General features: G+C 36.2%; 5 protein-coding genes and 1 non-coding gene across 7 annotated transcripts; 3 read left to right on the forward strand and 3 right to left on the reverse strand.

Annotated features, from left to right (window-relative positions):
• Window positions 1-283: 283 nt before the first annotated feature.
• LOC115424640 (ER lumen protein-retaining receptor 2-like) lies at window positions 284-7,394 on the reverse strand. The gene is made up of 5 exons (XM_030142013.1): window positions 7,136-7,394; window positions 5,604-5,704; window positions 5,353-5,511; window positions 3,775-4,027; window positions 284-1,546 (listed from the first exon to the last, which is right to left on the reverse strand). The coding sequence occupies exons 1-5, from the start codon at window positions 7,224-7,226 to the stop codon at window positions 1,512-1,514; spliced, it is 639 nt and encodes a 212-aa protein (XP_029997873.1). The 5' UTR covers window positions 7,227-7,394; the 3' UTR covers window positions 284-1,511.
• Window positions 7,395-10,050: 2,656 nt separating this feature from the next.
• On the forward strand, window positions 10,051-12,636 carry LOC115425004 (uncharacterized). The gene is made up of 6 exons (XM_030142431.1): window positions 10,051-10,159; window positions 10,311-10,631; window positions 10,744-10,838; window positions 10,920-10,967; window positions 11,186-11,299; window positions 11,444-12,636. The coding sequence occupies exons 1-6, from the start codon at window positions 10,063-10,065 to the stop codon at window positions 11,495-11,497; spliced, it is 729 nt and encodes a 242-aa protein (XP_029998291.1). The 5' UTR covers window positions 10,051-10,062; the 3' UTR covers window positions 11,498-12,636.
• Window positions 12,637-13,277: 641 nt separating this feature from the next.
• mfsd13al (major facilitator superfamily domain containing 13a-like) lies at window positions 13,278-19,867 on the reverse strand. 2 transcript variants are annotated; one of them, XM_030142429.1, is made up of 7 exons: window positions 19,147-19,867; window positions 18,715-19,029; window positions 18,104-18,532; window positions 17,019-17,173; window positions 16,552-16,635; window positions 16,212-16,355; window positions 13,278-13,579 (listed from the first exon to the last, which is right to left on the reverse strand). In XM_030142429.1, the coding sequence occupies exons 1-7, from the start codon at window positions 19,357-19,359 to the stop codon at window positions 13,438-13,440; spliced, it is 1,482 nt and encodes a 493-aa protein (XP_029998289.1). In that variant the 5' UTR covers window positions 19,360-19,867; the 3' UTR covers window positions 13,278-13,437. The 2 variants fall into 2 exon arrangements, 1 of the variants encoding a protein (XP_029998289.1); XR_003936149.1 differs by having other exon boundaries at window positions 13,451-13,579; window positions 16,552-16,622.
• Window positions 19,868-20,001: 134 nt separating this feature from the next.
• cdr2a (cerebellar degeneration-related protein 2a) lies at window positions 20,002-28,743 on the forward strand. The gene is made up of 7 exons (XM_030142430.1): window positions 20,002-20,221; window positions 21,681-21,793; window positions 23,133-23,281; window positions 23,418-23,594; window positions 25,410-25,715; window positions 25,834-26,110; window positions 26,917-28,743. The coding sequence occupies exons 1-7, from the start codon at window positions 20,143-20,145 to the stop codon at window positions 27,199-27,201; spliced, it is 1,386 nt and encodes a 461-aa protein (XP_029998290.1). The 5' UTR covers window positions 20,002-20,142; the 3' UTR covers window positions 27,202-28,743.
• A 3,573-nt stretch (window positions 28,744-32,316) lies between these two features.
• Window positions 32,317-32,398, forward strand: trnal-uag (transfer RNA leucine (anticodon UAG)). The gene has a single exon. It is a non-coding gene; the product is annotated as a tRNA-Leu (tRNA).
• A 2,263-nt stretch (window positions 32,399-34,661) lies between these two features.
• On the reverse strand, window positions 34,662-50,485 carry sdr42e2 (short chain dehydrogenase/reductase family 42E, member 2). Its single transcript, XM_030142224.1, has 11 exons — window positions 50,048-50,485; window positions 48,129-48,224; window positions 46,236-46,293; window positions 45,783-45,901; window positions 44,409-44,484; window positions 43,657-43,739; window positions 41,090-41,227; window positions 40,703-40,768; window positions 40,562-40,625; window positions 39,113-39,186; window positions 34,662-34,904 (listed from the first exon to the last, which is right to left on the reverse strand). The coding sequence occupies exons 1-11, from the start codon at window positions 50,483-50,485 to the stop codon at window positions 34,662-34,664; spliced, it is 1,455 nt and encodes a 484-aa protein (XP_029998084.1).
• Window positions 50,486-67,566: the final 17,081 nt, after the last annotated feature.

The raw sequence follows: 67,566 nt of genomic DNA on the forward strand, positions 1-67,566 counted from the left end.
TTTTTCTTATGTTATATTAATGCGTGTATTTACATTTCTGTGATTTTTATATGACTGTTTATTCTTTTTATGGGAAAGCACTTGCATAAACTTATTGCTAACTTTACTCAACTCATTGTACACTAAATGGAAATGAACCAAAACTAAAAACCAAACAATTTGATTCATAGAAAAAAAATCATGTTACTGAATTTTCTGTTATCTCCAGCTAAAACATAGTTGGCATCAAGGATTAAATCCGTGAAGTGCATGCATGGCTTTAAAAAATGAATCACACTGTTGAGTGGTTCTCATAAAATCTTTAATGGAGGTGATATCATGCAAAAAAAGATATTAAAAGTTGAAATCTTTTAGGAATGACTACTGGGAAGAGTTGCAGTTAAGAAGAGACCTTTAAGTTTAATAAAATGCACCCACTGAAAACATGATCTCCTTAAGTCACATTTTTTGTCATTCTTTACACTCTGGACATAATTAACTATTCAGTCAGTTCAACATCTACAGATTTTCAGCATTATTTGTCCCGATATGTTACACGTTCATCATAATTTTTCATTATTGCCTTACTCTGACTTTAGTGTTCATGTATTTGTTACTGAGGTGCTGTAGCTGAAACAAAGTGTGTGCTCTATCTACATCCAAAACAAGATGTAACAGGACTTAAAATGGTGTGAAATCTATATTAAAGCTATAGAACACTGGTGCATTTCAGTATCTTTAATGCAATTAGCAAGATCACATGAGAAGTTTATATAAGACAGCCATGAATTGAAAATACTGACACTAATGACAAAATTGTTGCTGGCGTCAAAGTCAGGTATTTTATCAGTTACTGCTTTAACTCAAGGACTTCCATTTACAAAAACATTTGGATAATGTGAAGAGAGTAACATTTTTAAAATCTTGTTCAGAGCAATTTTATTGTTTTTACAAAAATCAATGTTTGCGTTGGCCTCTTTAAAATGTTCTCGAGAAGGTACATGTAATATATGTATACAATTAACAAGGCAAAACAATCCTGAAGTAAAAAAAAAAAAAAAAAAAAATACTGTGAGACAATGGCCATAAACCTCATCAGGCACTCCGATACATTACTCTTTATCTCACGCTATAAGACTGTACATTTGTGCATTTCATTACCAAGTCAAACAAGGTACTTCTCAGAGTCAACCCTATTTGTGATATTAAAAAAATGTAAAAAAAAAAAAAAAAAAAAAAAAAAACATATGTAGAAAAAAGCCTTTCCTCCTATTTGAACAGCAATGAAAAGATGTTTAAGGCAAGATGCTGAACACAGAAATCCAATGGTTGACCTGGGAAGATCTTTGTTCAGCTCTGGTGTTTGTTGGCATTTACCAGTTCCATCAGAAGTCATCTAGAAGACTAGTGTTTTTCCCCGTTAGTTGGCTCTCTGTTTCAGACATCCTTTGCTATAGGTCACGAGATTCCATGTCGTCATCTCCGCACCCCCTGAGTCTGCTGGGAGTCGTCGCCGCCGCCTCCTGTGCTTTCTATGCTGGCAGGCTCAGCGTCTTGCCTTTCAACACTAAAGGTTTAGAAGTAAAGACAGAGAGTAAGAAGATGAGCTCATCACTACGCCTCTACGACGCATTACTTGGGCTGCACACTGAATCTGTAACTGTGCATCTGATCTTCAGTGATCAATGCTTGTTTTCTTGATTTGTATCAGGAAAAACCACTATGGTAAATCAAGTGATAACTGTTAAATCATCACCTGAGGGCAACTACGTCAGCTGTGTCTTTATTGGAAAAAGTTCTGTTAGATAACAAGAGGTCAACTGCATTAGTAAAAGTATTTTCAACTACTTCAACAACACTAGTACTGGTCAGTATTTGCAGATAACAGCCAGTATTGGTATTGGCATATAATGTCATTTCACTGATGGCATCCGTTGTGTAATATTTAATTTTTTTTGTTCATAAATTTATATGTTTGGATCTGTGTTCAAAGATAATGTGATGAAGAGCGTAAAGGTTTGAAAATGTTAACAAATTTTCTTAGTTATAGTGAAGATTTCTTTGTTATGTGGGATAAATATCAGAAATAACATAAAGAAACAGAAAGTTAACATCAGTATTGGCATTTAAATATTGGTACTGACCAACAATTTTGCAGTCAGTTCATCCCGTGTATTTTTTTAAGAAACAAAATTGAAATTCTCTAATTACAGCTCCTTAAACTTGAATATTTCCTGCTTTCTCTTCTATAACAGAAATGTGAATATCTTTCTGCTAAAAATGCAGGTTGGGCCACTGACAAATTATAATTTTCAATAAGAAAATAATAATAACTTGCATCCCTTCACTTAAAAAGTCTATATACACATGTATACATCCTTACTAGGATCTGGTTAAAAAAAAAAAAAAAAAATACAAATGTTTTAAGAAAATGTAGCAACTTTCATTTCACATGTTTTACATAGTACCTCTTTCTGCTCAGTGTCAATGAATCTAAATATCCAACAATTCATCACTCATGAGACTTTCTCATGAGACAAAAGGGACAATATCCACAGTTGTGTTTGTGTGCAAAAACAGATTCCAACCATTAGCTAAAACTAATTTGTGGTTTGTTTGTGGTTTGTTTGTGGTTGGGTGATGGTTAATTGAATCCAGTGGGAATTTTCCAAAGTTACAGTCTTTGAATATTAAATTCCCTTGTGAGTTTCCTGGGACTGTGATTCCAGGATTTTTGTACTGAAGACTGTAACATCAGTGTGGGAGCTTCAGCAGAAGTTTAAAGTTCAGGGCACGAGTGGATTTTGTACTGGATCACCTCCACTTGGGTAGGATGAAGTACCCATCTGATCTGTGTAAACTAAAATAATAGATTTGGAAATTAGTTTCATACTAACTACAAAAACTAGTCGTTACACAAATGAATAACCTACACTGATGAGTTTATTAACTGATGTAGAGCATTAAACTGTTCCACAGCTTCTTGATCTCAGTCCTTTAACAGTTCAGAGTGTATTCTTCAGTGACATCTAGTGATGAAGAGCCAGTCTATGAGATCTTTTAATAATTCTACTCATGAGCAGCTACCTCAACTACATTCTTCTCCCGTCCACTAATTGCATGTTTTACCAGTATCAAAAGTCCCCCTCTATACATAATAAGAACAAAAATAACAACCTGAGCTGCACTCACATGCTAAAGAAAGCAAGTCTTGACAAAAACAAAACAAAAAAAAAATCTTTTATGTGGCGCTTTCTTTGGCCGAGAATTATTTATTTTAATCCCTCCGCTAAAATCTCCACGCATATGTCCCACTATAACAACTTCTCCAAAGACACTGTCATTGCATTCTTTTGCTTAGCACTGTACCAGACCAGTGTGGTTGATTTCAAGAAGTACAAAATAGCCAAACAACAACCCAGAGAGTTTTTCCCCTATTCCACAATGATAGTGGATGGTGCCAGACCGATCTCCAGCATTGGCTCTAAAAAAAGTGGAACAACTACCATAAACTGAAAAGAGAAAAAGAAATCTACTCTGAGTTTTGTAGAAGCATCAGAGACTAAAATGACAGACTCTGTGAAGGTGACTTGATAGATATAAACAGCTTATTCTACTGTATCAAAAAATGTTTAATGATTATATTCCATTTCCACTATTAGATCCCTGTAAAGCCTCCTAAATGTTACACACTGGACCTTTGTTTTGTAGGTGTTCATTGTCATGACTCCTTATTGATCATTAATTGACAACTGTGATAATAGCTGAGACCATGAGGACAATATGGATACCCACCTTTAGTGACATAAAGGTAGAAGAAGTCACAGTAGAGGACAGTCTGGACCACCCCAGCCACTATGGCAATCATGTCAAAGAAGCCCTCAAAGTAGAAGCGCCAGATCCAGTTGAAGAGGTAGAGGGCTCGATACATCCCCAGGCAGAACAGATAATGGGTGGTGATGGTCTCGGCCTCACCGGTCTTGCTGATCATGAAAAGCTGGGGTAGAATTGCCACCGACTCCAGGTAAATGGAGAATGTCCACAAGATCTGATAAACACAAACACATACATTCATCAGTTACACAGTTCAAACTGCACATTCAGTTGTGATCAAAAAGGATATAATCACATTGAGGACAAACAGTAAGGTGTGTTATTTTCCCACTAGTCCTGACCAGTAAACCACATTTTTAATGTTATTGTGATAAACACATCACAGAACACTGCCTAAAAGGTTTCACATAATCTTATTTTTCTTTTTTTTTTTTTTTTTTTTTTTTAAATTAATGCTCAGTTTAATTGGCTGTGGATTAGCTGGAGAAAAACCTAAAATCCTCTGTCATTAGAATCTTCTGATGGATGTTGGTGTATCATATGTCAACATGTTACACATCACAACATTTCAACTGAGCTCAACTAATCAACATCTTTCACAAATTTAGTTATTTTCAAAATTTTAGGCATGTAAGAATATACTTTGCTCGACTCAAGCGTTGACCCGGGTCATCTCTGGCCAACCTTGAGCACAAACGCTTCAGGGTGAGATAAATGAGAAGTAACTGCATCTCAAGGTCATCTGCTTCACAAACACTGATTAGAAGTCTCCTCATTTAGAAGGCTGGTGTGTGAGCCAAGTAAATGTGCCTCTTTTGGGATTGATAGGCGAGAACAATAATTCATTCTGGGTTTCACGATGAGTGGGGCTAAAGTTATAGAATCTGTTTCCTCTCTGTGTGATTCAAGCAGGTCTGAGTTCATCACCGAATGTACCTTCTTCATACATGCTCAGACCTTGTGACATCATCAGGTTGTGTAGACACCATCACTCTTCTACAACAGCATTTACATGCAATTTGTTCAATAAAAATATGTCTGAAAAGAGTTATTTAATTTCATTCATTATTCAGTGGCCCTAGGCTAGTGCAAGTGTTTATGTTTTTGGGTTGGATGTAATGCTGGACGTAATCAAACAGAATCATAAGGGCCTATAGACCAAATACATACTTTTCTCATATCATCTCATTCCCTTTCTGCAAATCCTATGGATGGTGCCAGTGCTTTTACAGTGCATATTAGAACAAGTATGAAAAGTGTTTACATACTTGCATTTCTATTGCCCTTTGTTAAATTAAGAGAATTCTGTTAGGATTCTGTTGGGTTTCTGTAAATTGGCTTGGAGTCTGGTTTTGACCAACTCTATATGTAAAGTGTCATGAGATAGCTTTTGTTATGATTTGGTGCTATATAAATAAAATTTGATTGATTTGATTGGTTTTCCCCTGTAAGTCGCTTTGGAAAAAAGCGTCTGCCAAATGCATAAATGTAAATGTAAGTATGCCATGTTTAGACATCAAATCAGGAGTGTTACTCTACCTCAAGGACAGCGAAATCATGGTTGATGAGAACAGCAAGACCACCAACTGGAACAACCAGGAACTCCACTCTGAAACTGTCATGGTTGCCATCGTAGGTGGCCCTGAACTTCATGTAGATCAGGTACACCGTGGCATACGAACAACCAATGTAGATCACCTGGTAAACAACAAAAAAGAAATGATCAGTCTGGGTACGTAAGGTGATTACTTTACTAGTAGGAAAGGCTACGAACTGTCAAAGTGTCCTACCTTCATGCAAGTGTTATAGAGTGAGATGAAAGAGGTGAGGAGATCCAAGTAGCGTGTGGTGAACACAAGAGCAAAGAGAATCTGGCTTTTTCCGGAGATACCTTTAAGAAAAATATCAAGCAGATTTACTGTTTAGGTCCAGACAGCATATATATTATTATAATCACAAAACTCCAGGGATGAAATGTTAAGTTATTCCTTATTAGACAGTGACACCTACTGGAACTGTAGGTCAGTCTGCAGAGCCTCAAATCTGCTCTGATCTTTGGCATACAAGAGACATATCGTCTTATCTGTTTTGCTTAATATTTTGAATTTATTTCTAAATATTAGGATTTGACTAGGATACCCAGCATATACACTGATCATCAGCTACCGCAACAAACCTCATCTGACTTATCATAGAGTGAAAATTGAAAATGTACATATAAACAGCTGGAAATCACTTTGCCACATGAATTATGTATGTGATATCGCCTTTTATGCTTGGTGACTTTACTTTGCGTGATCCTTGGGAAGGTTGCATTCAGACAAGATAACATTTGTGAAATCCTTGAATCAGCTGATAGAAGGTGAACATTATCAAAATGTATGATTACGTCTAAGTGTTGATAATTTATACATACTCTCTGTCCTATTTTTGCCTCGTTGGTATCTGGTGATTCAAATTCATCCATCCTTATTGACCTGATACATGAACATCACAGTTTAACTTTGAACCTTCCAGGGCCAATCACCTCTAATCCAGGTAATAACCAACACTCTGCCCTTTGACTAGGACTAGTTTTCACAGACACCACAGCAGTACACGCAGCTAAACGCATTAACAGGTTTATAAAACAGCATATCCAGTTCATTTTTCTATAAATAAGTCCATTTGTAGTTTTACAGACGAACTACAGACACTTAAGTTATGATTTTAGCCTGTTAGCCACTTCCTTAGCGCTTTCTAGAACGCCACGTCAGAAGCCAGACCCAAAAAATCGAGCACAAAACCTCAGAACCACAGAGCGAAAGCACACTGATTTATAAGGTGGAGGAAAAAAAAATCCTCAAATCACAAGACAGTAACAAGTTTTCCTTCCATACCAGGACTCTGATAAGCATTTAACATGCGTGTTATTTTTGTAAAAGGTGTAAAAGTTCACGTCTCCTGACTGAAATCTTAACTTTACACTTGTATCCGGTGTAGCTACGTTAGATGGAGCTAATGCTACGCAAGCTGCGGAGATTGTAACCGCTATACTTCTATTTTAATATAAAATTTCATATCACTTCCACAGTTGACCGGTACTTAAAAAGCAACTTGTAAAAGAACGTTGTAGTAGTTGCATCCTCTAAGCCCACTGACTGCTAGCGCTGTTAGCTTGCAATCGGCTGAAATGAATGGTTAGCATTAAGCTAACGTTAGCTAGCCCACATAGCTGACTGAGTAACATCATTCAGACAAATATAACGCACATTTTTTTTCAACCAAATAAAGAATGAGTTATCACTGTCTGTGTGTAATGTTTGTCAAAGCTTGAACTCACCTGCACATGACCTGCTTTTCCATATTTTCAGGAGCAGGATGATGATAGCAGCCAGATGAGAGAGGTCGCCTGTCAATCTGAAGATGTTCATGTTTGCAGAATGAAAAGGCAATGGGGCTCACGCAGCTGTTCCTTTTCTCTCTTAGTTTCACGGTTTTATGCTTCCTTCTACGAAAGCTTCTCCTGCTCCACTTAGTAGTAACACCGGGCTGCGGGGTGCACAGGATTGAAAATATGGCGAGTGTGCCAGTCGACGTGGAAGGGGGTGTGACAGAAACATAAAGACGGGTTCGGATTGGACTAAAGCTCTGATTGACAGCTCAACTGAATCCGCCTCCACAAAGTTGAAGGAGTGGGCTGTGAAGTTGAGGCCATGGATGTTACACTGCATTACTGATGTAAACACTGCAGAGGGAAGTATAAATTAACATACTACACTCTGAAAATACTCCAAGTAACAGTGATAAATCCAAAACTTAATTGAAGGCATTAGAAGCTGAATGAAGCCACTGTTATGTTCAGGTGTGCTTACATTTGGGTTGCACATAAAGGTCCCACGTGGGTTTGTCCACGGTTTCCATGGTGGCCACACATGTGTTTGCCCATATCAGAATCAGAATCAGAGATCTGAATATCTCATGTTATGTATTTTTCACACTATTTACCCCACGATATTTATCTTTCATGTCATTTGCACTACTTAAATTCTATGTTTTACAAATATCTTACTTTGTAATACTTTTTATGTTTTAATGTAAATACCTGTGCCTTTTACTGATATTTGTTGTTTTACTGATATGTGTTGTCTGTTTGTAAATTCTTGCACTAAACCTGAGAGCTCTACCTCAATTTCGTTGCACTTGGGACAATGACAATAAAGAGATTCTGATTCTGATTTTGGTTCTGATATAGGCAATCACATGTGGGGCCACCATAGAAACTGCAAACAATCCTACTTGAGACTCTTATATGCAGCCCAGTGGTAAACCTGCTGGGGCCCACATGGACATGCTAGCTTCCCTAGGATCATATAAGTACTGCTTTCCTATCAGTCACAAATCTCTAAAAGTTATCTTTTCATGAGATGAGCCCTGTTTTACGCTTTGCGCAGATGGTCTGTGAAGAGTTTATGTAACTTAACAGACTTTTCTCAATCTATAATGCAGTGTTTTTCAACCTCAGGGTTGGGACCCCACATGAGATCGCCTGAAATTTCTAGTAATTAATAAAAATAATAATAAAAGAAAAACAAAACTTACTAATAAAAAAATGTATGGTTAATTGAGAGACACAATCACAATACATAAAAGATATGACAAACTCTGAAGCTGAAACTGAAGCACTGTGGTACTGTTTATCTTTCATATGTTCATCGTGGTCGGTTTAAGATGCTGCAGCTCTTTCATAATAATTCATAGTTTGAGTTATTGCTTTTTCAGTATTACTTTGCCTTGTAAATATAAACTCAACTGACTGTACATATCCTGATCAAGGAAAATAAAATTCTCACTTTGTGCAGTAATCTACGCCTGGTTTTTCTGCTTCCGTCCATAATAATATACAATACTGACTAAATGTCATCTAAAATTAACATTTATTTACAGCATAGTATAGCAAACTATTACATGATCAAAAACAAATCAATTTTAGCAAAAAAAATGTCTCAGTTTTGAACGTCTGGGGTCGCCAGGAATTTGTAATGTTAAAATGGGGTCACAAGCCAAAAAAGGTTGGGAACCACTGCTATAATGCAACATGTAATCCTTCAGTTTGTAAGTATTTGCGCTGTTGTTTCTGTGCTTATGTTAATAACTGGTAGTCATAAAATTGGGCAATAACATTACAACTCGTCAATTTTATGACACAATTATAATTTGACCTGAAACCATAAGATGAAGGTACCATGAAGTAAAAGTTGTGCAATAAAATGGTCACTGTTGCATTCAGATGTATATTAATGTGTGATTGCGTAGTTCATTTTTCAGCAACATCAAATTCCCTTGAATCATCATATGAGCATTGCTTTCCTGTCAGTCACAAGTCTCTGAAAAATCATCCTTTTGTGAACTCTGTAAAACTGCCCTGCTTTGCGCTTTGTGCAGATGGTCTTTAAAGTGTTTGTTGAACTTTAGAAGCAGACTTTTCTAAACCCTTAAAGTAGCATTTGATCCTTCAGTTTGTGATAAATATTCAAGTCAGCAAACCTGGAAATGCATGGTTTTTAGTGGTCTAGGAGGAGACAAAATCTATTCAAACTAACTAAAGATGTCAAACAGAGTAAGAGGAACAACATTTGAGATGTAGTGGAGTAAAAATATGAAGTCACTTTAACTGGAAATACTAAAGTAACCTCAGTATTTCAAATTTGTAGTAAAAGGACTTTCTATTACATTCTGCTGCTCGATATTAACCTAATGTTTAAATGACTGAAGTGAATTTTCTTAGTTTCTGATGTAAAGACCAATCAGAATGACAACATTAAAAAAAACCTAATATTCAGCTTGTCTTGTAATCATGTAATTTCCCAGTTGTTATTCATGCAGTACTGAATATAAACACACATATATATTTGATAGATTATTAAACTGCAGCACTTTAAGTATTTGCTTTTTGTCATGCTTATATTTAGAATTGAGTCATAAAATAGGCAGGAGACCAATTCTATGATTTTCAAACTGCAATGACATAATTCGTATTTGACCTGATAGCATTAGATGTATAATGTTAAACTTTTTGCAGCAACTATTTGAAAAGTCAACATTATGCAAGGTTACAAAGTAAACCAGTTGCATTATAGACCCACTGTGCTGTCATGTACTATAAGTGTGTCATCCTTCAGCTCTAGAATAGGAAAAATAAGAAGGAACAACATGTTGAGGAAGTGAAATACATCCACTTCCCATGTTGTCAGTCGTTTAGATAGACTCATGCCAGGACTCATGAGATCATTCATAAGCTCTCAAGCAACAGAGATGGACCGACTGCTTTGGTTTTATTTCCTACTCATCTACCTGCCTGTAACAGGTAAGTGGGCATTAGTACCATGATGTTTTTAGGGAATCACTAACTCCACATGAGCAACAACAAAGACGGCATACAACACTCTGATCAGTATTGTTTGGAGGCTTTTTTAGTCTCGAAGGTATTAAAACGTATCTATGTTTGTGTATTCCAGAGAGCATGGACAAGACAGTTTGCTTATCACAGCCAAAAGTGGTTTGGAGGAAAACAGAACAATCTGCTGTTCTCTCTTGTACTGTCCACTCAAACTGTTCAGACACAGGGCTACAGTATAGATGGTTTGTTTTCCGAAAGGACACACACTCTGAAGTCCATGACAGTCCTCCTAAGTGCGTTCTGAATGGACCGACTTTACACATCAATTCACTTGATGTAACAGACAGTGGGATCTACCACTGTGCTGCAGTATCACTAGACAGAGAGCCTGAAGCTGGTAGACAGCACATCGGCCTGGGTACGACTCTGGTAGTAAGAGGTAAGAGACTTTTGAACGGCACTAAAATCTTTGCAGCTCCTTGAGAGGACGGGTCTGACTCTTTGGATGCTTTAAGACAAAATACTGCAGTTATTTTTTCCTTTGCTTTCAGAGAAGACAAAGGTGAGGCACATTCTCCTGTGGCTATCTTTTATACTCATGGCTATTTACAGCTTGGTGATACTGGCGCTCGTCATTCTGAAGAAGGTAGTACTTTTCCTATTTCTGATGTAAAAACACAGCTGTTTTCCAATTTTTGTGTCATAACAACCTTTTTTTTTGTTATAGTATGGCTACCATCGCACCTGCATAAAGATGAACAAAACCTCAAATGTTGTAAGTGTTTAAATTCTGTTTTAATATATTATGTTGACAACAAATTTTCTAATGAAGGAAAAGCACAGACAAAAAAAGAGGAAGAGGAAGTGTGGCCACAAAAGGCTCTTACCACACCAAAAATGACAAAGCAGTTGTCCACTGACTGATTATTCCTTAGGATATAAAGCTTCAAATACACATAGTTTATACATTTCTGTTTCCCCTCTTCAAACCAGAAAACCTCAAGTAAAAGAATGCAATTCCGTGATGTGCTGCAAGAATTATACAGCAGAAGAAACTCAGAAAGAAACAAACAATCAGCAAGGAGAAACAGACCTCAGACTGACGAGGTAAATCTTGTTGCAGCATATTATGAGACAGATTAAGAAAGAAGGACATTTCCATATAACTTGTTATGAAGTATTACATAATTGTTCATTGTCTAAAAGTTGACTTTAAATGGCATTAATATATAAAATTTTAACTTGTTGCAGGCTGCAAGTCCCAAGTTCAACGGCTCCATTGATGACATCTATCAAAATGTCTAAATGTCACTGAAGGACAGATTCAGAGCTCCATCCTACAAACTGAAAGGACATTTCAAAACCATGAAAACACTTGCGGACATCATCATGCGCAACCTCAACAAAGGCTACAAGTTCAATGGCGTGGTTATTGTTTGAGAAAACAAGGTTGCAGTTCCTTTTCCTCTCGTTTTTAGGTTTCAGAAGTGAGAGATGAATAGACTTTTGGAAATTTTACTTGTCAATCCATTGCCATTAATATTAGAAAGGACCTACATGATAACAAGGCAAGAAAGTTGAAAGGCAGAATTATTACTTGTCATTTCTGACAACGGTAATAAGAACCATGGAATGTTGAGCAAAACACTGGATGCTTTATATAGTTTACAAAGCACAGTTTTAATAATATAATATTGTTCAACAAGATAAAGAATTTCACATACTTGTAAACATGTGACAGTAAAAATCATTCTCATGATGTTGTATCAAAGCACATTTTCAATCAAAATCTATATCAAGTGACAAAAAATCCTATTTAGATGTTTTTTTGACTATGATTATCATTTATAATGATAGAAAGGCACATCACTTAATATAGTCTGCTAATCGCAAAAGTAAATTAAAAGAAAGGGCAGTGTTACTTTGATATCAAGGTTTTGATCTGGATCTTCTAAAAAGGACAATATCTTTCTGTAAGGATAACAATGTTCATCATCATGTTGGTAACATTCTTCCCTTTTTTTTCCCTTCAATTGAGATGAAGGCTTTTAAGCCAGTTTATACTTTACAAATGTACTGTGGCAGAGGGAGATTTTACAGTACCTGAATATTTTATGCCGAAATCCAGAAGATGTTTGTTTTACAATTATATAGTTTGCTTTAGAATACATTCAAAACTCTGAAAAGTCCCACAAAAAGAGTCTCCTTTCACCATACCATATGTTGCCACAAAATATACAATGTCCAAATTTGCCCAATTGCATTCTACTTCCCTCTTTCTGTCATTAGCTTAACACAGTATTTTCCCATGTCTTCTGATTGATCCCTTTACTGCGGTTATATACAGTATATGTAAATGTGAAAGTCAATGTGAAAAAGTGTTATCGGTGCATCCATACTGCTGACATCAGTCTACAGAGAAAGCAACATTAGCACCTTTGAATGGAGATTTATTCAGAAAGGACACTTTATCAAACAGTACAATGTTAGAATTGGTCAAACTATTTAGTATTCAAGAGGTGATAATGTAATGGTACATAAAGGACTAAATGGAGGTTCTTCTGTGGTCCTTATGATATACCGGACTAAAACATCCTGGTCATTTATATCCTAAATTTCCCTCCTATGCTATACCAGAAGGAAAAAGTTAATGTAGACAGTTAGAGTTAGAGAGGTGACTATTTACAGTCAAGGAAAGAATTATTAGAACATCAAAAGTCATCAAAAACAATGGTTATGCAATCAAGTACTCAAGCCTGTGTGTATCATGTGACTAAAACAGACAGAGAAGAAAACATGGAATGCCTAAAAGCACTGTTTTTGGCAGTACAATTCCAAAGCTATTGATGTAAGAACTGAAGTGATTTTGGTTATTATCAAGAAAACCATGGAAAATGGCAGGATATCAGCTCTTAAATTAAACTCTTAGGAGCTTTTTTTGTTGTTATGATTATATTTGTCCTAACAAATGTACTTTTGGTTGTACCAGGCATTAAAATGAACAAGAAATTGAAGAAAACAATGGTGGTCTAATAATTTTTTCCGTGACTGTATATGTCAAACATGTAACTTCAACTGTAAAAAAAAAAAAAAAAAAAAAAAAAAAAAAAAAAAATCACAGTACAATTCTTCCACATCATCTATCCTGGATATTTCCAATGTGTGGCATTTTACTTTCTATGCCCAAATACAGAAAACAGTCAAAATGAAATTTTGTAGTAAAAACAGGTCTGAAATCACATAAACTAGCCATCAATGTACTTAGTGTCCACGGTGTGGCTGTTGCGTATGGAGAACGGCCTCCAAGCCAGAATCTGCACAGTAGCGACGCACATGGGCACCAAACAGACCAGATAAAACATGACCATATGGAGGCTCTCCAAAGCACTGGAAAGAGGGAAGGCTGCTGTTACAGTGTGTTTGTGTTTTTACATTTACTTAAGAACTAAAGTGACTCAACTTCTCTGATGCTGTTGATACGTAAGAATATCTCAGTTTAAAGCGACCATGAAAACAGACTGATTTTAAGTTCAAAATATTAACATTAATACTTAATGTCAAATTAGCTATCTGACAAATACTCATACATGTGCACATCATATTTTCTTGATTTTGAGGTATTAAATAATTGACAGCAGGTCTATTATACATGTATCTCATACTGAAACTCAGTACTTGTACATTATTCAGTGCTATACATTGCACATTACTGGTATTATTGATATTTTCTTATTTATTCTGTTTTTACATTTTGCTTTTATGTAATGTGTCCGAGTACTGTGAGCACTGTAAAAATAAAATGGATTGTTTTATTATTACTTTAAGCTGTATTTAATATTTTATGGCGTCTCATAAGCAAATGTTGGCTCTGTATCTATGATTTGCATTACAACTGACCTTTGGGGCACTCTAAGAAGGACTGGGTTTAATCATTAACAGTATTGGGTTTAAGATTTACTTAAAAGGAGAACAAGAAACTGCTGTTGATTCATGTAAAGTTGTGAGTTTCTCAAATTGAGGTTATATTCTTTCATCTCATCTCATCTCATACATTCATCCATCTACATTGCATTTTATTACATTGATGCATTCTTTTTAGATCAGGGTTACTGAGTAAGGACAACACAAATAATAAATATGAAGAAAAAAAACAGTATTAGGGGTTTCACTGGGTCAAATACTTAGTATAGATGTCTAAAAGAAAAAAAAAAAAGGAATCGGGAGCTCATCAAGGACAGGGGTTGACAAAAGAGCAAAAAAAAAATCTGTTGCAAAGAATCAATAATGAATGATAAAAAAGGTAAATAGTGCAAAAATACAACAGCCAAAAACTAGTGGGTCAATATATAATTGAGGGACTTTTTGAGCTACCTGTACAGGGTAACATAGTTGACAGGTATAGTTGACATTTTTGCTGCTTTCAGGCCTAAAATCAACATAACCATAACACCACATGGCATTTTTACAGAAAGATTCTTCTAAATATTATGTGTACAGTTGAGTAAAATTTAAATTGAAAGTTATTTATAAAGATACTGTAGTAACACTGTTGACATAAGAGTGCGATAAATACATGTTTGTCTCACGCACTACTTTATATTAAATAAATAACTAAGAAAGAGGAGACAGAACACATCTTGGAGTCCTGCCAGTGTTTTCTTCAGGAGGAAATGACATCATGTGGAGCAGGTCATGTGATTTGGAATTAACACACTTCCTTCAAAGGTGTTTTTGTAATGGGTAACTTAGTTGAAAGTGATTTCTCGGATACAGATACAATTTTTTTATTTTCCATATAAAATTTGATATATTTCCAAAAAAGAAATATCTGTCATGATTATCTCAACTTAATAAAAAGAACACAATCAAAACAATTATTGAATAATTTCATTTTATTATTGTTTAGCTAATTAGAAGGTGGTTGTCATTAAATTTGGATGGTTGTTTAGTTGACATTTTAGTGTATCTAGTCATTTATTAATTATTTAATGATCATTTATTAATAACTGATTGTTTCCATAATTAAATAATTATGGATTTTTTAAAGATATGATCATAATGAACATAAAAAAAATAGTTTGTTTTTTTTTGTTTTGTTTTTTTAACTTTTAATAAAGATGTATGCAAGATATATCCCATAGACTTCAAAAGTCTCTCAGTTATATATATTGACCCTACTACAGGGCGCACTGATGCAAAAAAAAAAGTCCTACATTACATCCATTACAATGTTCCTATAGGTGATACAGGACTGTTATTTGGTGGCAAAGCAACTACAACTTGGAGCCAATTAAAAATATTCAATTAATACAATGTCTACGGTAAGAAGTGAACATAGGTAGTTTTGGTGGTTTATCAAGTTTTATCTCTTAAGTTTGCTGACCATTTTCTAAAGCATAATGTAACTGCCAACAGGGTATTTGTTAACATTACTTTCATTGGTGAAAATATCTGCCTCATAATATAAAACCTCCCATCACAGCAGCCAAAGACTCAGTTTATGGCGAGAGTTTATTTTATGGTTTGCCCAGGCAATAAATGACAGGATCAGGGTTTCAGTGCTATTGTAAAGCTAAGACACAACACCCAAACCCAAAACCTAAATTAATGTAAAGACCATGAAATCTAACTTAAATGACTTTTCACATATCTAACAAATGTGGTCAGTTGCCAGTGAAATTCAAAACCAAGACTTTTAGATTTTGTTTAGTTATTATCTGTTAAGCTTTACCAAATTTTATTACACAGATATGTTAAAAATAATGTCCAAAATGATGCGACATTATATTTTTTGCTGCAGAGATTTCTCACTGCAGAATCCCCAAACACCCAATCCGTAGGTGCCATAAACTTCAGGAAAACACTGTATTATTATAACATTATATGGAAGAAATTAACATTCATCATCGTGTCAGTATCATAAGCAAACAGCATCACCAACTTATCCACGGTACCTAAACTGGATACAACAAAATGCTACATAGATGACTTTAAATGTAAAAAAAAAAATGATCTGCACCTTGAATGTGAATCCCTTGCAGTGTCTTTGAGCTGTTCATATCCAAACTGGTTGAGGATATTAAGCACTATCATTGGTGCCAAAGACTGACCAGGTTTGGTGAACAACGCATTTGTTCCAAACACCATTGAGGACAAGGGGGAACTGCAGGAAAAAGAAAAGGAGAAAATTATTAGAAAACATCAAAGTCCCAGGTAATCTGTGTTTTTCTTTTATATTTTGGCACACTTTGAAACTTTTTTATTGCTGTCTAAGTAAAACCAGATGCAGAATTGCTGTATATAGTATTTGTCCATGAGAAATTAAAGACTTAATTCTGTCACATCAATCATAATTTTACCTGCGTCTGTACATTTGCATGTCTGTGTCAATGATGTCGGCCAAAGGCAAGCCAAAAAGACTGAAAGCAGCCTGAATTATGATCCTATGACACAAAAAAGAAAAAAATGTGGGTTTAACATAATCAAAATCAAATGCTTTTTTAATATATTGACTGTTTAAGCTCTTACACGACAAAGTGAGAGAGGCCAGAGTGCGATGGTTCAAACATGTGCAGAGAAGGAATAGTGAATATAATAGCAGATGGATGATGAAGACAGAATTACCAGGCAGGAGGCAAAGAGGAAAAACAAAGAGATTTATGGATGTGGTGAAGGAGGACATGCAGGTGGTTGTTGTGAAAAAAGACTGAGGAGACAGGATCAGATGGAAGCAGATGATTTGTTGTGGTGACCTCAAAAAGGAGCAGCCAAAAATAGTAGAAGTAGAAGTAGTAGAGGTAGTCTTAGTGGTTATCGTAGCACTTACATGCTAACAGTGAGGAAAAATGCAAGGACATAGTAGTGCTGAGGTCCAAGTGCTAACATGAGAGCCGCCATTCCAGCTTCCAAGTAGAAGGTGTAGAGGATGATCCTGTAGTAACCAAGACCACGAAGCAGACGTTGGCAGCTCAACACGAGTAGCTGGACACAAGTGGAAAGACACATAATACCATAGTAATACACAGCAACAATACAAAGTAATGTCCGAGATGGTAGATCAAGTTTTTTGGAGGCATTTCCTTGTTGAATGAGTCATTTGAAACTGAAAAACACAGTGCATTGTTTTCATAAGCTGTTCTGCCAAAAGGACGAAACTTCTGTGTAACAATAGTGTGTTGTGAAGGATCAGTTTATACTTAAGTCTGGGGAATTTCCAAGTGGTGTTCTGTACCAATCAGGATGGTTTAAAGACAATACATTCAACTAATGATAATCTTCACATTAAGGGGTAGACCACAGGTCTCATGGAGGAGCCACTCACACTGACAAATTTGTTGTTCTTTAACACCATGTATAAGTGATTTAGGACAACTCGCCACTTTTATTGTTTTCCTATTTTGAATTTTCCTTCAGATACAAACACAATTTACAGGTGATCCAGATCTGTTGTAGGAATCAGGTGTAATTAGTTTTTCACTAAGTGATGGCAGATTATTATGTAAATTTCACTACACTTCACAATTTGCTGACAAAAAAACTATTTGGCACAGCTGGTGACATAAATGGCATTCATAAAATTAATCTAATTTACGCTGTCTTATGAAGTTAAAAAAGTTTACTTATTCTGGCACAGCTTCTCATATAAGCCCATCAAATAAATAAAGTAACAGAAATTTCTCATAATAAAAGTATGAAAATCATCTTGTACAAGGCCAATTGTTTATGTATAAATGTGTGCAGGATTTTGGACTCTTATCAGTAATTCTGTGAATTAAGTGCAGCTTATTGTTAATGGACCAAAACAAGCAAAACTGTGACATTATGCTAATGGATATATCACATGCAAACAAAGACTAAGTCTATACATAATTGCTACTTTTCTGATCCAGCTTTCTGGTGATGACATGTTACCTGTGGGCAGATAAATCCAGCTCCATACATGATGCTCTTGGCCAGTGATGGCAGTGTGTCTGGGGGAATAAGATGCTCAGCAAATATCATAGTAAAATTGTTAAAGAAAGCCAACATGAAAACCTGGAAAAAGTTCATGAGCACAAACAGTTGGAAGTCCCTGTTTGTCAGGATTTGCCATGTCAGGGTTTTTAACAAGGAGAAGGAAACTGCTGATTGATGGGAAGTCGGGTTGACAGACTCTTGTGCATCTGTTTGAGATAATTTGCTATCGAAGCGGCTCTCGCTGTAGAAGCCTGTATAGAGCATGCAGCTACAGCTGAGGATAGCTATAAGCACTGTGAAGGCTTGGAAGGCTGCAAAGTCTTCCATGTTTTTGGACAGCACACCACAGATGAGGACGCTGGAGGAGCCAATCAGAGCAGCAACCTGGGAAAATAACATGAGGAGAAAAAAATGGTAAGACAATGTGGGTAAACAGTAGAGGGTTGGGTACCAAATTTAAAAAAAAAATACACTGACAAGACACTATCAGGTATCAAGTGTCTGGTGATGTTTATCACTGAATTTCAATACCTAAGAGGTAAATCTCATCAGTACAATGTTGTTACCTGGTTGTACTTTATAAGTCTTAGTCGACTTTGATGATGACTGGAAATCTCAGCAAATAAGGCACACTGCGCCAGCAACACAAAAGTCAGCATGCCATCAAAGGCACATAGTGCCACCATCAGATGCAAGCCGCTCATCCAGTCACCAGGAAAGTAGGACCGCCATGGGAACCAGGGTACAAGAAAAGCAAGAGAGTAGAGGGGTGCACCATACAGGATGGAGAGACGCCGCTGAGAGCAGCAGGGCACTTTGGAGTTATCTTGGAGGTAGCCAAACAGAGGGTCATTGATGGCATTCCACACCATGTACACCACCTGTGAATACACCACACCAACTAAAGGAATACTTCTATTATTGGCTAGATTAGCCTTTCAACAGACACTGACATGCATTTGGATGAGAGCAGCTGAATGTAAGAATTAAATACTCACTTGTGATTGGTGAAATGCTGACTCTGATATCTTGTACTTATTGAGGAAAAGTTTGACATAGTAGAAGCTGAATATGTTGTTGATCATAGCAGCGCCCAGAGTGGTCATAGCAAACGCCAATGCTGTTGGATTAACCCCCAAATTTATCAGGTGCCGAAGGACGTTCATTCTTCCGGGTCGGACACCTGGAACAGGTTTCTCCTCCGAGGCCATTGCAGCTCCTGTTACTGAGAAAACTAGTAGGTCGAACCAGTCGAACACAAGGAACTGCGTCCTTCTGCAGACTTAACACTTCATACTGTTCGTGTTTAGCATAGCTGATACTAGCAAAAACTGATGAATGGATCAATATCCGGAGCAAAAAAAAATCGTCAATTTTTCAACCCAGCTCTCTCATTTTCTTAAATGTCGCATACGTCAGGACGCTTCTTCTAACTAAACTGACAGAGTTTGCTGGATATGTGGCACAATAATAATTCAGTACACCTACATCCTATCAAACTCGTTTTCCGTGCCTTCCAAACGGGGCGGGTCTTCAAGTTCCTAAACAAACACGTGATTGGTCAGAAGCAGGTCATGGTTCCACTTACTGCTCTGTGACTTGTCAATGAGAACGCCTGTCAACAGAAGGAGGAAGTTACGACAGCAAACTTTTAAATATATATTTAAATGTTTGCGATACTCATACTTACGGTAGTAAGTCATAAAACTAAGTATTAATTAAAAACATAAATAAATTTGACACTGTTCGTTTTCAGTAAAATATGTTTAGTTAAACAGTATCTGTGCCACCTACCGGATGTTGGAGTGTATTAGAGATTTGCCACGTTGCCGTAGACAACAGACTTAACGGCTCAGACTCACCGGGAGGATGTAGGAGCTCACATCTCCGACACAGAACGCGAAGAGCGGATAACTGCAGGAGTAACGGAAAAATACACACCTGCTTCTCACCTTTCCGTCAGGTGGAGTCCCCACTCGCTTCGTGGCTTTAAAATGTTAACGGACATGATTTTGGAGGAAGAGTTTGACAAAGATGGGGAGCCTTGGTACCACCCGCAGGACCTGGAACACGGTAAGAGCTGGGGTGTCGCCCTGTAACCTCTGTAATCCTGACATGACACTTTATTCTAATGTAATGATCCATGCCAGGGGTAAACTTAATAATGAATAACACTGAATACACAAGTGGAGGTGCATCGCTCACACAGACTTTGTATCGCCTACTCTCATGACACAGAATCACATTCAGTCATGGGGTAAAAGTTGAAACATATTCAGAGCTTTGTGGACAGGATTTCCTCTGGCTGTCACTTGCATTATGTTGATTGTTTCAGATTTATTCAACTGCTTGTAGTATGTTCACACAAAAGAATGATTTTTGAAGGCAATTTCTCACCCTAATAATAGATTCAATAGACTTAAATATTCATTCATTCCAAAAGTCTCAAGGATCTTTTAGTTTTTATTGTAGTATTTTATATTTTTATTATAATTTTTTTTATTGCATTTATTGTGTAGAGTACTTGTTTTTATGCATGTTGTATGCCTTTGTCTGTATAGTCTTGTTTATGTGTACTGTTTATGTAGCTTCCAGCTGTTTTGTACTTTAGCCTAAGACAAAGTTCCGTTGTGGGCAACACAATTGATTTGATTAGACAGTCTTAAATAATTTTCAACACAGATCAATACTGAAACTAGGAATAAACCAAAGTATATTTTACTTGGGCAGGATATGTCAGTAATTCTGAACATTAATAGAATAGTAATCCAGTTATCAAGTACATTGTATTGTACATTCCTGGAGTGAACTGTTGTGTTGAACTGTCTGTGTAATAGAAATAAACACAGAAGACAATGAATATGCTGTCAGACATGTTTTTAGAGGGTGTAAAACAGTACAACAATAAGTGAATATAATTATAGAAAACCTCAGGACAGCTCAGATCACAATAGTGAAATCAGCTATGAATGACTTCCTATAACTTTCCTTGTCCCTGAACAGTTCAATAAAAGTTGTTCTGTAGCAGATCTGCTATTTCACCAGTTACTTGTGGAGATAATCTGAGGTATTTGCACCAGATTTGTATCAGTTCGCAGAGCCCTCCTCTCAACTGCTGTCTGAGTGCTTCAGGGTGGGGCCAAAGGTTATTTTTTGGAGGCCTGTGAGCATGTTTTTTGTTAAATATACTCTAGCAAACATACTTATGACTTGTTCACTGTGCGTGTCAGTGTGGTGCCTTATCTGATTTGCTTCACTTAATTTCTAACGACAAATAAACACAGTTGTTAGATAGCAAGAGAATAGAAATGAATGAGGAAAGGGTCACAAGGATATCCTGAGGCATGCAGTAGATTCCTCTGTGGTTTACTCGTGCCACATTCACGACATTCTGAGACAATGTTGTGTGTCAGGGCTGTCTTAATGCCAGTCTATGTTTATCCCCTTAACATGCATTTAACTCTCTGACTTGCCTGTGTTTGGTCATTGAAGCCCTTGTGTGATGTGTTTACATGTTTTCCTTCTTTGACAGATCTCCGTTTGGCAGCAGAGCTGGGGAAAACCCTCCTCGACAGGAACCATGATCTTGAGCAGGCTCTGCAGCAGATGTATTCCACCAACCAGGAGCAGTTACAGGAGATAGAGGTGATATAGAGCTCTTAAATCCCCAGTGCTATCCTTCAGTGATTTTCACTGTGCAAAATATACAGTATATTTATTTGTAACAATAACTTATAACCATAAATTTGTCTTTTCCACCATCTGGTTTATTATTTCGTTAGCATGCATTATAGTCCAGTGCAGTTATTATAAATGTAGTAATTTTAAATAAATGAAAAGTCCAGTGTGTAAGATTATTCATTGAGATAAAGTTTATACCTTTCTCTTAATTTTAAACAGGATTTTGTAAACGCCAATCCTGATCAGTCTCACATTCTAGTGAGCTTTTGGCTCAGTGCATCTCTTGGCAGGATGTTTGTTTATCTAATTATAGAAAGCCTTTCAGCAGTCTTCTTCTACCTTTACCTTGGACAGTGTTCAAGCAACAAAGATTGTAGTGAAGAATTAGGTTCTCAACACATCTATTGAAACAATGGACAAAACAATCCATAAAAACACAGTAAATGTTAAAAACCATTTAAGGTAATATGAAAAACAGTAGATCTTGTGTCTTTGTTTATTCGTCTGGTAAAGTATATGTTAAAATAATCAAAAAATGTCAGTAAATTTTGGTTTCTGAAAGCTTCGCTGCTCTGTTTGAGGTCCAGGATATGGCATTCAACAGATCGGTGTGGATAAGAGCCTTAATTAGTTTACAGCAAAGCACCTTCTTCCCAGGGGAATTATTGAGGGTGATATGCTAATCCCTTGCGTCTCTTTGACCCTCATCATGGAGTGTCTGTCTGTGTTATTACCTACCTCACTCATGACAGCCTCAAAGCTGCACCTGGTTGTGTGAACCAGGACTTTGATGTTGCTTTGTGTCCACTTTAAAAAGCAGTAGATAAATGGTTGCATGGATTTCTACATAGGGAGACTAATTTGGTCAGTGACATTTTAGCAGCTATTTTTCCAAATCACCCAGCATAGTGAATAATTTAAATGCGTTAAGTAAATGAAGCCTTCTATTTTCATCCAAAGGACATAATGAGATATTGCAGAAATAAAATGTATGTTAAGTAGAATCATGATTGGTATCTAAATAAATACACCTTATCATCTCTGGCCACAGTGCTGTTTTTTCCTGGATAACCTTTACTTCTATGTCATGGATTTAAAAAAATAAATGTAAAAGGTGTTGCATATGATAAGGCAAGTATTTTATTGTCAGCACATTCAAATAAGCTCCTGTTAATTTGCAGTTTATGGTGTGATAAATGCATGTTGTAAGAGGAGTAACATTAGACTCTCAGCACCATGTGCCTTTGTTGAAGATACTGTTCAACAATCTAAATGTTCTCCTCTTCCCTCTGTTGTGCACTAGCATCTGTCCAAGCAAGTGGACCTGCTGCGTCAAATGAACGACCAGCACGCCAAAGTGTATGAACAGTTAGACATGGCTGCCAGAGATCTGGAGCAAGGCAACCACAAACTAGTGCAGGACAATCGCCTGGCCCAGCAGAAGATCCACAGGTCCGTTTACCACTTATCACTTAATTTGCCTTGGAAATTTAATAACACCACATTATTCAGTCTGAGAGTTGTAAAGATAATAGTCTCATTTTGGAAGACCTCAGCAAAAGTGGGCTGTCTTTATTTTCACTTTCAGTCTAACGGAGACCATCGAAGGCCTTCAGACCCACATGGAAGACCTGCAGACTCAGGTGGAGGAGCTGAAGACTGCCCAGGTGGAGCGCAGCAAAAGAGAACAGGCAGAGCAACGGCGGTCACTCGGAGCACAGAGTGTGTCCTGCCTCAAAGAGCTTTATGACTTACAACATGACAGGTATTACATGTATGCACGCACATGATGTCTAAGGGGAACTATTTACAAAAGGAAATAGCAGTAGTGGACTTATTGTACTGTGACAGCTTGTTATCATAAGAATTTTGACATAGACTTTAGAGGTGTTTGCTCCTGTCAGAGTTTGAGAATTAAAGATTACCAGAAACACATCTGCATGCAACGTGGTGACAGGTTGTCCAGCCGTGACCTAGATGGCTGGAGAGTCGGCTTGTGAGTGATGGGTTGCCGGTTCGATTCCCCAGACTGGTGGAGAATTGTTGGCTGATGTGCCCTTGAGCAAGGCACTTAACCCCACTATTTGCTTCCTGAGCACCTGACATGGCGAGCCCACCGCTCCTAGTATGCAGTGTGTGATGCATGATCTAGTGGTGTGCTAAAGACAGAGGACAAATTTCGGTGTAGTGCATGTTTTCTTTTTTTTTTTCCCATTGTTTTTATTGCAATTTTTTTGAGTTTCATTCAACAAAACGGTGTCTTCAAAAGACTAGACACAAAACAAAACATATACGTCAGCTCTTACGTGAGAATTAAAAACACAAAAACATAGCTTAATACAGAAGGTGGTAGGTCAGACTTACAATGTAGGGGAGTCACATTTAAGAGTATCATTTAAGTGCACAACAGTCCTTTTAATAGAATAGAAGAGAGGTCCGGTCCGATATAGTCCAAAAATAGGCACTACACTCTGTAGAACTGATCTTCACTGTCATGTATAATATTGGTAAGATATTCTAGAGGAATCAGTTCAAAAATGATTTTTCACCAACCACAGATAGAAGGAATCTTGTCATTGACCCACTGCAAAAGAATATTTTTCAGGTGTGGTGCATGTTAACCGACTGACAAAATAAAGATTCTTCTTCTTCGTCTTAAACTTAATTATTAAACCAAAGGGCAAAGTGTCTGAACAGTAAGAAATACTGTCTATGTCGTCTGACCTTCTCTTACCCTCAATTTGCTAATGATTCATTCCTCTCAGGCTAACTGGAGATGCTTCAGGTCACCCAGAGCCAGATCAGACATAATCCAAATGAGGAAGGACCTAATCCTCCACTATTGTCAGAAATAAAACACGCCCGTGTTGTCTTTGCTTCCTGCCTTTCGTACCACAAAATAATGAGAAAGCAGGGTAACCTATAGCTCACTAATACAGTCAATAATGGCACTGACCCATATGTGTTGTCTCTGACAAAGATCGCAGCATCAGACTACATGTTGAATACAATTTGAGATCATTTAGTTATTACAGCACCCTGGCAAGTTTTCGCTTCCTGTTAATATTCAGTGCCCAAATTACTATTATAATTTAAGTGTAAATCAGTGTTTCCCAAACTTTTCTTGGCACATCCTTTTTTTTTAATGATCTACTTCATAATGGACTCTTATCTCTAAATCATAAGAGCAATTCTACATAAGTTAATGTTCCTTTTCATTTCCACATCATCTTAAAATTTTGTTTAAGCTAAGAAAACAGCCTTATGAAATAAATTAAATACGTTTATACATGTATTTCAAAATTAACATGTTAAATATTTAAACTTAAATACTTAAATAGAAATCACAGGCTCCCAAACTGAATGTACACTCTTATTTCATGTTAGATTCAGTTTTATAAGCAAATATCCTGGAATCAAAAATTTGCTTTTTGTGGAAGATTTTTTAAATAACCCAAACAGTATCTCCTGTACCCCCCCCGTGTGTTGTTGGCTAATAATTGAAAATAGATGGTGACAGTTATGAAAGTGTTGCTATATTCTCAGTGTGACCTTTCAACTCATATCTGTCCCGGCTCAGGCATGATGACAGCCATGTAGGAGGACTTTGGTCGTCTCAGGACTTTTGCTATGACCGAGGAAGACATGAAAACCCAGAGGAGGAGCATACAGCTCTGCAACGCTCCATACAGACCCTTAAGAACCAGATCGCCTTAGAGCGGACCCACAGGGAGGCTGCAGAGCGGGAGCGTGAGCTGACAGCGACAGAGAACAGAGTCCTGGAGCAGCAGCTGGCCCGGCTGGAGGGATGCCGGGCCCGCCAGAAGGACCTGGAAACTGAAGTGGAACAGCTGCGTCTTCTGTGGCACCGAGACCGAGCCAACAAGTGAGAGCTGTTTTTGTTTTTTTGATTTCCCTAATTAATTGTGCCATATTTTTGTACATTTTTGTTCTTTTTAGTTGCATAAAAACTTGCACCTCTTCATCTCCTCCTTTCCCACTAGTTTCAAAAGACCACAACAGCTGCTGTTACCTGATACAGTATTTTTTTCCTCTGAGGAAAAGCCTAGTCTGGAGCAAAGTGACACGGAGGAAAAAGTGGAAAACGATGAGGAGCTGAAACGATCCAACAGACAGAGGTGTAACAGTGACAGCGTTCTGACAAACACAGATGAGATTCGCCGTGGCCACGAGCAGATGTGTATAAGACGAGCAGAAGCAGTGAAACAGAGGGGCATCTCCCTGCTCAATGAGGTGGATGCACAGTACAGCGCATTACAGGTGGTGTATCAATAACATGTCTGGTACAGTGTATATTTGACAAAAGTAGAATAAGTATTTTTGTGAATGATGGACTTGTTCAGAAGGACTGACCATATATAAACACAACCAGGTCACTGTTGGTCATTTACATGAGATCTCTTAGGCCTGATTAAGATCTGTTCAGACTAGGGCTGCACGATACTGGAAAAAACTGACATGGCGATTTTTTTTTTTTTTTAACTCTGCGATATATATTGCAATATGAAAAAATACTCAGGAGTATATAACAGCTGTATGGTGCTGACATAAATGGTCAAACTAACTAGTTGTGTTACCTCTCGTTGTGGCAACAGGTGCAAGGCACTGTCAACACAGAACACGTGTTTCAATATCATCATTCTTGTAGCCAAAATAATTCCAGATGATTGACGTTGCTTTTCTTTAAGGCACCAAGTCTTCGTTTAGGGTGATTTTTCTCTTGTTCGTTGCTCATTTTTCAATGTTGTTACCAGCAACTCACTCCAAACTGATTAAGAAAGATTGTGATTGGTGGATCGCTGCGTGCAGTGTGTGTCACATACCCTTGAAATTAGATGAGAACACGTTGAGTTCATTTGCCTCCTACTTTGCAGGACCTACAATGTGACTGTTGCGCACACGTACATCGCAATGTCGATGCTCAAACGATATATTGTGCAGCTCTAGTTCAGACCCTAATAGTGTGTACATCAATGTGATCCTTTATTTCTTGAATATTTTATACAGGTCAATGATGCACAAGAATAAAAAGAACAATTTCATGAGAAAATTGTGTTTGTACACAGGTGAAATATGATGAACTTCTGCTACGTTGTAAGCAGACGACAGACGAGCTCAGCCATAAGGCCGTTCAGACATCCAGCACCCCCTTGGCAAACAGCCGGACTCGCCGCCGCCTGTCCAGCTCAACTACTATGTGTGATTTGATTGTGGGTTTAGAAGGTGGCCAACAGCCAGAGTACAAGGCTCTCTTCAAGGAGATCTTCACCTGTATCCAGAAGACCAAAGAGGACCTCAGTGAGAACAGACGTCCACTCAGGGACTGTGATTCTCAGGTCTCCACCCAATGATTGTATTTCTTACCACCTAGTGACAGGGGGTTTGCACTTGTTTATGTCTGAACACTTTGACAGAGGCTTCGAGGTTGCTTTGTTGTATTGAAATTCAGTGGCTGCTGTGCAGTGCAGCCAGTCCATTTGCGTCTTAGACGGGCTGCAATCCTCTTATGTCCTGTCATATTCATGCACGTGTTTGTATAAGTCAGCACTGTTCCTTTCACTCCGTCCTTGTGCAGAATCAAGTGTTGTTAGAATTGTATAATCTGTTGTATGACTTGAAGTGAGCATTCTCTCCAATGACAGCAAAAACAAATATACTAAGAATGACTAATATGTAGTTTATTGTAGCAAGAAGGTATTGTTGTAGTCTTATAAGATAGTCAGGTTAATCTGTACTAACGGATCCTAAGCTAATGTCAAGCACATTTCACTGTGTGACCTACAAATCTACAAATGTTATTCCATCTACAACAGTATTTATTGTTCATAGCAGGTTATCCATGTTACTGCTCGATCATTTGGTGCTGGAAAGAGAAAAGCATACTCTCATTTTAGAAGTGTGTTAACATAAGCCGGAGTTGTGTGTCTTATGTAAACAGAAAGTTTGGAATGTTGTAATAGGATGAAAAACCATTGTTGTTTAATAACTAAAGTCTCAGGTGTTTGGGATAATTAGCTTAACAGCTAGTACATGTTGGTTTGTGCAAGTGAACAATAGTTGGCTCACCAGTGAAGAGTCACTGGTATATCACCATAGAAGTATCAGTGGAAACAGGAAAACTGTAACAGTCTATCCTCTGTACAGCTCAGGCTCTGATGAGTGTCTTTATACTAGTAGGTTACATACAATAATGGCTGTGCACTTTTATAACTGAATCACAGTTTCTATTTATTTTTGAAAAAGATTATTTATTTTCTCTATTGCTTAGTATTCAGATGGGTCAGTTGAGAGTGACTGAGTTAATTATATGTATTGAAGTATGGTCTATGTTATGGTCAATATTCTATTTGACACAAATAACTGAAAACATAATTACTGAGCGATATCAAGAATAGAAAACGTGTTCCCTCAAGCCTCAAATTTTCTCATGTTCATACTGATTTAGGATGATTTCAGGTAGAAATGTTGAACAGAAATTATGATATATGTGAAAATGAGAACCATGTGGATTATTATATATACAGGAAATGTCTATCAAGAAACATGTAAAACATTTGGCTGTGGTCAGTAAAGAGGTGATTTTACTAACCTGCTATTACGAACTATATACGGCTAGATCTGGGCAGTCTATATGATTCTTAAATTTTGCAAATTTCAAGTCTACATTAAGTTATGAAAATGTCATTGTATGTTATTATCTGGCTTAATGTTAATGTGCAAAGATGATGCTTAATGCTGATGTTTAAAATACTTGGGGCATTTAGCAGTTTTCAGTTTTAAAGCTGTGAAGTTTGTGCTACTGCAGAAACATCTGTGTGTAATGATATGTGCTGTCAATTGAAATTAACATGTTTTTGCTCGCAACTAACTAGTAAAAACAATTCTGCAAAGAGCTCAGTGAGTGGTCTGTCATGTGTATTTGCACTGGAGATGCTCAAATCAGAATGAAAACATAACATCACCACATAGTTTTTGTGCACATATAGGTTGTTTCAACCTGTCCTCTGTTCATCAGGTGGAAAAATGGAAAGACTACTTGTGTTCTGCTAGTGGAACTCAATGCAGTGTGTCCGCGCGGAGACAGCATTTTTGTTTCTGTAATTAATGGGGCTTTGTCTTCTCATAATTAGGTTTTACACAAGTTAGTTTCTCTACATTGTGTTCAACTTGCCACAAATCCATTAAAACCCCTAAACAAGGGGATTACATACCTCACTTACCCAAATGGGACAGGTCTCTGCAAGACCATGAGCAAGAATGCAGGAATCTAATCATAGCATCAGCAAAGTCAGAAGCAGAAGCCTCTGTAGCTCTAGCCCTATGTTTTCTTTCAAATGTTGGTCTAAAACTGAGGGATTAATGGAACTGTCACAAAATGCACAGTGTGTCTAATTCACTCCAACTCAAGCAAAGTCCCCCACACATTCCTCTGTTTCTGGAGGCCAGCCAGTGGCCCAAAGTTCACTCTAAACATTCTGCATTAGTGTACATGAAGTCTGAATTTTAATTTTAGGTGTATTTGTAGGTGGTGTACAGTGATTTGACTTACATAACTGTACTTCTCCATATATTTTTTCTATTTTAATGCTCTATGTAAAGGTAGTTATGTGCACACAAATCAACAATTTCAACACAGGCTCAGACCAGACTGTATTAGAAACCAAACACGGCTTAACCCATGAAGACCCAAACAGCTACCAGCAAACAAAAGTATCTGTTGTACCGGCTGATCCACTATTCCTATCAATTCATTTGAATAATTGGTGTAAAAAACAATTCATCATCTTTTCATGGTCATCAGATATGACCCATTTGGATGTTCAGAGGCTCCGTAGTGAATGTGGAAACACTGTCACCTTCTATAACATGGCTTCTCCAGTAAAACCCATGGAGTTGGATCAATGACAGTGGATGGAGATATTTGCTTTTACGTTCAGTTATTGATATCTTTGCTGAAAAAGTCACCCTTTCTTCAGTTTTCTCTGTTTTTGATATATTAAACACCAACTTTTAATTGAGCTTTTGTAAACATCTACATGATCAGTGAATTAAATGTAGGAAAATACCTGATTTTCACTGAATATAATATTATAATAAATGGTGACTAAACACTTAAAAGTTAAATATAGAGGAAAAACCTATTTTAGAACTGCCACAAAAGCAGTGTTGGGCAAATTACTTTTAAAAAGTAATTAGTTATAGTTACTAGTTACTTTCTCAAAAAAAAGTAATTAAATTAGTAATGGAATTACTCCTTCATAAATGTAATTAGTTACCAGGGAAAGTAATTATTGCGTTACTTTTTTGAAAAACCTTCAAATATGTAAAAGGAAACTGATTTTTGAGTTATGTTTCATGGGCCAGTTGCATAGAGTAGAACAGCAGACAGGTACTGAACACCATGACTGTGGTGAGGCTGGGGTCCACCTGGGCCCGGCTTTTCCACCACATAAGTGCATATCTGCATTTATAGGAAGAAGATGCTCCTCCAGTTAATCCCATATCTCCACTTTTTTCAGTCGCTCCTCCCTGATCCAGCGGTAAATGTTAGTGATGTGACGCTCACAAACGAATTAAATCTTTTGAACGGGTCTTTGAAATAAACAATGGGAACTGAGTCTTTGCAAAGAGCCGTTCATTTTTTTTTGTTTTTTTTTTTTAAGGAGGGAGTGTCCGATTGTCTGTCAATTTAGCATCACTGGGGAGGCATTGGGCAGGAGGAGAATGTTCAAGCAGAAAAAAAAGAGTGCACTGCGCATGTCTCATGGCAAGAAGTCAGCAAAAAAAACAACAGTTTGAAGCGTGAGGTGAGCATACTGGAGGAGACGGAGCTGGAAGACTGGTTAAAACTGGAGAAAAGTTTGAGAGTGAGTGAGTGACCACCTGTGAGTAATGAGCCAAAGAAACAGGAGTAGTGTTTGGATGCACTTTTCAGAAAGAAAAGATGGGCATGCACTATAGTTCAGGTATTTTAAGTAATTGCAGTGATTAATCACTGTTGCTTTTGTGCAATTTTTTCCGTATGTTTACACACATTTATTGTTCTTATTTTGAGGAGAATAAAATATTATTGCATAAGAAAATGTTTTATTTTCTTCTTCATTTTTAGGCTACAGACTAGTCCACATAATGTACCGTCATGTTTGTAGTCAAATTCCAGCATTTGCCTAATGTCACCTCTCATGTCATGTATTTAGCCCACACATTTGAACTAACTATTCTTTTTTACGGTGAGATAATATTTACTGCCGCGCCAATTAAACACCTTTAAAATGTAATGTCAATCATCACATGTAGCCTATTTAGTCATTTAAACACTGGTGTTTCAAAATAATGCAAAAAACATAAAAGAGCCAATTTATTGAACGGCTCTTTTCAGTGAACGGCTCCTGATTGGACGGCTCCCTTCAAAGAGCCAAAAGTTCCATCTCTGGTAAATGTCTCCAGTCCAGTCTGTCACTCACTGATAACTCCTCCCCTAAATTAGCTGCGCACGAAGCTGCGTAGTTCAAGTGAATGTGGTGTGCTGGGACAACTCAAACTCGGACATGTCATTAGTCGTTCAAGTGAAGGCAGCGTGGACAACTCAGACTCATAGGCACACAGGTGAAGCATGAAGGCAGTGTGGGCAATGTGAATATAAGAACGGCTCGCAAATGAATCGGTTCTTATCGTTCACTGAAAAGTGCCATTCAAAAGACTCGACTCGTCCGCGAACGTCACACCTCTAGTGGCTGGCTGAGCGAGTCAGGACGGATAACAGCTGTTATTTGATATCAGTGCATAGTAACCACCACATTTCACTGCCGGTAACGGTAACAGCGTTGTAACGTTTTAAATAGTGATTCATTAGATTACCCGTTACTGGAAAACAATTTTTAACGCCGTAATTCCCAACACTGCACAAAAGTAGCAGTGGGTCTTAATGGGTGAAATGAGTCCTTAAACAGGCCTGTGTTTTGTCATTGTGAAGGGTTCCTACTGAATTACCTTTGTGAATTAGGGGCCAGGTAGAAATCAAGACTATTATAATAAAATAATAATAGGAATTGTCCTTGCCAAATAAAATACAGAATAAAAATAATCATCCGTGTTTGTCTTTAAGACACGTGGAGGATTTCATTTCAATGGGATTTTTTTTAGATGTTTCCCATTTATTTGTTAGGCAGTGAAGGGAAAAGACATTAACTAAACTCAAATCTGTTTTGTGTGTGTGTGTGTGTGTGTGTGTGTGTGTGTGTGTGTGTGTGTGTGTGTGTGTGTGTGTGTGTAACCCGTCATGTACATGTGACCTTTAAAAAGATCTATAGAATAAAAGAAGTGTCAGAAAAGACTCATCGCAGCAATTTGTTTACTTTTCTCCCGCTGGGAACTGTAATAAATAAGTAACCCTCATAACACTACGACGACAAATACAGATTTAATGTATTTGTTATCTAAAAGACACTAAAATCGGTAATCGTAGCGGTAGCGTGGCCGAGTGGTCTAAGGCGCTGGATTTAGGCTCCAGTCATTTCGATGGCGTGGGTTCGAATCCCACCGCTGCCAGCATTATCCATTTTACGCACGTGCACCCTCGAATGAACATTGTATATGTTCACTCATCACGTGCACATACCCCGAAAGCGACTCAGAACACATTTACACCACACAGTCTTCATCTTTGTTGCTCCGTCGGTCTTTCTGCTGGTCTGTAAACACCACACAGTGCTTGTGCGCCCTCTGGTGGTCACCCTGCTGTTGATATGTTTCTCTATATTTTTTTAATATAGTGAAAATAACTTCTGACTGTATAACCCAGGGGTGTCAAACTCATTTTAGTTCAGGGGTCACATATATCCCAATATGTTCTCAAGTGGGTCAGACCAGTAAAATATATTTAAAATCTATTTCTATATATATAAATAATGTCAACTCCAAACTTTTCTCTATGTTTCAGAGTGAGAAAAGTAAAATTCAATTATGAAAATGTTTACATCTGCTAACTATCTTTTAAAGAATGTGAATTACATGAACAACCTGGAATTTCTTAAGAAAATTAAGCGCAATTTTAACAATATCACACTTCAGCTCATCATTTACACATGTGCATTACAAATTACAGCAGATCTATAAATACACGAAACATTTAGTAACAGACATTATATCATTAACCCTTTCATGCACAGTGGTCGCTACAGCTGTTCAAAGGTGTTCTCTTGTATAGTCATGGATTTTGTCGTTTTAGTTCCATATCAACCAACACAGTGGGCGCTTATGCATCATCCCATACACTGCAATTCATACCATTACTGTAACTGTTCTAGATAAACCGGATCTGCAGTAACATGCTTGAACGTTAAAAAAAAAAAAAAAAAAAAAAAAAAAAAAAAAAATCCTAATTCCCAATTTTAAACAAAAGTTGGGTTTTTTTGCATATCATCTCCATGAAGTGATTAATAACTGGTATTAGAGTATGTTAAAATGTGAGAAAACATCAGATTAGCAGCTTTAAAAATGTTTTTATTGCATAGTTCTTACACAGTATATCAGTAAATGAATGTTTCTTTACTTCTAAAATTAAATGCTTGATGTCCAGATGAGTGGACGTTTTTGTAACTCTGTGAAAAATAGGTTCATAAAAAAAAAAATTCAATCGCATTGTTTTTTTGTTTTTGTTTTGTTTTCATGCCAAAAGAAGAATAAAAACACTCAGGAAAACTAAAAAAAACTTGATTATGGTTCTCATAATTCATACATGAAAGGGTTAAAATTACTTTTACTTCTCTTAAGATATTTCAGGTTGTTTGTATTTGCTCAGGATATTGTCACTTTTTGTGAAAGGATGGCATGCAAATGTTAACATTTTTATGTAACTGTACCTTTTTTTTACACTAAATCAAAGAGACAGTTTTGGAGTTGTCATTATTTATCAGTTATTATGATGGTATTTTGGTCTGACCCACTTGAGATGAAATTGAGCTTTATATGGCCCCTGAACTAAAGTGATTTTGACTCCTTTGACTGTTATTATCTCAGCGTAATTTTTGCATTTCACTGATTCATCCCACAGTTGAGATTGGACAATTTGGCTGACCAGTTCTGGCTTGTGCAAACTATACAAACTATAATCAGAAACATATGAATTAATGTGTTTGTTATAGATATAAAATGGTCAGTGGCATTCATTGTTGCTGCTTTTATTTTGAAAAGTGTAAAAAAAAATGACTAGTTAGTAATAAATGCTGATTAAATCCGAATTATATGTAAATCACAACATTTTCTTTATCAAACAAAATGGAAGCATGCTTTCAATACAATCAGTCAAACTTTCAAGAGGCCTACTTGTAACATAAAGGTAGACATGGTATTTTTAATGAAATCACTGTAACGTCAAACTGTAGAGAAATCAGTACATTCACACAATTCAGATTTAATACTTTTGTCATTTTAACTTAGACATACTTAAACTATCATTAGAGAAAGAAAGTGGTACATATAGCCTACTTACAAGAAAAAAGTAAAATGAACCTGATTTTTGAAGGTATGTCTGTTTTATGTTTCTTCATTCATTCATTCATCTTCTGAACCCGCTTTATCCTCACTAGGGTTGTGTGTTTCTATTGGAGCTTATATTATTGTGTTCATTATGAGATTTGATGATCTGTTAACAAGCCACATGTGGTTGGACTACGCTATTACTTCAATATCTATTAGTCAACCAAGCAAAACCTTTAATTTAATAATCTAATATATCTCAGAGTTTAACTAAAATGCGGTGCGACTGTGAATCGAATACAGTGAACATTATTTTAATATAAGTAGCCAGCTTTTAATACTGACGTAGTATCCAGCATAATATCAGTAGCATCAGGCTGAGCCCCAGCATCAGCAGCAGCAGTGAGACACGGTGTTGGGTCCAGGACAGGCTGTGAAGGGCTGAACCAGAGGGGGGACATCTGGACCTCAGTGTCTGCTCCACAGAGTCCACCAGGCTGTAGGCTTTTGGACAGTATCCCAGCTCCTGACGGGCCTTGTCGATCTTGAAGGTGTGGCTCACTGCGATGTTTCTCACCTGGAAATGTCAAACAGGGCTATGTGAGGGATGTTCACATAACTTCATGGGCTGAATTTAGGCTAAGTTTGAAAATATTTAAACTTTTTTTTCTAGTATGAAACTTCCTCTGCTCCTCTTGAAAACATCTCATATGTTTGTAATCGTCCTCACTTTCAGGTTTACATCACAGAGATACTGTTCAGGACCTTTGCCATGGCAGTGAAAGTGGAGGCTAAAAGGAGAGATAAGTGTCACATTCTCCTTGGCTCCTTCCACTACTTTCTAAAAACATGCCTCCCTTCTAGAAAAGTCATTTCTTGAATAATTTTCTATAACCTCCTGAGACCCAGCAAAGCATTTTTGTACTCTGTGGGTGACATGAGTTTCACAGCTTTATTGAAAAAAAAACAAAAAAAAACAGTTCTGTAAAAAAAAAAAAAAAAAAAAAAAAAATGCATCTGAAAAAACTGTTGCATTGTGCCATTTCAAATAAAAGCAATCAATTGATAAAAAAATAAAAACATAAAAAACATAAAACTTGTACCTTCCTGGGTCTCAGGAGGATATTGAACTGGGAAAGGTTGGGTTAAAAGGTCCTGAGCCCCCAGTACTCTTTCTTATGTGTACTGCACATATTGTTACCTGACACACACACACACACACACACACACACACACACACACACATATGTATATATATATATATATATATATATATATATATATATATATATATGTGTGTGTGTGTGTGTGTGTGTGTGTGTGTGTATATACATACACATACACACAATGCTGCAAACAAGTCTCAGGTAGCCTTTAGCTTTGTTGTTGTTTCCAGGTGCTTATGTGTTTATTTCTAACAAGAAATATACAGGTAATATGTGCACAGTATTGAACACACACAAACTTAATGGCCTCTGCAGGTAAAGTGTGTATTAGTGTGATTTAGATTGACTGTCTGGATGTTGTATTATATAATATTGTGTTATACTACACACCTTCAGAATGTCTTTCAGAGGCTTTCATGGTCTTTTATCCTTTTCTCTGTGCATATGGTCCCATATAGCTTCTACAACATTCATATATTTTCTGTAAAAATACATCTAATTTAAGTAAAAAAAAAAAAAAAAAAAAGATAATGGCTAAAGATACACCAATAATCTGAGGCATATGGAGACATGTGATTTGTGACTGTTTAAATTCAGTGAATGGGACAAGAGTTTAGAGACAAAAACTATTTCTACTAAATTGGGTAAAAAAAAAAAGTTGGGATTTATAGTGACAGCCAGTTATTGGATAGAGAATGGTCATTTCCAGAAAACCACTATAACAAGGTAGTTTCCCAGCTTTATAAACCAACAAGTACATACGCATATTTTGTTTTTCATACAATGAAGACCAAGCCACTTTTTCATTAAAAAATAATGCAATGGTGAGTATTATAAGCATCCCCAATAATGAATAATGAGTGCAGAGGGGAAAAACTGCGTCCAAGGGGAAATAGAAATTGAGGCATGTCTATAGATCACATCATCATAATGAAAGATAGATGGGATTGTTGCTTTGACAGTTGTTTTCCCCTTTTGACTTAAATAAAAGCTGCAGGTTTTTCACAGCTTTCTGTACAGATCCTCCAAAACAATAGGGAAGTGTATCATTCACACATAAATAAACATGACCGTTTATTAGAGCAGAAATGATATTATTAATATAAAATGTAAAAAAACAAACAAACAAACAAAAAAAAACAAAACAGGACCTAAACCTGACCCTTGTGGTACACCTTTACACCTTTGTATATTTTGTCCTAATATAGACTGTCATACAAGGACCACTGTTTCATGCATGAATATCGTGGTTGAGGGAATATCAAAACTAATTTGCATGATGCACACTGGGAAGGCATGTCATGTTCCAAGTCACTCAAACATAACAAACATGCCTCATACTATTAATGTAATGTTCATTTTAAGTTTTAAGTCAATGTACTGAACATGCAGGTTTACATTCAGTATAAAACCTTAAGACTCATTTGGATGGATTTTAAATAAATGAGTCAGTTTGACCCTAAACAGAGGAGGTGTCACATGTGTTTTTATCATCTGAAAAGACAATAGATAATGAAAACCTACAATGAGTGACATATATCAAGTAAGTTTCTGACAGAATTTTGATGATTAAAAATGCATTAAGGTGTGTCACATGGACTCAGGAATCATGGCAAGTGAGTAAAAGCTCCTTTTTGTAGAGAAGTCCAGGCCAAAAAGAGAGCAAGGTGACACTGTCAGGCTAATGGCACAGATTAACCTTAGTTTGGTGAACTTGGTTTTACATTGTGATAGCCAGTGACTGACGGATGAGTCTGGTTACTGCATCCTCTTACCACCCGAGTATAAGGTGTCTGCATGTGATTACGCACAGTGATGAAAGTGTTTAGACAATTCAAGACAACAAAGAAAACATGTAGTGGACAGAAAACAAGCTCTTTTCTAGTTGTTTACAATGTACAAGCACTTCCTCTTTACAAGATCCCGCAACCACAAGAAGTCTGCAAAACTGGTTCAGTCTACAACATCTCCATGGAACAACTCATGTTCACCACTCAGGACTCATAAAGCAACACCTGCTTTATGAGTCCTACAATCTTGCAAAACAATCTAGGATTAGCTATTATTAACCACAGACAGTGGAAAAAATGCCAGAAAGTCAAAGGTTTTCGACTGTATATTGAAATTGTTAGGACAACCTTTTGCTGGACCGGTCAGTCATCCTGATCACAGTGTCTATATTATCGTTTACTGACCTCAGATGTACCTGTCGGACCTGACGATACTTAACCCTATAACGCCAAACATCTCATATTTGATACATGAGTTTTGAAGCCCTCTACATGGTCAGTGTGATTTTTTTTTCTTGAAAAACCTGATGTATACAATTAGATACATGCAATACACAGATAATCCACCAGGGGGGAGGAATTTGTTCACCAGAGGCCTTTCCAGTGACACTACAAGATTGTAATTAATGAGGAAGGAGGCAGAACTTTGCCAATTTTGAAAAAGAATCACCAATTTGTTAAACAGGTTTGTGTTATATTATGTTTTTGTTTGTTCAAAAATAACAATATTTGAGCACTTAGACCAGATGTATCATATATGATACAAAACTAAAACTCATACATGGAAACTGGTATTTGAAAAAACATTTTTTTGGTTGTACAGAAGGACCAATAAAGGCTCCAGTTTAAAAAAACTGGAACTTTCTGTCAATTATTTAATGGTTCAGGCTTTACAGGGTTAAAAAGTTTGATGTACAATAGTTGGTAATGACGCAGGTGTTGCAGTGATTTTCTGTATTGTTTGCTAAAGTAGCTGAGACTGGATTGTCCTGTGGGGAGCCAAAACACAGCTGATAGCTTAACATGAGATTTGGCATGATCATTTGAGCCCAGCCAAGAGGTTGTCTAACTCCAATCACCATAGCAACAGCCACTGTACTGAGGTCACTTCCTGTAAACTTCATCTTGAACTTCCTGTTCTGACCCTCAGCAGTTTATGTTTTATTCACAGGACAATCATCAATCCCCCGGCCTGCAGCTGTCTGACAGAATGAGCCTCGGGTGCAGGCCCACAGGCTCAGCTTTGGTTTCTGCCTCATCACACATTCATGAGGACCTTACTGCCTGCGACAGTGGCTCCTTAAGATGATCATAAAGGTTTCCTCCCAGGAGGATTACAACAAACTGCCTGAACCTTTCAGACTAGAATCACTTCTGATGAAAGATCTGTTTTTTTGAAAACGTGCCACCGACCAGCAGTGAAAGTCTTCCAGTGACTTTTGTTTACCTGCCAATATTTCTGAATTAATTGCTGTGGGTTTCCATAATTCATGCACAAGAGATACCATCAGATGAGGGAGGGGGAGTACAGGGGGCTGATAGGAAAATACCTGCCCTAATGAAGTCTGTCTTCACTGTTGCGAGAGAGACTTAAACAAGAATCTGCTCATCAGAGGGAAGGTAACCTAATCCCCCATGTCAAATACTCAACACACATTACTTTAATTAGACCAGTACATATGCATGCATACGTTCACACACAGATACAAAGCGCTTTAACTTTCAACCCTACGCACACTAGAGTCACGCCACCATGATCCACAATCTCCAGCATTCCTGAGAGAATGAAGAAAGGGCTAAAAGAGACATGGAACATGAAGAATAATTACCTCATTTCTGGTGAACAGGAGAGGCACTTTTATCACAGGTCTCAGAACTATGTGCACATATTCCATCAGGATGGCTGGAAAAAAGAAAACATATGCATCTATCATATATGTCAGCAGATTTAGGGGGTTATGTTATTAATTGCAAAATAAAATAGAATATAAAAATGTTTTTCTGTTACAGTTACTGAGGAAAATATGCAATTCAATCAGCTGATAATCTAAATGCTGGTGATGACAAATGGGTTGTATTATTTTGGTAAAAGCTTACATGTAGAGTATAACAGAGAATCATATTGGAGGAGGTAAAGATGTAGCATAAAAGCTCATTTTGATGCAACAAATTCAGTAATATTTTCCCTCTGAAGGTGTGTGAGGTGTTGGATTAAATGTATGTTTTGGGGACTTTACAGGGTTTTTACCCAGTTTGAAACATTTGTTAGAAAAGTTAGCAAATATAATAAGTTACATTAATTAATGAATTAGTTACATAGCTGTTTAACTGTGTATAGCTAGTAATCAGGGATCAATTACACTTCAAAAGCCTTTACTCTGTATATTCATTCATTTTCTGAGTTGCTTAGGACCGCAGCGATGCTAGAGCATATCCCAGCCACCATCATGTGAATGTGGGGTACCCCCTGGACATGTCACCAGTTCATCACAGGTCTGACATATACAGACAAACAACCATTCACTCTCACATTCACTCTTACAGGTGATTCAGATAGACCATTTAATTTATAAAGGTGAATGTCTGTGGATGGTGGGAGGATACACTGTGTATAATAAAACAGATATCAAGTCTTTTTAAAACAAGTGGTGCCAGGCACAACAAACCCCGCCCCTCGCACGTATTGTAGCTTATTTTGGCATAGATCCAGCTGATGTCATCATGTCTATGCGTGTGCTGATGTCAGCATATCAGTTGCCTCTATATATGTGCCAGGTTTGAAGTAAATTGAAATAAAATTGATGTTTTTATAGAAATTTTAAATTTTGCTCATTTTAAGTAAATGGGAGAAAAACAAGACTGAAAAAACTCATAAAATATTTGAATTTTGACCAATTTTTCCCAAAATGTAACCACATTTATTTTGGGTCACTGGCAATCTATAAATCCAATTTGGTATGAATTCAACCAATAGTTTTGCTGCTGCAGACATTTGAAACAGTGCCCATTATAAGTAAATGGGGGAAAAAAAGGAGTTTAAAAAATCATTAAGAATTTGAACTTTGACCTACTGTGCCCAAAATGTAATCAGATCTATTCTGGGTCACTAGCAATCTATAAACCCAATTTATTATGAATTCAACCAATAGTTTTGCTGCTAGATTGTTAACAAACAAACAAACAAACAAACAAACAAACCAAACCAAAAACAGTACCCCTTGCCTCCCCTTTGAGGGGCAGGGTAATAAATGTGAAAAAGGTGAGAGAAGTGAAGTTACCTGCTGCGTAGACGAGTGAAAAAGGCAGGTTTATCAATGGTCTGCTGTAACCCAGCTTTTCAAACTGTGGGGGAAGGAAAATCAGATCAGATTATTTTTAATTTAGTGAACCTCAAGTTAACAAACACTGCTGAAACTTACCAGTGGTGTTAACCATTCAAACAGATTGACAGAATTTCCATCATTGATGAAATAGGCCTGTCCACTCTGCAAAAGCACAGAAATAAACATTTTCTAAATCTTTATCTAAGTGAATAAACTGATGAAAATCCAATCATTGGCAACGTGAATAGTAAATGAACAACAATTAATCATGTTTAAGATTTTTTTTTTTTTTTTTTTTTTACAGGATAATGACTTTATGGAAAACAGGCCAAGATGATTCTGAATTAATCATTAAAATAAACAAATGCATAAATGTATAAAAAAAAAAATAAATAAAAAAAAACCACATTTGGTCTACTTTATTTTGGTTGTTTTATTGATATAAGTTGTCTGATGCGTTTTGTGGAGGGTGATGTAACTCACAGCGATGCAGCTCCTCTTCAGTGTGAGCGCTTCAGCTGCCAGAAGATGAGCCAGAACCAGGTTGTCGACATGGACCCAGTTCATCCTGGCCTGGGAGTCACCAAACCTGAAACTGAACAACCGCCGCTCCACATTCACCTGTTCAGACAGACAAGTGGATTCAACCATTTCATCAACTGCTTTGTTTATGGTTAGAATTTATATCCTCTATGGGCCAAATCTACAAAGAATGGTTTGAGCTTATAGATCTCTGATTTACCACCCATAAGACTTCAGAAAAGATTGTGAGCTACTGATCTGATGGCAAACGAACATCCATAAAGATTTCACACCTGAGTGCAGTGGTTCTTGTTTTTGAGTTGCATTTCAGTTTCTAGTATTTCAGGATTTTCTCCACATTTATAGATTGGTCCATAACTTCAGAAACAAAAACACCTCAAATTAAATCTGCAGTTAACAAAGACATGCACAACCAAACCTGCCTTCATGTATTTTGTTTCTTTTACTTTTGTAGCTTTTTGCATCTTTAATAAAATCCAGTGAAATGTAATTCAAGGAGGTCTGAAGTGTATTCCACTGAAGTCTAAATCTTAACATATTGATGTCACTGATTGTATCCACTGTTGTTATTTAGTGCTCATTGCAGTATCACATCATCATTAAACATTAATTAAATGTCATTCAAACCTCACAAACTCAAAGATTTGAAGAAAAAGAGAGAGACAGAAAGACAGTGAGTGAGGAGTGACTTTGTATGCAGTTTTCTCCAGATGTTAATTGCACTTGTCTGGTTGTTTTTCAGTTTGTTCTGACTGTTTGTAACTTAGGTGTTTTCCTTATCAAAGCTTAATTGCAAAGAAATATGTGCTGAATATATGCATACAAGTAAAAGTGGCCATGGCTCAGGAGGCAACCGAAGTGTTGGGTTCGAATCCTACTTTAGTCATGTCCTGTTGTGTCCTTGGGCAAGACACTTCACCCACCTTGCCTCCAGTGTATGAATGTGTATGAATATTTGGTGGTGGTCAGATTGGCGGTTTGGTGTGAATTAGTAGCCACGCTTCCATCAGCCTGCCCCAGGGAAGCTGTGGCTACCACCACCAGAGTGAGAATGTGACAGTGAATGAATAATGGATCAATAATGTTAAGTGCTTTGGGTGCCTTAAAAAGCACTATAGAGGATATATAATCCATTATTATTATTATTATTATTATTATTATTATTATTATTATTATTATTATTATTATTATTATTATTATTATTAATAATAATAATAATAATAATAAAAGCAGCATGGTTCTGGTGTAAATCTGGCTGTATTTTACAGTCATTCACTAATATTAAATGCAGTTCAGCCAACTTTAAACAGTAGCATTACCCGATTGGTCAAATTCATGGGCGTCGTTAGACCTGTTTAAGATGTTTAAAATGTTTAAGATGTTTTGGCAGTAGCCCCAGATCTTTGAGCACACCGTTTTAAAAATATCCAATCTAATCCAATCCAATCCAACTTTATTTATAAAGCACTTTAAAACAACTGCAGTGGACCAAAGTGCTGTACAGAAGAATAATTAAAACCAAAATAGAAGAATAAAATACAGAATAGATTTAAAGACATAGAAACTGTACAAAAAGGAAAAAGTGCTATACAGAAGAATAAATAAAACCATATAAAAGAACAAAACACAAGATAGATTAAAAAGCCATACAATTAAAAACAACAAAATAAATAAATAAAATAGATAAATAAGAACAATAAACCACTACCAAATAAAAACAATAGAATAAACAAAATAAATAAATAAATAAATAAGCATATGAGTAAATGCATGTTCCCTTCATCATTGGCGCCTGCAGCCGTATGTTTGTGCTCGTTGCGGTACTTATGGAGAAGTCACCCCCCCAACGGTTATATGAACTACTCACCCCACCCGACCCCCATCGCAAATTTATTTTTTTACACTCATAGTCAAATTTCTCATTAAAATTCAGTCACTTTAGTTGGGATCCAAAAAATGTTCTGGTTTTCATTTGGTAATCAATTTGCAGATATAATTCAATAAAAAAATTGATTTGTGTGGTTTGTATCTTTATTTTCTATTGGGTCATTTATGTGTTGCTATCTATCTAGCATTTATGGCAGTCAGTACAAACAATCACAAAACAAATAATATAATAAAGCAGATGCTATCTTTAACTGGCTGCTTCGGAGAGATCAAAACCTGTACATTTATCACTTATACATTTATTGCATGCTTTGTAATGATTAAACTTCTGATTAGTGTGTTAACTTAACATGAACAGCAGTAAATGTGACAGAGCCTGGCACATCAGGCGCTTCACCAGACTGTGCTGCTGCCTTTGAGAGGAAGGAATGGAAGAAAAGGGGGTTGTAACTAGATGCCTGGAGAGCTCTATCAATAATGTAGACTTTTCAGGCAGGAATATATTCTGACAGGAAAGGGGCACAAGACACTATAAGATGTACATTTTTCCAGCACCAACAGAAAAGACGGTTATGTTAATCATAAAGAATGAAATCTATATGTTCTGTAGTGTCAGTCACCATCACTCTGTGGAGGTGTCTCCTCTCATTTGGTCCGTAGATGCCACAGGGCCGTAAGACGCAGGTCCGTAACAGGCTTCCACCTGAACAAGAAATGAGTCAAACTGTAAGAAACACATTATGGTTCTGTTCAAACAAACCCTACTTGTCAAGCCAAATTAGAATCAAACAGTACAACAGTATAACAGTACAATACGGATCCTCACAAATCTACTTACTCTATAAAATTTGTTCTGTGTGCATTAATTCACCACTGAAGTGTCTGTTTGAAACTAAGCCTACCAGCTAATGGAAAAAATACAATCGAAGTAGCAGATGTATGAACTTTAACCTGCAGTATATAATGACACAGTGAGCTACATGCACTAAGCTTGATTAAACGTATATGGTAATGGTGATGAATAGGGTGTACAGTTACACCCATGAGGTGAATGGGAGGCTTCACACCTGTTAATGTAAATAACCTATAATATATTAGGAGCTATTTATGCGTGTGTGCGTGCAGAGTCAAATGAATGTGGGGAACTCAAAGGTATTGTCGAGTCCAGCTCTAAATTTATACTGGTGTCACTGCTGTATTGGATTGCAAACATGGGAGGCTGGGTTTCCATGGCAACACCTGCATCAGTCCCCTGTATAAGGCTCACACATATTTATACAAAAAGCTAAAGACAGGCTGCAATAGTGTCCGACTGCAAGTTTGTGAGTTTAGCATGAATTTACCATGAAATTACACACTTATCTTCTCATACCTTTGAGGGAGAATCCGTTGGCCGAAAGGATCATTTCCTCTGCAATAGATTTAGTTCTGGAGTAGTGGTCAATGTGCTGAAACAGAAAGGAAAAACAAATAAATAAATTTTATCTATCTATCTATCTATCTATCTATCTATCTATCTATCTATCTATCTATCTATCTATCTATCTATCTATCTATCTATCTATCTATCTATCTATCTATCTATCTATCTATCTATCTATCTATCTATCTATCTATCTATCTATCTGTCTGTCTGTCTGTCTGTCTGTCTGTCTGTCTGTCTGTCTGTCTGTCTATCTATCTATCTATCTATCTATCTATCTATCTATCTATCTATCTATCTATCTATCTATCTAATCTGTTTCTTATGGAAGCACTGCAGGTACTGTTAATATAAAGTTAAGCACTGCATATGTGATCCAAAAGATGGTGGTTTTATCCAGGAAATTGATTTTTAGAGTGGGTTGGGTTAATTTTAATTACATTTGGCCAACAGTTAAGTAGAAGATAACTAAAAATGATAACATTATTTTAAGCTTTGTAACATCAAAAATGTGGGCTTTCATGCAGAAAATAACTCAACTCACTTTAAGAAAAACAGATTGAAAGACAGTTAAATTAAAATAAATGAAATGTTTGTGGTAATTAAACTCACAAAATTACATTTAAAATTATTAAGAAATAAAATTTTGTACTTTCATAATATTGTAATAAGAGTTATCAGAAGTTATCTCTGGACTTCTCTGAAATCTATCAAATAATGCAAATTTAGTTTTATCACCTGCGTTTTCCAACATGTAAGGGAGTTAAAGATATGATTGACTGCTATAATTACCAGTCATTGATTAGATTCAATGAGATGTGATTCTATTGCTTTTCTCTGTGGTTTGACAGAAGCATGGATGAGTAACTTCTCTTTTCTACAATAGTTTTCTTTCTATTTAGTCTTTTGATTTGGACAAAGAGGAGAGGACAAAGCTGCAGACTCTGATTTCAGTTCCTGCAGTTTTAACATATTTAGACGTTTTAATCTCCTAAGACCCACCTATGGGTTTTCTGTCCACATTTGTGGACAAGAGTTTCACAACTTTATATAAAAAAAAAAAAAAGAAAAGAAAACTGTCCACCACAAAGAACATTCCATAAAAAATTTAAAAACTGCATCTGAAAAAACTGTTGCATCATAATGTTTCCAATATAGGCACTTATTTAATAAAAAACAAAAAAAGCTTGTACTTTGCTAACATTTCCTGGGTCTTAGGAGGTTAAGGACCTGCAGACTTGTTACAGATCACTATAAAATTAAGATATTCTGTCTACAGTGTTTGAACTGAACTAAATGCATCAGTTTGATACAGTCACTCACTTTGTCAGGGGGAACATAAGGCACTGATGCCTCATCACCATCCTCAATCGGTTTGCCGTCAAATACCACATTGATGGTGCTGGTGTACACGAGTCTAGGGATGTTCCTCTCCTTGCACACTGGAGGACAGCAGAGGAAAACTGCAGAGTTATAAACCTACTACAGCTTCAAATGTTGATGAGATAAAACACTTTCTGCAACACATGCCAATGAAAAATTCCCATTGACTTCCAGATAAGGAGTGACCCCAATTTACTACTGAAACCAAACACTACCATAAACAGAGATTACAAGGGAAGCCTATACATGTTTAGAAAACATTTCAGAGTAGAAGTCTCCATTAGAGTTATATATTAAAAGATAAATAGTTGATATAATTACAAATCATTAAACTGGATCATCACTCTCACAGTCATAAAAATATTGCTGAGTATGTTTTAAAATATTTCTCACCATTTATGACATTATTGGTCCCACCGACATTGACGGATTCTACTTGCTCTTTCCTCAGCTGGAGACAGAGAAAGAGATATTACTACATAATTTATGTACAGTAGATAATAGCTTTAAATGAATATATAGTCCTTGATTTTTTTTTTCCTTTTACAGTTTCCCTTAAATTAAACAGGGAATCTAAAGGGATTATGAACCTATAAAGACCCAGTGTTACTTTTCCATCAGTTCCCAAATTAATATTTCTCTCTATTTACCCTTTCTTAAGCAATTTATCACCATTTATTAAAATATTATCCTCTGTATTTTCTGTTTCTTCAGTAAAAATCAGGTGTTTTCCCAAATTTAATTGAATGATTATGTTGATATTCATAAAATCTTAGATTAAAGTTAATTGTCATAATATCAGAAACAGAGAAAAATGAAGAAAAAGTGACTTTTTTTTAAATAAACCCAGTGTATCCATCCACTGTCATTGATCCAACTCCACAGGTTTTACTGGTGAGTCAATGTTGTAGAAGATGACTGTGTTTCCTCGGTAACTATGGAGCCCCTGAATGTCCAAATGGATCATATCTGATGACCATGAAAAGATGAATAACTGCATTTTACACCAATTATTTACATGGATTGATAGGATTAGTGGATCATAAGTTATTAACCCTTTCATGCATACTGGTCACTACAGTGGACAGTTATTCTACAGTTGTTCTCTTGTATATTCATGGATTTTGTTGTTTTAGTTCCATATCAGCCAACACAGTGGACACTTACGCATCATGTAACTTTGCTGTTTTTGATAAACCTGATCTGCAGTAGCATGTTTGAGTATAAATCAATTGTTATTAGACTATAATTGTCATTTTTTCTTTAACAAAATGTTTTTTTTTTTGTATATTATCTCCATGAAGTGAGTAATAACTAGTATTAGAGTATGTTTAAATATGAGAAAACATCAGATTAGCAGCATTAAATGTGTTTTTATTTAATAGTTTTCACAGTATATCAGTAAATACATGTTTCTTGGCTTCAAAAATTAAACGTTCCATTTGAGTGGACATTTTGTAACTCCATGAAAAATAGGTTCACAAAAAGCTGTCAGTCACATTGTTTTTTTTTTTCATGCCTAAAGAGGAATAAAAACAGGGGGGAAAAATGCATGATTAAGGTTCTCATAATTCATGCATGAAAGGGTTAAACATTTTATATTGGTAGATGATTTTGTAGCTAGTAGCTGTTTGGGTCTTTATGGGTTAACCTAAACCATCTACTGATCTAAACTGTTTAATATATATTGATCCACTAATCCTGTCAATAACTGGTGTAAAATACAGGTATTCATTTTTTTATGGTCATCAGATATGACCCATTTGGATGTTCAGAGGCTCTGTAGTTACCATGGAAACACCGTTATCTTCTACAGCATTGATTCACCAGTAAAACCCATATAGTTGGATCAATGACAGTGGATGGAGACACTGGGTTTATGTTCAGTTGACCCTTTTTCCTTCAGTTTTCTCTGTTTTTGATATAATAACCCTCAACTTTACTTTGAGCTTTAATGAACATCTACATGATCAGTAAATTAAATATAGGAAAACACATGATTTTCACCAGAAAAAAAAAAAACACAAAATAGGGAAGATAATATTACAATAAATGGTGATAAATCACTTAAGGAAGTTTAAATAGAGAGAAAAATTAATTTGGGAACTGACATAAAAGTAGCACTGGGTCTTTTTGGGCTGAGCTTGAATTTTTGCCCCTAAATTGTTCTTTTCAGCAGAATTAAAATAAATGAAGAAAAGAAGAAATGAAGTCAAATTGAAGTCAATTCAACGTTTAAAAGGATGCTGGATGAAAAAGGAAATAAAAAAAAGAGAGAAACGTCACCTGTTCTGGTCCAGACATGCCATAGGACGCTGTGTGGAATATGCAGCTGACCCCATCACACACTTTGTAAAGGGAGGAGTAGTCCCTGATGTCGCTCTAAGAGAGAAGAAACAAGAAGAATCACATTTATTGAATTCACCCCAGTTCTGTGGACATTTGTCTTAACATGCCACAGATGTAGCTCAGTTTATCAGTTATGTTTGTATGTTAATTTACACTTTTTCTAAACATTTCTACAGTAGTGTCGATACAACGCGTGACAAGTTGGGGACTTCGCTGCATAAGTGACACAAAACATAGTGGTGTGAGTCAGTAACCATCCAATGAAAGGACAGTTATAATTAAGGTGAGTGTGCTATGAGGACTGCAGGTGAAACCCGAATCATGTCTCCACCCTCTGTGACCCAGTCGGCAGCTGGCGCTCTGGGGAGGATCACTCACCTGTGTCTGTTTCCAGCGAGCGCACAGACTAACCAGTGAGACTGTGACGCAAGGAACGACTTGATATTTGAGTATACGAACAGTAGTGTGTGTTTCAACAATACATAGAACCACATTTAGAACTGAGGTAATTCACATCTCCACATGTCTCAGAGTTGAAAATAGAGCTGACACAATCATGCTATATTTGGTTGCCATATATATAATAATTTAAGATAATGATTTAATTGTCACCCTATGTTGAACTGGTGACACATCCAGGGTGTACCCCACCATCACCCATGGGTAGCTGGGATAGGCTCCGGCACCCGTGACCCTCACATGGACTAAAGGGTTCAGACAATGGATGAATTTAATTGTCTTTTTACTTAATTTTTTTTTTAACCATCTAAGAAAAGTCATTTAATAGATTTAAACACTGTAATACAAACAAAAAGTGTGTTCTGTTTGGCTTTTGGGATGAATGAACAAAAATTACCCAGGGCAGATTTGATGATAAATAACTTTTATACTCAAAAACTATTACAGAAACATAAAAATAATAGAAAAAACTGACCCTCAAACTTTACTGTAATGGTAAAAATTAATATGGTTTTACAAGTATATTGATGCATGTGTGGACTAGATGGTGCTCTAACCTCCTAAAACCCACTGTCCACATTTGTGGACAAGAGTTTCACAACTTTATACAAAAAATAAATAAATAAAACTGTCCACCACAAAGGACATTTCATAAAAATTTTAAAAGCTGCATCTGAAAAAACTGTTGCATCATGATGTTTCCAATATAGGACTTATTTAATAAAAAACAAAAAAGCTTGTACTTTGCTGACATGTCCTGGGTCTTACGAGGCTAATGTTGGACTCTCCCCCCACTTTTTGTTTGTTTTGTTTTGTTAGTGTAAGTACTTGAGACATGGTATTCTCAAGAACAAAATAAAAGTACATTTAAAAAAAAAAAAAAAGAAGCATAAAAATAAATTACTGACAACAATAGGTACTGGAAGTTGGGTATCTGGAGATGAAGGGGGCACAATATGATGACATTAAGAAATGACATTAAGTGCCCAGACAAACCTTAAAATGAAAGAAACTGTAAAATAATTAAATAATGATGAAATATATTTATCTTTATTTCATCCAGCTATTATTCTATCAATGAAGAGACAATTATGATTAGAAAAATAACTGCAGTCAGCTAAATGATTGTGTAATAATTGATGATTTGGCACTACATTAACTCTTTGCTGCTCTTTGTCCTACTGTAAAGAGCATCAGGCCAATGGAAATGCCTTCATTGTTTTTATTATACTTAGCAATCAGAGCAATAAAAACAGGGGTAAAATAATTGTTACAGTAGAGAAGGGTTACTTAAAGTCATATTACTCAGTTTCCCTCAGGGGTCATTAAGTGTCTGATTCTGGTAGTAATCAGCTCCCTGTGCTCTATTTATCCTGCAGCTTTGTCTCATACTCTACCTGATAGAAGACAGTTCCATCGGGGAGATCACAGGAAGGCCTGTGCATGTCCAGAAGGATCACTGTCATCCCCTGGCTGGCCAACGCTCTCCCCAGCCTGAAGCCAAAGTATCCCCCTCCTCCCGTCACAAGCACCTTCCCTAAGGAGACGCCTCGGCCCAGTGTGGCCTCCTCTCCCAGTCTGGAGGCTGCACACTCTGGGCTGCTGCAGCTGGACGCCGTGGCTCCATTTACCCTGTGTCTGATGGCCACCGCCGGGCCAGAGGCCACAGCGGGGGCTGGGTGGTTCACCCACGGCTGGTGGTTGAGGTGATGGTGGTTCTGCATATGGTGTCCACCGGCCTGCAGACGACAAAGGGAGACGCTGTGGCAGGGAAGCTGCTTCACCTGGCACAGAGATCCTCCACTCTCACTCATGTTGGGACCACAGAGCTCCATAAACCCACCCTACAGTGTCAGAAGAAAGCAGCTTTTAGTCATTTATTTCATGACTATCAATGAAGTCTGACCTGTAAAGTCTTGCAATATGTTAAACAGTTTTAAACCCATAAAGACCCGGTGCTACTTTTGTGTCAGTTTGTGAGCTTATTTTTGTTTTTTATATGGGTATTATTGACATGAAATGGACAAAGTATATTTTTGTTTTTTTTATATGGGTATTGTTAGGAATTGGACATAGTTTATTTTTGATAAGTATATTACTGCTAAGAAATTATAGTTTATTTTTGTGCATTGTTGTTATGAAACCAATAGTATACTTTTGTTTCTGATACATGTATTATTGTCATTAAAAGGACAGAGTTTGTTTTTATTTTTTAATGTGTATTTTTGTAATGAAATGGACAGAGTTTATTTTTGTTTTTTAATATGTGTATTTTTGTTGTGAAATGGACAGAGTTTATTTTTGTTTTTTAATGTGTATTTTTGCTATGAAATGGACAGAGTTTATTTTTGTTTTTTAATATCTGTATTTTTGTTATGAAATGGACGAAGTTTATTTTTGTTTTTTAATGTGTATTTTTTGGTATGAAATGGACAAAGTTTATTTTTGTTTTTTAATGTGTATTTTTGGTATGAAATGGACAGAGTTTATTTTTGTTTTTAAATATGTGTATTTTTGTTATGAAATGGACAGAGTTTATTTTTGTTTGATATGTGCATCATTACTGTTATGAAAAGGACAGAGTTTATTTTAATGTGAAATGCTGCTGCAAAATGGATAATCTATCCTTGATGTGGACAGCAATTTTGTATTTTATGCATAGTCAGAATTTAGTCTGATACGAGAGAATTTTTGAGTTACATGTGGAATCTGACATAAGAATTTTGGGTGGGTGAAGGATGGAGTAAGGGGGCGGGAGATTCAAAGTTAAACTTGATCTCACTCATTTTCAAATGGTTTACTTTCCTTTGTCATAAAATTCTTTTGTTGTTGATTTTATTGCAAATATTCAAAATAAACAAACAAATGAATGAATTTTTCTCTCTATTTAGCCTTTCTTAAGTCATATATCACCATTTATTATAATATCATCCTCAGTATTTTGTGTTTTTTTTTTTTAAAGTGTCTATCAGCTATTTTCCTATATATAGAGAGTGTGTTCTAACATTTACAACATTTACAGTATTAGGGCCACATTGAGGGTAATGGAGAATAATGTAATATTGTGAGGGGGGTTCATATTTTTATCAGAGCCTTTTTTCATGATGCTAGTTATACTTTTCTATTGCAAAGACGCATTTTCTAACTTTTCCAGAGCTACACACTCATCTGCGCTAGACTAGACTCTTCATTTAGACATTTCACAAACACACAAAACACAACAGACACTACACTGATGCCAGTAAAGTTGGATAAAAAATAAAACATTCTCATATTCAGCACATAAACACATTTTGTCTGTTTGTTGGATTCTTTGGATTCTTGTCTACATGTTTCAGACACTCACATCAGGTATTTTTCTATATTTATTTCACTGATCATGTAGATGTTCATTAAAACTCAGGTTAAAGTTGACGGTTGTTATATCAGAAACAGAGAAAACTGAAGAAAAAGTGACTTTTTCAGCAAAGATATTAATAATTGAATATAAAAACAAGCATCTCCATCCACTGTCATTAATCCAACTCCATGGGTTCTACTGGTGAATCAGTGTTGTAGAAGATGATTGTGTTTCCACGGTAACTGCGGAGCCTCTGAACGTCCAAATGGGTCATATCTGATGACCATGAAAAGATGAAAAACTGCATTTTACACCAATTATTTACTTGGATCGATAAGATTAGTGGATCAAATGGTATTAAACAGTTTAGATCAATAGATGGTTTTGGTTGGTGGTAGATGTTTGGGTCTTTATGGGTTAAGAAACTTCAACTTAAACAGATTACTTAATTTTTATGTATTTAGCCTACATTACACAAATGTGATATGGTTGAGTATAGTAAATGAATTCCAACACATAAAAGCAATGCAAAGATATTAAGGAAAAGAAACTTCATGCCATTACGTTCCTTTTAATTAACTGAGCTTGGTTGGAGATGACAGTGTTTCCACGGTAACTACACAGCTTCTGAACTTCCAAATGGGTCATATTTGATGACCATAAAAAAAATGACAAACTGGATTTTACACTAATTATTTACATGTATTGATAGTGGATCAACAGGTATTAAACATTTTATATCAGTAGATGCTTTGGGTCTTTATGGGTTAATGTCAGAATTTTTTTTTTTTTTTTTATTTTCCACTCAGGCTGTCCATTCCCCCAAAGAAAAATATTTTACTGGTGTCTCCAAATAAATTTGCAGAATTTCTGCACTCCACCTTTGTCTCATTCATAAAGTATTTAAATTAACTGAACTGAAGTAAAATGACTGACTGATGATATTTTAACACTTATTGCTTTCCTTTTTTATTCACTTCCTCGCTAGTGAATGTATATGTTTGTTTAAAGTATTTAACATTTTCTAGAGCAAATGCATGAAACAAAGTTGTGATTTATCAAATGTAGTGGACTCCATCTCTTCAAAAATAGCTGGTTCACAGGTTCAAAATAATATTATAAGCTGATGTCAAGATGAAAGGAAAAAAATGACCAGCAATGTACATTTACCCCCCAAAAATTACTTTTAAAATAAGTAATTTTATCATTATGAATTGAGTCACAATCTTATGTTATTTGTTAAAAAACAAAACAAAACGTAAGTCACCGAAAAAAAAAAAAAAGTTTTGGAAACATTGTTATGGACCACTGTGCATCTGAATGGAAATGCAGAGTAGGTTCTACTGTTGTCTTTCTGTGTTTTGAGTCATTGCAATGGAAAGAACACAGCAGCCACTATGATTACAGTGATGAATAAACGATGTGGGATCCGGTTGCATTTACTTCACAATTTCTTCATCGACGAAAATAAAAGGCTCCAAATAATAAAGGTTGACTTACCTTATTAAAGCCTTTGTGCTCTCAGACCCATTCCTTTGCCTCTTTGCTCACTGAATAAACCAGTCTATTCCATCCATTTACTCTCGTGCTCCCTCCTGATGCGTCGCCTCCCTCACCTGTCAATCACCTGCAGCCTTACCTGCGCACCGTAATGTCCGGACGGAGCGCGCACCGGGGATCACGTTTCCACGGTGCGTCAGGTGAACGCGCAACTGTGGAAGCAGCATCTCCTGCTCAGAGTGTGTTCTGACATTTACAATATTTACAGTATTAAGGCCACACTAAGGATAATGTAATATTGTGTGTGTGTGTGTGTGTGTGTGTGTGTGTGTGGGGGGGGGGGGGGGGGGTCATATTTTTATCAGAGCCTTGTTGTATTTTTCTGTTGCAAAGACGCATTTTCTGACTTTTCCAGACTCTACACACTCATCTGTGCAAAAGTAATCATTTTCGCGTCAAAACTAGACTCTGCATTTACACATCTCACAAACACATAAAACTGCAGTGGCACAGAGGTGCAACAGCCCAAAAAAATTATCCATGTAAGAAAAAAAAAGAGAACAGTCCAAAAATTATCCACTATAAGAAAAAAAGGAGATTGGCCCAAAAAATTACCCACTATAAGAAGAAAAAGGGAACAGCCCAAAAAATTGTCCACTGTAAGAAAAAAAGACAACAGCCCAAAAAATGATCCAGTATAAAAAAAAAAAAAAAAGGACAACGGCCCAACTTTTAACCACTATAAGAAAAAAAAGAGAACAGCCCAACAAATTATCCACTATAAGAAAAAAAGACAACGGCCCAAATTTTAACCACTATAAGAAAAAAAGAGAACAGCCCAACAAATTATCCACTATAAGAAAAAAAAGGAGTCGCCATTTGACCTTGAAAAAGTAGGTCAAGGTCATCTATTTTCAATGGGCTTCTGCTCCTGGCCAAGATGCATCTACTGTATAAATTTGGTGCAGATATGTCAATGCATTCTTCAGATAATGTGATTAGGTTGTTGCATGAACAGACAGACAGATGACAAAACAATTACAATACTCCTTCAGTCCAGAGTTGGCAGAGAGGTGAAAACAGAATTATCTACTTATATGCAGTAATAGTGCAGCATGAAACATGAAAACATCCTTGAAAAATATGTAAATGATAAATACAGGAAAATGAGTGAATAGGAAGAAAAATGAGTGAAAACACTGAGATTCTCATCAAAATCACAGAGATCTGTAGTGTTTTGGCAAGGAGAGAAAGCATTTTAAGACATACATATCAGCAATTCAGGAAAAAAATAAACCAATTCAAAAGTTATTTCCTCTGTAATTAGTAACAAGTGGTGCCAGGCACAACAAACCCCGCTCCTGGCACTTATTGTGTCTTATTTTGGCATCGATCCAGCTGATGTCATCATGTCTGCATGTGCTGATGTCAGCATACACACAGACAGCATAGACAAGTTTCAGCCATTAAAAGTAAATGGGGAAAAAAAAAGATTTTAAAAATTCATAATTCATTTCCCAAAATGTTGTCACATCTATTCTGGGTCACTGGCAATCTATAAACCCAACTTGGTATGAATTCAACCAATAGTTTTGCTGCTAAAGTGTTAACAAACAAAGAAACAAACCGAACCTAAAACAAAATTACCCCATGCCTCCCCTTCGGGGGGTGGAGTAATAAGTACCAATGGCAAGTTAACAGCACACAAGTCAGTCACGTGTGTACTCAGTCGTATTTGACTCACAGTAACAGCCTAGCGTCCCAAGATAATGGCAAACTTCCTCAGAATAATAAGAAATACATTACTGATTAGTCATATTTTGTCATATTTTGGAAAGGCTTCTCATTATTTTTGAGATGCAAAGTCATATTTGGATTTAAATGATCCTTTTTTCAACACTGTGGTAGAAATGAGCTTCTATAATGGAGAGTATATTGAACTGTGTGACTTATATGTAGTATTTCTACTGTGAAATATATATATAAAAAAACATTTTTTAAAAAGAAGTTTTGACAATATGTCTAAAATGTCAATGTATTATACTGCATATGAACTTACAGGGGTTGGACAAAATAATGGAAACACCTTCACCTCAAGATGATAATGCCCCAATCCATACAGCTAGAATTGTTAAAGAATGGCATGAGAAACATTTTAATAAAGTTGAGCATCTCGTATGGCCGGCACAGTCCCCAGACCTCAACATTATTGAGCATTTATGGTCAGTTTTAGAGATTCAAGTAAGACATCGATTGCCACCGCCATCGTCTCTAAAAGAGTTGGAGGGTATTCTAACTGAAGAATGGCTTAAAATTCCTTTGGAAACAATTCACAAGTTGTATGAATCAATACCTCGGAGAATTGAGGCTGTAATTGCCGCAAAAGGCGGACCTACACCATATTAAATTATATTTTGTAGATTTTTTCAGGTGTTTCCATTATTTTGTCCAACCCCTGTGTCTATGAGGTTATTCATAAGTTTAACCTGCCATGCCACTGTGAATGTATGGAGTTGTTTATCAGGGCTAGAGAAAGTAATAAAGTGATTAAAAAAAAAAAGAAGCACTGCTGTTGTTTGATTATAGTAGTTATATATTAGTAGTTATAGCAGCTTGATGATGAGGCTTATGAAAGATCAAAGTTATATTATGTTTATGTTCACCATTTGTTGGTCCATGGTCCAGACTAAACTGTGACAGTTCTAGACTTGTTTTGATGATTCCAAACTGATGTTTAGTGCAGTTTATGGCCCAAACTGAACATGGAAACGAAGGGGATTCGTGATTTTTACTGGCTAACAGAGCCAGGGGCAGACTGACCATCAGGAGTACTGGGAGTTTTCCTGGTGGGCTACTGGGTCAGCGGGCCAACGCAGCCAGTGGGGGGCAGGCTGCTGTGTATAGCCTAGGGTCTGTGTGTCAAACATACACTGTAATTATTTTTGTTGTGGGCTGGTTTGTGTTACATAAACTTAAATAATATCAATGTTTTATGGGACATGACATTTTTTTCGGCAGACCACTACTACCCCATCCACACCCCCTGGAGAGTGGGCCGGTCGGGTACAAATTTCCAGGATGCTTTTTTGCCCCAGTCTGCCCCTGACCAGAGCTGTAATGTAAATGTAATCAGCCTATGCAGCACATAAAGATTATAAGGCACAGTGTTATTTTTAACCAGACTTGATGATACCATAATACAGATGTGAGTTTTATACTATATTCAGTGAGTGATACAGTGTGTGGATCCATAGTGTGGATTTGTTGGTTTTGGTAATTGCAAGTGGGTTCTTCCTTCTGATTTTTAGCTTGAATATCAATACCACATACAACTCCTTTAGCCCTCCGGTATCCGGGTGCGCCTTTTAGGCACACTTTGCACTTTGTTTTAAAAAAACTTCAAATAATTTTTCACAATTGAAATAAGGTTAGAATTCAAAAGTTGTTCATTTTTGCATGATCTTTAAAATTCTGGCCACCAACTAAAATTTGCACATTGTAAACAAAAGAAAATTACAAGACTAGCATCTGTCTCCAAAGTGTGCCTAAAACGCACTATTTCTTCCATTTGATATGTATGATTAGGGCTGACCTTGATTTACAAAAATAAAATCAAATTAGAGCAGAAAAATAAATCCACATATAATATTCAATAGTTTGATTTACAGGTGTGCATTTTACACACACTTGGTGACAGATGCTAGTATTTTTGAACATTTGACCTAGTGCCAAAAATAATCATGCAAATTAGCCAGTGTTGGAGTTAATCATTGACATATGCCAGGCTGCAAAAATCAAATAATATGTGATCCACTTTTTATATAGTATATTGGAAAAAAAATTTTTTTGTGTTTTTTGCATCCAAAAAAATGGTTTGTTTACATTACAAACATGGCATTTAAAGGGTTAAAAAAAAAATGTGACAATTATTGAGTATTTGGTATTTTTATTTATGGCTCAAGTTGATGAAATAGAAAAAAAGTGTAAAAGAATTAAAAACAAACTATATGAAAAATTTCATTGACATTATTCCACAAGTGTGCCAAAAAGGCACACTTGGTGCTTAGTAAGGGCCTTGTTGGACGGGATACCGGAGGGTTAAGTACAGTACTTGTTAAAACATCCCAAACATAGCCTACTGTGACTCACAAGTACTGACAGCATAATTTATTATCATATATATATAGTAACTTTGGGATCAGCGTCCATTATACCAACCAGCCCAGGACCTCGAAGCCCCAGTTCATGGTTCTGAGAGGAAGGTCCTCCAGTTCAAGCCACCAGTGAGGATATGTCAGTGTGACCCTTAACTGAAATCTAAATGACGATTAGACTGACGGAACTCTGATACAACAGGCCAAGTAAACAACAGCAGTGGCCACTTCCTAAGTTGCGTGTTTTCGAAGAAGACAAAAATAGACGTATCATGTTTTATTTAGCAGATAGACTGCCAAACCTGAGCTGACACTTAAATGCACGGTATGTAATTAAAGTAAGGGAAGAAAAAGTCTGAAGTAGGCAAATGGCCGAAGCTCTTCTATCTAAAAGTAAATTAAACTGGAATGGAAAGGAGTCAATGCGTGGTGAGCTATTTTTGATGCACTTTACTTTTTTAAAGGAAAGTACATGATGTAATTCATTCAGACCTCAGATTGCATTTACCCTCATTAAATCTAAATGACAAGGCTGGCAGTGCTGTTGTATTACAGATCAGCTTGACTTATTTGGTAGCACTTCGTTTTATAGAAGAAAACAGGTGTCACTTTACGCCTCACAACTTTATTATCTTCAAAAAATAGCAAAACTGTCAGACTAAAAATAAATATTGTACTTGTTACAAGAAATCCAGAGCTTTCTTCTGCCTGCCAACTTAACATTTAATTAATTTTCCATTTTAGTTGGCAGTGAAGTTTTACAAAGTATGATAAGAAACTGGAATATCTGAAATATGAGGACATTTCACTTGAGGATTAATGGTCTCTTTGTGAGTGATGCTGTCCTTAAAAGACCTAAATATAGCCTCTTGGAAATCCTCACTCAGACTACGCATGTGACATCCAGTACAATGCAGTTTAGAAGACCGTGCAGCTCACCTCCAAGGTGTTTTGTTGCAATGAGACAAACAGTGTTAGAGTTTGACCCACCAGTCTCAACAGAGGGCAAAAGATCACATGAGGGGAAAGGTTTAAAACTGTGGGATACTGTGTCCTGCTTTCAAACTAAAGTTTAATTCCAGCTTTGTATTTAACCTGCACAAAGTGTGTGTGTGTGTGTGTGTGTGTGTGTGTGTGTGTGTGTGTGTTTCTTCACTGCTAAGCCATCACACACTCCAAAAAAATGAAATGTCACTTTTGTTGACCATAAAAAGGAGTATTACATTTAATTTACTGAAAAAGTCAAGTTTTTTATATTAACCCTTTCATGCATGAATTATGAGAGTGTTTTTATTCCTCTTTAAGCATGAAAATTATCTAATGAACCTATTTTTCATGGTCTTCCAAAAATTGTCCACTCAGCCTGATAACGTGTTTATTTTTCGAAGCAAAGACACATGTATTTACTGATGTACGGTGTGAAAACTACAAAATAAAAAACGTTTTTAATGCTGCTAATATGACGTTTTCTTACATTTGAACATACTCTAACACTAGTCACTACTCACTTCATGGAGATAATATGTAAAAAACAAACAAAAAAAAAAACTTTTTGTAAAAAAAATCCCTGTTAATTACAGTCTAATAACAATAACAAGCAAGTGATTTACACTCAGTCATGTTCACTGCAGATCAGGTTTATCAAGAACAGCAAAGTTACAGTAATGGTTTGAATTATTATTAGGATAAAGTAAGACAATTATCAGTGTAAATCCAAGATTTTGCTTAGATTATATTATTTGTTTTATTATATTATTGTTTAAAACTGTGCCATCTTGTTATCTTGTTTTGTTTCTGCAACTTTTCTTCTTGTTAACAGGGAAGGCATAAATAAGCTGCTGCTTCAGCCTATGCCTTTTCACCCATGTTTAATATAGAAATCCAAACTGTGTGTATGTATATATCATGTTCTGTTGAATGGAAGAATAAATTACTACTACTACTAATTGCAGTGTATGGGATGGTGCATAAGCATCCAATGTGTTGGCTGATATGCAACTAAAACAACAAAATCCATGAATATATTAGAGAACAGCTGTAGAATAGATGTCCACTGTCGTGACCACTATGCATGAAAGGGTTAAATCAAGTTTCTTGTGTTGTCTGAAAGTGAAATCCTGCAAAGTCAATTGTACACGGGGATTCTAAGTTGTGTTAATGCAGCTGTGTTACCTTCAATGGACAGTCCTTGAGAAAAAAAGACTTTGTCCCTTCGGAATAGCTTTGGAGACCCCACACATCCTCAGACCCCTTGCAGCTTTCAAAACTTGAACTCTGCCATTTTGTCAGAGGATGTTGGGATTGTAGTTGAAGGAGTGACAGTGCTTCAGGAACTCCAAGATGTTGGTAATGCCTGTGCTCTCCTTTTTGGCATCATCTATGACTTGAACCTGAGCTATCCATTGGACCTGAAACATTTGACAACATAAATACCACGTGCAGCTCTTTTAACCCTTTCATGCATAGTGGTCACTCCAGTGGACAGTTATTCTACAGCTGTTCTCTTGTATATTCATGGGTTTTGTTGTTTTAGTTCCATATCAACCAACACAGTGGACGCTTATGCATCATCCAATACACTGACATTCATACCATTACTGTAACTTCCCTGTTCTTTTATCTAAATCAGTTGCTAATTGTTATTAGACTGTAATTAACAGAGGATTTTTTTTTTTTTGCATATTATCTGAGTGAGTAATAACTACTATTATAGTATGTTAAAATGTGAGAAAACATCAGATTAGCAGCATTAACCTCCTCAGACCCAGGAAAGTGAAAATTTTAGCTTTTTTCCATTAAACAATTGTCTTGATTGGAAACCGCATAATGCAACAGTTTTTGTTTGTTTGTTTGTTTTCCGAGACATTTTTAAAAATTATTTTCATTTATTTATTTTTTTTAATGGAATGTCCTTTACAATGGACAACATTTTTTTTTTTAAGTAAAACTGTCAAACTTTTGTCCCCTACAGAGGACAGAAATGCATTGCTGGGTCTCAGGAGGTCAAAAATGCTTTTATTTCATAGTTTTCACACAGTATGTCAGTAAATGCGTGTTTCTGAGCTTCATAAATTAAACGCATGGTGTCCGGCTGAGTGGACATTTTTGTAACTCTATGAAAAATAGGTTCATTAAAAAAAAACAACAACAAAAAATCAATCACATTGTTTTTTTCATGCCTAAAGAGGAATAAAAACACTTTATTAAGGTTATCATAATTCATGCATGAAAGGGTTAAAGTGTCTTAGTATCAAGTGCGAAAAATCAAGTGCAAACCTGAAACTGATTGCGATGGCTGATTTTGCATCTATATTTAGCGCGTCTGAAAGGCAGGTTTTAACTTCACGCAAAACTGGCTGCAGTAGTTGTAGCGAGGAGGAGGCATAGGCACAACACAGAGAACCAATCTGTTCTGATCACATCAACATTTTTGGAATGATGGAAGAAAAAAAAAATTTGAGACATATGCCCCCCCACCCCCCTAAGCTGATCACCCCTGACACGCAAATCAATAGCACATGCATATTTTAGCGCTAGCAAGCACATTTGTGCCTGTTATTTGCGATCTTAGTAAATCAGGCCCTATGACTGCAAGATGCTGAAATCATGTGGTGGTAAAACAAGCCCGTATCCTCACCCATCCACCGCTGTGCAAGACAGATGGTAAAAGATGTTTGTGCTGATACACTGGATTATAGCCAAACTTCCTCACTTTGGTCTCTGTCCAAAGGGCATTGTTCCACAAGTCTTGTGGTTTGCTCAGATGCGACTTTGCAAACCTAAACCATGGTATCATGTTCTTTTTAGAGAGAACAGGCTTTCTCCTGGCAACCCCTCCAAACAAGACTGTATGAGCCATACTTGTCCACTCTTTTTCTAACTGTATTGCCAATAACTGAGCTTCGGAGTCTGATGTAGCTCTTTGGTTTTTGTAGTTTCTCTGACCTTGGTGTGAATTTGCTGGAACATCCACTACTGGGAAGATAGGCAACTGTCTTGATTGTTTTCCAGCTTGTGAATAATCTTTCTCACTGTAGAATGATGGACTTGAGATTGTTTGGAAATGGCCTTAGAACTCTTCTCAGATTGATGGGCAGCAATAATTGCGTCTCTGAGATCACCAATGATATTTTTCCTCCTTGGCATTGTGTTAACATACACCTCTGTGTCTCAAACTCCTGTACATTGACCCCTTACCCCATTTCATAACCAGATCCTTTCTCCTGTTGGTTCTTAAAATACTACTTTTATCACAGCTCCATCATAAACTAATCTTTACTGTTTTCAATTGAAGCAGCACAAGTAAACAATGTGTACTGATAATGCTTTACTCTTGGACATACATCGTGACTTGAGATTCAGGCGCACACATCATACACAACACTCTTAGATTAGATTAGAGTGTGGCTGGCAATAAATTTGTAAAACTGTTGGAACGTTTTAATGCTTGATGTCACTGACTATAAAATGAAATAAGAAAAGGAAGTGCTGTGAGATGTTAAAATATAGCAATAGGACATAGAGGAAAAAGACTTATTTGATTCACACTGGTGGAAGCACAATGTTAAAAAAAATATGCTCCATTTCTACATTATCACAATAGTGAGAATGAAAGCCAACCACTGTTTCCTCCCTGTTCTGCTCATTTGTTGTGGAGGCGCTCAGTTAGTCTCATTAAATGCTGTCTGGCTCTCTCATGAATCAAAGTCAGCTAGAGCCGTCACCTCGTCTGACCTGCTGTAGCGGTGGGGGAAAGCACCGCTGGGGAAAAGACATCACTTGTCTGCAGCCTCGCCAAGTCCTTTCCAGAGGTGAACTTGCTTTGAGGACATGACACAGAAAAGCCTGTGATTGGCCATAAACTCCATTATATCATCAATAACATGAGGAGAGCTGTTGAAACTGGGAAATGCTAAGTCCTACATTTGGCCTCGCTGTTATTTTCATCTTCAGCTGTTCTTTTATCTGTAGGTTCTTTTCGACATTTGTGATATACTTATCTCTTTTTCTACTGCAATAATTCACATGACCTATTTTCACGTGTGTAAGTACTGTATGTACAGATTCTTTACATGTTACTGTTAATCAGTTTGCATATGACTTGCTGTTTTGCATGAAACTCACCATAACATATGATTTTATACTACACTTTTTTTTTTTTTTTTTATAAAAAAGCTTAAATACAATCTTTCTATGGCTGACTCATTGAAATATATAATATAGTGAATTAATCATTCTTTTGAAATAGTTTCTGATGTATTGGGAAAGTATAAAAGTTTGACAACTGGTCTCCTCTAGGAAATACAAATAGCCAATACCTGATTAAAAAAAAAATGTTGGGCACAATTTTAACTACATATACATTTAATTTTGAAACTTTTAAAATTCTGTGGTCAAAATGATGGCAAGTCAAGGTTTATAGTAAAAGAGCATGAAGCAAAGAGCAAAAATCCTTAAATATAAAACATCCCTGCTTTATATTTGTTCTGCTCATCCAGTAAAAGGATTTTAATCAATCCTGCTGCAGCGATGAAACATTAAGCTGAGTTATACTGAATAATTCCACCACCAGTATCATAACAAATAATTGTAAAATTCTAGATTTTTTGCTGATTCAAACAAATTGTATTATTATTATTATTATTATTATTATTATTATTATTATTATTATTATTATTATAAATACAGTTATATTGCTAAATACAATTCCTGAAACGCTTGCTCTCATTTCTGCTATGTCATTACATTTTCATGCCATCTCAGCAGACTGGCATTAATACTTCAGCAGTGCTCCATAATTTCAGACAGGAGGGGGCGCCAGATAACAGCATTAAACTACAGGTGAAGCCTAAACACACTGTAAATTACCTTGAAGGTCAGGGATTTGTATTGTTTTCTCAAACCCTAAATATAAGGAAAAGAGCTGATGCTCAGTCAGTCAGTTCTATTTATAAATAAATCAGTGATGTCAAATATGTTCATTTTCTGAGCAGCTACAAGATTACATTACCATTCTAAGTTACTCAAATCAAGTAGTTCTTCACGCAGTAAGAAATTATCTATGAAAACCCTAGAACACCTGAACAGCTGCCAGGGACAAAGCGTCTACTGATTTAAAATGTTCAATAACTTTTCAAACCACTAATCTTATCAATGCATTTACATAATTCAGGTAAAATGCAGATTCTCAGCCTTTCATCATCATCACATTTGACCCATTTGGACGTTCAGAGGCTCTGTAGTCTAATGGAAGCCCCACCAATCTCCTTAAACTTGATTTATCAGTAAAACCCATATATCTGACAAATGACAGTGGTTGTAGATGCTTGTTTTTAACTTCAGTTTGTCATATGTTTGGCTGGAAAAGTTACTTTTTCTTCAGTTTTCTCAGTTTTGATTCATTAATCTTTGGATTCACTCCGCGCTTTGAGGAACATCTTTATAATCAGTAAATGAAAAATAAGGAAATATCTGAATTTCACTGAAAATTGTGGAGGATAAAATGACAAATAGTGATAAATCACTCGGAAAAGGCTGAATATGGAGAAAATGTATTTGTATAGTCATAGTTTGAGGTGTTTAAAAGGTGGTTAAGGAGTTTTGGGTTACAGTTGGATTGTGGTTTACAGTATTTAGACTAAAGATGTTATGATTGTATGACTTGTGGTGGATGTTTGGTTGCATACTTTTACATGTATTCATATCTGATCATATATACTATATGCTTTTGCGATACTTTACTGTATGTTGTACATCACAGGTGTCAAACGTGCAGCCTGGGGGCCAAAACCGGCCCGCCAAAGGTTCCAATCTGGTCCACGAGATGAATTCACAAAGTGCAAAATGCAAAAACGACCCTGAAGATGTTAACAGTCAAGGGTATCAAACTCAAAAATAATAGCATTATAACCTAGAAATAATGACTCAAAATTTTCTTCTTGGTTTAATGTGAGAAAAATGATATCATATCATGCCTATAAATAATGGCAACACCCATTTTTTTCTTTTTGATTCATTGCAAAGAACATTACATTCTAATATCCTTTAATAATAAGACATCAATAACCTGAACAAATATGAACAACCTGAAATATCTAAAGAAAAATAAGTGCAATTTTAGCAATATTCTGCCTGTTTTGTGTCTTGGTAGATCTGATCTGTAATGCACATGTAGAAATCATAAGCTGAGGCATAACACTGATAAAATTTTACTTATTTTTCTTCAGAAATTTCAGTTTTTCCAGTTATTCACATCTTTTTTGTTTTGGATAGAAATAGTTTCATCATTTAATGTTATTTTTTGCATATAAAAAATTTAGAGTTGTCATTATTTATGGGTTATTATGCTGTTATTTTACTGGTTTTGGCCCACTGGAGATCAAATTAGCTAATTTGCTAAGATAATGAAAACTGTGGACTAAGTAAAAAGAATAGAAGTGTCATCAGATAGACTGAATACAAAACCTACAAGTCTCAATTCTCAGGAGCCAGTCGAACAAAACTGCTTCGTAATAAAAGTGTGATTATGATAATTTATGATGTTGGTTATTTATTGCATGCTTAACCCTTTCATGCATAGCAGTCACTACAGTGGACCGTTATTCTGCAGCTGTTCTCTTGAATATTCATGCCTTTTGTTGTTTTATTTGCATATCAGCCAACACTGTATCATCTCATACACTGCAATTCATACAATTACAGTAACTTTGCTGTTGTTGATAAATCTGATCTGCAGTAACATGTTTGAGTGTAAATCAATTGCTAGTTGTTATTAGACTGTAATTAACAGTTTTCTTAAACAAAAAGGGTTTTTTTGTAAATTATTCCCATGAAATGAGTAATAACTAGTATTAGAGTATGCTAAAATGTGAGAAAGCATCAGATTAGCTGCATTCAAAATGTTTTTATTTCATAGTTTTCACACCTATATCACTTGCTGTTATTGTGTTTTAAATACATATCTCTTTGCTTCAGAAATTAAACATATGGTGTCCAGCTGTGTGGACATTTTTCATTTCATTTCTCATTTGTTTGTTTATTTCGAGCATTTATAGAATACAAATTCCCAATTCCTAACCCAAAAAAACCCAAAAATTTTTCATTTATACTCGAAAAGGAGTGGGAAGAAGAAAAACTTATTTAATCCCACCCCCATTCTCATCATCAAATAACTGAACATAATAACATTTTAAATACTCACTCCTGTCCTTCGACTTTAAGCCAGAACAATAGACAAAATAGAACAAAATAGGCCTATACCAAATTAGAATAAACTCATTTGACAGTATTTACATTGCAAAACCAAAATGTGTGTAAAAAAAAAAAATAGAAACCAAGTACGTTCCTGGTGGTGTTACCACAGGTAACAGTTAACCGTCAACTTACGTGATATTAATTACATACCAACAATGGTAAAAACAAAAAAACTGCAATGCCATAAGTGGTAAAGAACCGCAATAATTACATACCAACAATGGTTAAAAAAAAAAAAAAAACTGCAATAGCACTAATGGTAAAGGGCAGCACATATTTTTGTAACTCAATAAAAAATAGGTTAATTAAAAACATTTCAATCACATTGTTTTTTTCATGCCTAAAGAGGAATAAAAATACCCAGGAAAAAAAATCTTGACGAAGGTTCTCATAATTTCTGCATCAAAGGGATAATACAATTCACGTTGCTTGTTTCTCATAAAGTTATTATTATTGTAAAAAGAAAATAAATAAATAAATAAATGAGACAAAAACACACATTCTCTGCAGTTAAATCCATCCATGAGGATTTAGAGCAGATGAGCTGAAAATAGTGGAAGGGATGACTTTAGACGAGGAGGTGTGTGAAGTAGGACTCTGACAGCTGAGAGCGATGTAGGAGCTCTCAAGGAAATATGGTGAGGGAGAAACTGCAATGAAGAGCTGTCAAAAGCAGACAAAAAAAAAAAACTCCATGCATGCAGAAAACCTCCAAGTGCAGTGGATGACAAGGCCTCGGTCCCAAGGCGGGGGGGGACAGGGAACCATAATTTTTCACAGTGTCGTGCTGAAAACCAACAAAAAGAGTTCATGGTAATGTATATTTACTGCAGCAGCTTGTGACTGACAGCTAGAACTAGACATCCTAGAAGAGACAGCCTGGCCAAAACAAGTCCCCACCTGGATTTACTCATGCAACAAATATCTAAGAACCTTCCACTGGCTCATTACTGCAGTGATTCATATTTTCAGCTGGACACATGTTCTTTAACTCTAACTGATGCAGTGAGAGGCTTCTTATTCTTATAAGCACTTTAACATTATGTATAACTAAATTTGGGGAGATAAAATTTTAGGTAAAAAATGTCTAATTACTGCTCTGTAACACGAGGACTTGAAACGGACATCAGTGTTTTTAGCTTTACGCAAACATTCAGAAGATGCGGTTCTCGACAGAAATTGATATCAAGTAGGGCAAAACCTTTCAGATATTATGTTCAACTATAATGAATATAAATTTTGGAGTAAAAATATTGAAAAGTCTCTGTTTTATTGACATGAGAATGTGGTAACACGTGGACAGGCTGCCATAGTAACACATGGACGACTCTTTACCATTGTATGCATCACCCAAAATGTATCAAAAGATCATTACTTTCTGAAAGTTTCGCTCAAATACCTGCATTATAAGTAACTTGAAAATTAAAAATTGGTATTTTTGTGGTAACATGTGGACAGAGCCATTTATGCAACTCACAAATGTTCAAACTCATAAATATCATTAATATTCACAAAATAATGAAAATCTAACTCTTGAAACTTAACAATCATCTATATAATCAACAGATTAAATACATGTAAAAAATTTTTAGACATAATTTTTGCGTCAAATTTGAGCTATGGCTATGGTGTAAAAAGTACAATCGATAAAATCGGTTGTAACTTTTTT

Source organism: Sphaeramia orbicularis, chromosome 8 (assembly GCF_902148855.1).
Source record: "Sphaeramia orbicularis chromosome 8, fSphaOr1.1, whole genome shotgun sequence".
Taxonomy (NCBI): domain Eukaryota; kingdom Metazoa; phylum Chordata; class Actinopteri; order Kurtiformes; family Apogonidae; genus Sphaeramia; species Sphaeramia orbicularis.

Coding starts and splice junctions, on each gene's coding strand:
- LOC115424640 (XM_030142013.1), bottom strand. CDS start 7,226: ATGAACATCTTCAGATTGACAGGCGACCTCTCTCATCTGGCTGCTATC. Junction 5,705..7,135: donor GAAAAGCAGGTCATGTGCAG/GTGAGTTCAAGC, acceptor TTTTTCTTAAAG/GTATCTCCGGAAAAAGCCAG. Junction 1,547..3,774: donor CTACCTTTATGTCACTAAAG/GTGGGTATCCAT, acceptor CTAAACCTTTAG/TGTTGAAAGGCAAGACGCTG.
- LOC115425004 (XM_030142431.1), top strand. CDS start 10,063: ATGCCAGGACTCATGAGATCATTCATAAGCTCTCAAGCAACAGAGATG. Junction 10,160..10,310: donor CATCTACCTGCCTGTAACAG/GTAAGTGGGCAT, acceptor TGTGTATTCCAG/AGAGCATGGACAAGACAGTT. Junction 10,839..10,919: donor CGCTCGTCATTCTGAAGAAG/GTAGTACTTTTC, acceptor TTTTTGTTATAG/TATGGCTACCATCGCACCTG.
- mfsd13al (XM_030142429.1), bottom strand. CDS start 19,359: ATGGCCTCGGAGGAGAAACCTGTTCCAGGTGTCCGACCCGGAAGAATG. Junction 19,030..19,146: donor CAGCATTTCACCAATCACAA/GTGAGTATTTAA, acceptor GTGTATTCACAG/GTGGTGTACATGGTGTGGAA. Junction 13,580..16,211: donor GCAAGGGATTCACATTCAAG/GTGCAGATCATT, acceptor CCCTCTTTCCAG/TGCTTTGGAGAGCCTCCATA.
- cdr2a (XM_030142430.1), top strand. CDS start 20,143: ATGTTAACGGACATGATTTTGGAGGAAGAGTTTGACAAAGATGGGGAG. Junction 21,794..23,132: donor AGCAGTTACAGGAGATAGAG/GTGATATAGAGC, acceptor GTTGTGCACTAG/CATCTGTCCAAGCAAGTGGA. Junction 23,595..25,409: donor TATGACTTACAACATGACAG/GTATTACATGTA, acceptor GTCCCGGCTCAG/GCATGATGACAGCCATGTAG.
- sdr42e2 (XM_030142224.1), bottom strand. CDS start 50,485: ATGGAGCTCTGTGGTCCCAACATGAGTGAGAGTGGAGGATCTCTGTGC. Junction 41,228..43,656: donor GACACCTCCACAGAGTGATG/GTGACTGACACT, acceptor CTGTCTGAACAG/GTGAATGTGGAGCGGCGGTT. Junction 40,769..41,089: donor TGAAGAGGAGCTGCATCGCT/GTGAGTTACATC, acceptor GTGCTTTTGCAG/AGTGGACAGGCCTATTTCAT.